The following is a 72,089-nucleotide window of genomic DNA, read 5'->3' on the forward strand; positions in this document are numbered from 1 at the left end:
TCCAATCGCATCCAGCTAAGAAATCATTGTACGCTCGTGAAGGGGTTTCTGTGCCGAGTCCAACATTTTGTAGAAGTCCTTTGCGGATTCCTCCATCTCCTCCTTCTCACGTTGTTTAGTGAAGTAAGCTTGGTGGGCATCATCTAGCATGTCTACTACCCTGGCATCATCATCAAAAGCCTCGAGGCGTGGTCTCACCACCTCTACTATTATACGATCTGCTTCACCATGGTAGATCCACTGCTAGTAGCTAGGCGTATAATCATTGAACACAAGATGTCTACCCATGGTCTTCTTGTCTACTTTTCTCCTATTGTCACATTTGCTGTAGGGACACCAAACTAGAGAATGTCCTCCTGCTCCTGGGCCAAATGCATGTTTCAAGAAACCATCTGTCCCCTTCACCCATTCATAGTCGTAGTCACTCCCGCTTCTCCAGCCCGTGTACATCCACTGACGGTCCTCCATCCTTTAACATTTACATCATAGAGTATTGTGACCATCAATTGCATCTACGCGGTGTTCCTACTGTCTAATAGGTGAGGATAGGTCCTAATCCCACCCGTGGATGCGTAGATGAGGTCAGTTTCCATGCTCCGCTCCACTCCGAGACAGAATTTCAGCAGCACCTCCCCGTTGTTCTCCCGATACACGTCCTACAAGGGAGAGTGTGTATCTGGAGAACAACTGGGAGGTGTTGCTGAAACTCCTTCTCGGACCAAAGCAGACCATGGAAACTAACCCATCTACGCATCCACGGGCTGTCCAAAAAATGTGGATAATCCGAAACAGATATGGTCGCAGATACGCAAAGATCTACATACCTACGACCGTATCTCTTTCGGGCGGGAGACGCCTAACTAGGTTACGCGTGGGCTACGACATACATGAGGAAAAAGAGGTTATTTATACCTAGGGTGTCGGTGAAGTAAGGCTAGCGGGGTAGTGGCAAATCAATGCAGTGGCGAGGCGACGCAGTGCAGGCAGAACCATGATGTCGATGAAGACGATCGGGGTCCTCTGGGTCCCCTCTGACGTACTCTTCTCCTGCATAAAAAAACAATAGGTTATTGTTTGTTCAAAATTTTGGCAGCACCTCCCCTGTACGGGGAGGTTTCCAAAACCTGCAAAAAACGACACGATGGCCGACATTCACAATGGCACGAAGGCCGACAACCACAACGTCACGAAGGCCCTCATATCAACTTACGGCACGAAGGCCCACACAACCACATACGGCACGAAGGCCGACAACGAGAGTTTTACCTAGGGTTGCAGTGGAGTTGGGCGTCGCAGTGCGGGGGTCACTTTCTTCTCCGGTGAGGTCGAGCGGTGTTGGAGTACTCCTCTCCCCCTCTTCCCTATCTTCTCTCCTTTTCCTCTTCTTCTCCTTCTCTTCCCCTTCCTCCTTCTCCTCTTCTTCTCCTTTTCTTCCCCTTCCTCCTTCTCCTCTTCTCCTTTTCTTCTTCCTCCAACTTCACCCTCTGCCTTCTCCCCTCCAACAGTAGCTGACGATGGGGGTGGCCTGGGGGCTGGGGTCAGGGTGGGAAGGCCGGCGAGGGGGGGCCGGCCGGGGCGGCCGACCTCCCCTTGCTCGATGGAGATGGGGAAGGGAGGCAGGGCGTGACCATCGACCGCCACTGGGGCCGTGGTGGGGCGGGCATGCTGGGTGGGGCGGCGAAGGCACGCGGGGCGGCCGAGCGTGGGGCGTGTGGGCGCGTGGGGTTGCCAGGCCGAGGCGAACAGCGGGGTGCGCGGCGGAGGTGTGGAGCACGGGGCGACCGGGGGCACGCGCGGCGGTGGGGCACGCAGCGTGGGCGCGTGGCGGCGGTGGTGGAGGCGTGGGGTGGCTGCGAGGTGCACCGCGGGCGGTGGGAGGCGCGCGGGGCCGGCCGAGGGCGCGCTGGCGGCGGGTGCGCGGCGGTGGTGGGTGGAGGCATGGGGCGGCGCGGGGTGCGCTGCTGCGGTGGTGGGGCGGTCGGCGCGCGCGGCGGCCGAGCACGACAGCGGGGTGTTGCGGCAGTCGGTGTGGATGCGTGGGGGGCGGCCGAGGTGCGCGCGCGGCGGAGGGGCACGCGGGGCGGCCGGGCTCGGGGCAGCCAGCGTGCGCGGCGGCCAAGCGCGCAGCGGTGGGCGCGTGGCGACGGGCGCGTGGCGGCGGGGTGCGCGGCGGCGGTGGTGGAGGCGCGGAGGCCGGCCCGCGAGCGGGCGCGTGGGGAGGGAGATGTGGTTTCGATCGGGAATTTTTTTTTGACAAGATTTCGATTGGAAATTTAGGCTGGCGGCCCGATTTAGGTTTGGGCCCTTTGCCGAGGGCCCAGATCTAGGGCCCTCGGCAAAGATTTTTTTATTTTTTTTAAAAAAAAATTATTTGCCGAGGGCCACGGGCCAGGCCCTCGGCAAAGAGCCCTCGGTAATTTTTTTTTGGTTTTGTGAACCCAGTTTTTTTTGTGGGGCTATAATACTTTATTTAAAATTTAATTTTAAAATTTGGGCCAAATTTGACTTTGTTGTATATTTCCTTAATTTATTTCGATTCGTTGATTTTTTTTCGAATATGTCAAATTTGAACTGCAGGCATGGAATATTGCAATGTAGTGTTTCAAAAAATGTTATTCATATTAATTGGTGCATGTTGAGTCCCTATCCACGAAACCTTCTCAATTTTTTACCACAGCCTACACATGCGATAACATGACATCTCGCCAAGTTTCGTGATTTTTGGACTTCGTATGGATTTTATATAATTTTAAAACACTTTTTCGGCAAGTCGGTCGTCATGTTACGCGAAGAAGATGCGCGAAATTTGATGTGAGTTCGTGGATAGGGACTCAACATGCACCAATTAACATGAATAACATTTTTCGAAACACTACATTGCAATATTCCATGCACCTACAGTTCAAATTTGACATATTCGAAAAAAATCAACGAATCGAAATAAATTAAGGAAATATACAAAAAAAAGTCAAAATTGGCCCAAATTTTAAAATTGAGTTCAAAACAATGTATTGTAGCACCACAAAAAAACTGGGCTAAAAACCCCCCCAAAAAAATCTTTGTCGAGGGCCTAGCCTGGCCCTCGACAAAAGGGCTTCTTTGCCGAGGGCCTTGCCTCGGGCCCTCGGCAAAGACGATTTATAAAAAAAGTTTTTGACCGAAAAACTGGTTCCAAAAAAATCTTTGCCGAGGACCCGGTCTAGGGCCCTCGGCAAAGACTTTTTAAAAAAAAATTGCCGAAAAACTGGTTTCACAGAAAAAAAAAACCTTTGTCGAGGGCCTAACGGGTGGCCCTCGGCAAAGCTTGACGGGAATGGCCGCCGTGACCCAACGGGCCTAATTTGCCGAGGACATCTTTGCCAAGGGCCGCGGCCCTCGGCAAAGATTTAATTTGCCGTGGGCCTGTCTTTGCCGAGGGCCGTTCTTTACCGAGGACTCCTGTGGCTGGCCCTCGGCAAAGAGTGTCTTTGTCGAGTTCCCGAGATTTGGCCCTCGGCAAAGCCTCAGGCCCTCGACAAAGCACGCGTTTCCAGTAGTGCACATTGTTCAATATAAACTCTAACTACCATGAATAGAATGAGCAAGAAGGATCTTGCTCCTCTCATGACTGACAACGGTTGTATAAGGAGGAGAAGGGGAACCATGGCAATGGCAACGGGAACAGCGCTAAAGAAGCCCTAGCTGGAAAGGCCCAAAAACACCCCACGTGTATGAATCTTATATTTAATTTGTTCGACGAATTACACATAGTTGAGAGAACAATTGTATCCCTATTAATATCTAAGTATATATTGTAGACAATAAGAAAGATATGCTAGAGTAAATCTGGAGCCTCTAATCACATCTTTTTCACCTCCAATTCATTTCCTCAGTAATTATCTAGTTTTGATATATATTTAAGCTGAACATCGGAAACGCTACAGGATCTAATGCCACTGGATGCATCTGACACGTTGAAAGAGTAGCGTGTCAAGCGTAGCATTCGCGGCGTCCTCAATGCTAACGCTACTCGCGTTACCATTGTGGTTACCGTTGTAAACGACTTCTCAACTTAATAAAAAATGCGCCAATGGACGTGTTCAGAAAAGAAAAGACGCGTTGAAAGAGCATCGGCAGGCTCGTATTCTTATTATAAGATGATGAGCAAATAGGAAAATATGCATCTTACGAGATGATTAGCATATGGACCCTTGAATTTAGTAACAGTAGTAAGATCATGTCCGGTAGCGCCTGTGGGGGTATGGCTCCCGGTACCCACAAGGCAAGACATAGGCCGTGCCCCAAAGGTAGCCCAGCCCACAAATCAAGGCGTGTACTGCAAGACTACATGGAGATGTGATTTATTATATAATACCAGATAGGATATTTTCCTTGTAACCATCAGCCTGTTCGCTTGCTCGTAAACGATCGTAAATTTCCAGCCAGAAACAGTGTTTTTCTCTCACACAAAACCAGCCAGCAGTAAATAATCCATGATCGTTTACGGCCTCCCGAACAGGCCGCATACCCCTCCAGAGTATATAAGGAGAGACAGGGGTCCCCTAGACGGGATATATCGAATCTGATACACAGTCAATACAAAATAACAGAGCACAGGGTATAGAGTGTTACGTCAAGCTGACGGCCTGAATCTGTATAAATCATGTGTCTTGTGTCTGTGTCACCATCCGGTTCCTATTACGCGCACCTCTACCGATTCATCTACTACCGTGGGCATACTCCTCGATACACTGTCGACCATATTTCGTCGACAATGGCGCGCTAGGTAGGGGGGTGTGCTGATTCCATGGCGAGCTAGATAGTCCGTTTCCCGAGGTCCATGATCCTTCCCGAGCTAGGTCAAACATTCACGGTCGGATCTATGACCTGGATCATCAACGCCAACGGCGTTGGGGAAATCATGGAGGTGGTGCAGAATCACCCTGCGCCGATCGTGCCAACGTCTATAATGACATCTCCGATCCTGACGCATCGCCGCTGGGTTAGGAGATCCATCAGCAATGTTGATCTGATCGCATCCATCGATCGGTTCACAGACCGCATAGGGAATGTCTGCTCCTCGTGGATTCGATCTTAGATCAATCTAGAGCAAGCGACGAATTTCCTGCACTCCAAGGTCACCATGCCACTAATGCCGAGCACCCTGCTCGTGCACGTCGTCCGAGGTGGAAAGATGAAGATTTGGTGATCACGGCAACTTCAGAAGGGCCGACCACTTGAAAGGTCATTGTGTGGTTTTGATAATTGAGTGACAACCTAGGTGGACTAATTATGTTTTTGTGAGATACACAGGTGATTAGTCCACAGGTACATGTGTGTGAAAATGGCTTGGAGATGTTGCAAAGCTCACACATGTGATGATGAAGGAGCTCATTGCAAATGAGACATGACATTAAGTCATGTGATCAAGGTGGAGAAGATCAAGACATGACTTGGCTTGATGGACCGGTTGCAAGCGTGAAGGGCAAGTTGGAGGTTTTGGAGCGATGGACCACGTAGCGGTGAAGCTTAAGCAAGACTTAGCATCGATGGACGAAGGCAATGGTGAAAAGCAAGTGAAGTCAAGATCGATGAACCAATATGATCACGTGATGATATGAAGTGGATCATATCATTGTTGATTGTGTTGGTGCATGTGTTGCATCGACATTAGAGGAGATGGAATGGAATGCGTAGGGCAAAGGTATAACCTAAGTCATTTCATTTCACCGGTCATAGGTGTGTAGAGAAGTTTATGACCGGGTTTAGGATAGATGGTCGTACTATCAAGAGGGGCAAACTTGTTTGCGTATCGGTCATCTAGTGTCACTCGAGTGATCTAACTTTGCATCGTCGCTAGGATTGAATGGCGTGGCAAGTTGAGTGGCTAATCTTTTGGAAAATGATTGTGAAAATGCTAACACACATACACACGGTGGTGTTCACTTGGTGGCGTTGGCACATTTACAAAGGAGATGAAGTTGGAGTTGATATGGATCAACTCAGTGAAGGAACGGGGGCAAGGGTTTGAAACTCCACCGGCGCCCTATACAGAAAAGACAGGGTCTCACAGGAGTGGACCGAACGCTGGTCACGTGGTGACCAGACACTGGGGTCCTACGTCCGGTCAGTGGCAGCAGAGAGCGCATAGGCATCAGTCTTTGACCGGACGCTTCCGCTGAAAGTGACCAGACGCTAGCACGGTGTGTCCGGTTAGGCTGACATACGGTAACGTAGGCGGCATAGAGAAGTTAGAGAGGACCGGACGCTGATGCTGCATCCGATCATGACCGACCGAACGCGTCCGGTCATGACTGGATGCTTACTGGAAACGACCGGACGTTAGTGTTGGTGCGTCCGGTCACTTTGAGCAGCTGCGTTCGGTCATCACTTGACCATTGAGATCGAGTGACTGTGTTTGAATGAAGTCAACATGTGGTGAGCATCCGTTGACCGGACGCTTAGGTCCTGCATCCGGTCGATATGACCGGCGTGTCCGGTCGTCCCGAGTTTTGCCCAGTAAAGGGGTAACGGCTAGTTTAGCCCGTGGGGCTATAAATAGAAGTGGGTCTCAGCCATGGCTGGTGCTGAGCACCTTGGAGGACTTTGTGTCCATGCTTGAGAGTGCTTGGGAGCCCTCCATCTCACATATGCTTGATAGTGATCATCCGGTTGTGTGAGAGAGCGATTCTAGTGCGATTGCATCGTGAGGTTGCATCGAGTGGCACTAGGTGATCGAGTTGCAAGCCAATGATACTTGTTACTCTTAGAGGTTGCCACCTCCTAGATGGCTTTATGGTGGTCTCTATCGAAGCCCGCAAGAAGCTTGTGCGGTGCTTCTAAGAAGAGCTTTGTGAGGGGCATTGTGCTCGCCCCGTGGGAGCTGCGAAGAGTAAGTCTAGTTGAGCGTGTCATTGAGCTACCCTCACTTTTAGGGTAGGTTTTTGTGGTGCCCGACGTGCGGGCTTGGCGGGTATGCCAATTAGCCGCTGAACCACCAAGTGAGCGGTCGACACAATAGGGACATAGCGTGTTGGCAAGCACGTGAATCTCGGGAGAAAATCACCATGTCAACCTTATTCTTTCCGTTGGTTTGCAATCCCTTTACACAAGCTTGTGATTACTTTTATATACATTGTGCTTGTGTAGTTGCTCTTGTAATTAGTTAGCTTGTGTAGCTCACTAGTTACCTTCTTGCTTGTGTAGCATAGAAGTAGCTCCCTTGCGTGGCTAATTTGGTTTGTGTAACCATGATAGTCACATTGCTTAGTTTGTGTAGCTAAGTATTTGCGCTCTCTAATTTGGCATTGGTTGCCTTGTTATTAAGCATTGTTAGTGAGCATTAGGTGGCTTTGTGCTTTTGCTTACTAGCATGTGTAGGAGCTCCCTTGTTACTTAAAGTACTAGTGGTATATGTTTGTGTGACCTTACTTCTAAAATTGGTTAGGTGAGCTCTAGCTAGCTCAACACCTTTGTTGCTTAATTAGTATCTTTAGAAGGTGGTAGAGAACATAGATAGAGGGGTGTAGTCTTGGCTAGACCGATAGTTTTAATTCTACATTTGTTTCGGTTAGCCGACGTGATTAATTTTAGAAAGGACTATTCACCCCCCCTCTAGTCCGCCATCTCGACCTTACACCACTCCCCGTCCCGACGGAGAGCATGCCAAAGCCCTATTATTTTAGGTTGGTGGGTATAGGTCTGATTTGTCAGGACGCCATGCACCATCTTTTCGCCGACCATGCCGAGCGCAGCCACGTCAACGACCTCTATCAGATCGACTTCCCTGAGGCCGACCAGCCTGCGCCAATGGTAAACATGGTGTAAATCCGAACAGATCTCCCGGATGACATGCTTCATACAATCCTAGAGGAAAGCCCCGAGCCATACTCCAAGGGTTCAACCAACAGCTGCCCACCTTTCCCTCTAGGCTTTGGGAAAGAGCTTTTCATGGTTAGCCACGACAATGTTGCTATCAATGGAGAAACTAGTGTCCAGCGTCGTGAGCGCGAAGCCAGGAACACTGATCGCCAACGACGTCACAATGAAGAAGCAGAAAACGCCGCCCAAGCTGCCAGAGGTGACCCGCCACCTCTCGCTCATAATCTCCAACAAGAGTTCCTCATGGTGGATAACTAGCAAGTGGAGCAGACGCCAAGCGCCAATCTGGCTATGGCCACCCATGAGTTGGCTAGACTCCCACCAACACCGGAGGTACTCAAGATCCAAGCACTACTTAAAGTAGCTCCGGTCTAGGTCCATGATATCCAGAACCTAGCTCTGTCCTTTTCGACAGCGTCCGCACGCAGTCGTAACCCTCGTGGTTCTCACCATAATGGGGGGAATCATTACCACAACGGCCAGATCGTCCAAGGGGGGTCCAGGGGCAATGTTGCCATCAATCCTAGATCATAAGGACCATGAAATTAACATGGTCGACCAGCTCGTGACGCCAACCAGGAGGTTAATCAACCCCTGCACGATGACACCCGCGATCGTATCAATGCCAGTCTCGATGCTCGCCATCGCATTGAGAATAGTCATGCCCAGCGGCATCGAGCAGAACTCCAACACTGATAGGAGTTTGACGACCAACATGGCAACCCTGTCGGCCTCCGACCACTCCCCGTTGTCGAGTCAATGGGACCTCACCCCTTCACAGCAAGGCTACGAGCTGTACAGTGGCCCGTAGGCTTCATGGTCTTTGGGATCGATCCCTATGACGGCAAGGCTAATCTCGAGCAGTGGATATAGCTCTATGAGATCGACGTACGTGCTGCCGGGGGAAACAACGATGTAATGGCAAACTATCTGCTTGTTATGCTCTTCCAATCTACCAATAATTGGCTTTATGGGCTTAGGGGAGGACTCCATCGAATCTTGGGATGATCTTAAGAGAGTTTTTATCAAGAATTACATGGCAATGTGTCGGTAGCCTAGTATGAAGTATGATCTGGAGAAACTCCATCAGACGTCTAGGGAACCTTTGCGAAGCTACATCAAGCATTTTTTGGAAACGAGGAACACCATCCCTAATATAGGGGACAGTGAGGCCATCTCTGCTTTCACCAAAGGACTCCATCACCATTAGGAGTTGTGCTCCAAACTTTACCACAAGAGGCCACAGACCATTGGTGAACTCCTCAAGCTTGCAAACTCATATGTAGACTTCGAAGAAGCTGATCAGTAGTTCAAGGACAATGTTGCTCATGCTTCCCGCTCGAATCGCCACCCACGTCGTGATGATGATCATCACAAAGAATGGCATTATGAAGATCGCGGCAGGCGCTATGATGATCGTGAATGCTGTCATAATGATTGGCTAGAGGGATTAAGGGCTGCACAGCCACGTCGTCGCCGACCAAAAAACTTCATCAATAATGTAGAGCAGCCACGCGCTAAGCACAATTTCAAAGTTGCCTACGAAAAGCTCCTTGATGGTCCGTGCCCAATTCACAAGGACAGCAAGCACAACACGCGACAATGCTATGGCATGGCCAAAGCTTTTTGCGATAAGGAGCAGAAACGGCGGCGACGCAAGGACGATGAGTCAGATGACGGCAAGGGGGAGGAACGTCCTAAGGAAGTAGGACCCACTTTCCAAGATGCCAACAAGACTATCACCATAATATTCGAAGGGTACGCCGCCTTCGAGAGCAAACACCAGTAGAAACTCACCGCTCGACAGGTCATGTCGATCACCAAGTATGACACAGTCACTGATCCTAAATATCTAGATTGGTCAGAGTACCCTATCACCTTCAGTAGGGCTGACTAGTGGGTGGATATCCCATACCCAGGGCATTTCCCACTCGTGCTGGATCCCACCATCCACAACATGTTGTTCAAGAAGGTCCTCATCGATGGTGGGAGTGCCCTTAATCTCCTCTTCGTCGGAGCCCTAACTGAGTTAGGCCTCACAAAGGACGATCTCATCCCTGTTGATTCTCCAATATGGGGGGATTGTACCTGGCAGAGTGTCCCAACCTTTGGGGTAGATCACCTTGCCAATCTAGTTTGGCACCGCCGACCACTTCCATACTGAGTACATGAACTTCTTCGTGGCAGATTTCGATACCGCCTACCACGCCATCCTTGGCCGACCAGCTCTCGCCAAGTTCATGGTCGTGCCTCATTATGTCTACCTGGTGTTGAAGACCCCGATGGAATAGGGCGTTCTCACCCTGCGTGCCAACGTCTCCACCACCTATGACTATGAAAGAGAAGGACTCACCATCGCCGAAGCAATCGACATCTCAGCTAGAATGGAGGCTTGCATCGTCGACTCCAAGAAGGTCCATACATCATCAAGGTAGTTACCCAACTAGGGTCATATATGTTCTGTGATCAAGACGATGTAGACATCCCTAACTCCTGGCACATCAAACACCTCAGACGTTTCTATCCTTGAGACGTCCTACTAAGATATATATCCCTTATGTATTTATGCATTTCAATAATGATTTTCTCCATGATGTTTTCTCCATTTGTTGTTTTCTCCATAATTTTCCTCAAATTATCTTTTATATTTCTCCATGCTAAACATGTTTAAGATGACGTATACTATCGCCATTAAAATCGAACGGCGCCCTTGCCTCGGTCGAACACGCTCAAGGGCTTCGCCTCCCCACGAGAATTGACTCTACTAGGCTCCGATTACACCCATTTGCCTATGACTCTACGTAGCCACCGAGCCGCCATGCCACCGAGCCACCAAGTGAGCTGCTAAGTGAGCCGCTTGAGTCGTAAGCAAGCCGCGCTGCGTTGACCAGTCACGTTTTCATTTGTGTTATCCAGAAGCAGCCTTGTCTTCAACTTAGCACCAAAACATGCATGAGCAGTAGTGCCCTGCATCATGAGCGGGCGGTAGCGGCTCCTCGGTGATGCCCATATTCCTAAGCATGTACAAGAATCTTGGGATAGAATGCCCCACACATTTCACCACGGTATAGTGCTTAGCACTCTTCATGTTCTCCAATTTTGTCACGGTATAGTGCTCTCCATGTTCTCTAATTTCACCATGGTATAGTGCTAAGCACTCTCCATGTTCTCCAATTTTGCCACAGTATAGTGCTAAGCACTCTCCATTTTCGCCAATTTCGCCATGGTATAGTGCTTAGCACTATCCATGTTCTCCAATTTCGCCATGGTATAGTGCTAAGCACTCTCCATGTTCTCCAATTTTGCCACGATATAGTGCTTAGAACTCTCCATGTTCTCCAATTTTGCCACGGTATAGTGCTTAGCACTCTCCATGTTCTCTAATTTCGCCATGGTATAGTGCTAAGCACTCTCCATTTTCTTCAATTTCGCCATGGTATAGTGCTTAGGACTCTCCATGTTCTCCAATTTCGCCACGGCATAGTGCTTAGCACTCTCCATGTTCTCCAATTTCACTATGGTATAGTGCTAAGCACTCTCTATTTTCTCCAATTTTGCCACGGTATAGTGCTTAGCACTCTCCATGTTCTTCAATTTTGCAATGGTATAGTGCTAAGCACTCTCCATGTTCTCCAATTTCGCCACGGTATAGTGCTTCACACTCTCCATGTTCTCCAATTTCGCAATAGTATAGTGCTTAGCACACTCCATGTTCTCTAATTTCGCCACGGTATAGTGTTAAGCACTCTCTATGTTCTCTAATTTCGCCATGGTGTAGTGCTTAGCACTCTCCATGTTCTCCAATTTCGCCATGGTATAGTGCTAAGCACTCTCAAAAATTCTCCACGGTCAATTGCTAAGTATTGTCTCCATTTTTAAGTTCTCAACACTCTCCAAATTTTACTCCTTTGTCCAGTGCTAAGCATGGGGATTTTGTCCTTTATATAAATATGAATAAACTCCAAATAAACATAAACTGCTCTACAGGATATAAAATTCACCGATACATTGCTCCTAATAAACTCCGCTCTATTTTCTTCGTCACCGAGTTTATATATTTTATTTTTAAATCATGTACTACCCAACCTACATATTTGTATTGCAGGATCATCGTCTAGGTGGTTGCACCATCTAGCCTTCGGATTTCTCCACCGATCAACTGGTCGGACTGCTAGGTTCATGACTTCGTCGCCGACCAGTTGGTCAGATTATTCTACGTTCACTTCTACTCGGTGCTCACTTTGCAGCTGACCAGTTGGTTGGGTTGCTCGGTACTTGATTCTTTGCCAACCAACTGGTCGGATTGTCTGTCGCTTCATCGTTAGTTACGCTTTGGGCTCGCCAGCTAGGCTGGGGACTTCGTCTATCGATTCGCCTGATGGCTTACTACGTTTTGCCAACGTTGCATGTCATGTGTGATATCAAGGTGTTCCATGCTGTCCAGATCAGGGCGCTGATCCTGGGCGGCGTGTCAGGGGCTTTGATAAGTATATCTATCGTAGCAATCCAGTGCTAAGCACTTTCCGTTTTCTCCACATTTTACTGCTCGATATTATCAAGTTTTACTCCATATGCCTAGTACTAAGTGTCTTCTTCACCTACTGTCAGGCTCGGGGACTACAATGTATACATTACACCTTGCGGTGCATGTATAAATACTAACATCCTCTTTGACTAAGTCATGGATGATGATCATCTGACTTCGTCAACAAAGCCTAAGTGTGTACACTTCACCTAAGGTCGATGTCTCTGGCAAGCTCCGCCGATGTTTTCTTCGTCGATCAACTGGTCAGACTGCTAGGTTCATGACCTTTGTCGCCAACCAGCTGGTCGGATTGTTCGACGCTCACTTCTACTTAGCGCTCACTTCATCGTCGACCAGTTGGTTAGGCTACTCGGTTCTCGATTCTTCGCCAACCAACTGGTCAGATTGTTTGTCGCTTCATCGTCGACTAAGCTGGGGACTCCTTGGCGTTCGGATTCTTCATGCAAGAGTCACCAACTAAGCTGGGGACTCCCTTAGCGGTCGGATCTTGCTACGTCTCATCGGTGTGCTATCAACTTGCTCCATGTTGTTTGGATCAGGGTGCTGATCTTAGGTAGCACGTCTAGGGTCTTGATACGCACATGTCAGATGATGTCGATAAGCTTTCAGATTTATTTTCTTTGACCCTGCTACAAGATCTATTCTTCATCTTCCAGCAGGCTTAGGGGCTAAGTGGCTACACTTCACCTAGCAGTGAATGTAGTGCTCTTTTCTTGATTTACCCTCCTTATTGACTAAATTATGGATGATTCCTTGCAAACGAAGTCTAAGTGGCTACACTTCGTTTGGAGAATTTTTCAATTTAATCTTGAGCCCCTTATATCCTTCCGACAAGTCTTACTTGGTTAAGTCCGAGATCGATTAACCTGTTAAACTGGTCGGCTCCTACTGTCACTGCTCAAGTCACCAGTTAAACTGGTCGGCTTCGACTTCCATCGCTCGGATCACTGGTTAAACTGATAAGCTTCACGTCAAACTGCTCGGACTTGTTCAAGACAGCGTTGCTCAAAGGATACAAGGTGCTCGGGGACTAGCTGTGGGGATATGACCCCGGTACCCACAAAGACAAGACATGGGTCGCGCCCCAAAGGTGGCCCAGCCCACAATATCAAGGCATGCACCGCAAGACTACATGAAGATGTGATTTATTGTATAATACTAAATAGGATATTTTTCTTGTAACCCTACCCCTCTAGAGTATATAAGGAGAGGCAGGGGTACCCTAGACGGGATATATCGAATCTGATAAACAATCAATACAAAATAACAGAGCACATGATGTAAGGTGTTACGTTAAGCTGATGGTCTGAACCTGTATAAATCTTATGTCTGTGTTACCATCCGGTTTCTATTACGCGCACTTCTACTGATTCATCTGTAGACATACCCCTCGGTAGACTGCCAACCATATTTCGTCGACAGCGCCTCCATTGTCGCCAGTACAGGGCAGCCACAAGCCACGCCAGCACGGGTGGGACAACCCGGCATCGAGATCACGATGGGCACGCCTACCCCTAGCGACGTGACACCCACGTCAAGTGAGGCTTCTCAGCGTCTCGCATTGTTCACCGAGGAGGTGCAGCACAAGCAAAAGTCGTCATTAATCGTTAGTCCACCAAGGCAGAAGGTGGCAACCACGAAACGCCCCCTGCCAATCAGGAGCAGACGGATTGCCACCCAACCGCTGACGCACATACCGACCGTCAAGTGGGGCAAGGTGCTACTCACGAAGAAGATGGGCATCGTGCCGCCGACAGCACCAGTTTCATCAGCGTCCAAGGGAGCATACGACGCTATATTCACGGGGAACTTAACGTCGAGCCAAGTTGCAGCCTTCGACGAGCTGTTTCCAGCGACCAACAACAGGCTGGTAGAAAAAACAACGTGCTCTTCTCGGATGCCGGAGTTGGATCGTGTAACCAGTAGAGGAGGCGCCCAAGTTCGTAGGTTGGAGCACTGCTCTTAGCTCGGTTGTACACCTTTTATGTGATATCGATATTCGAAATTGTATACTAGGACGGTCTAGCCTACGGCTATAAGACCTATTAGAGCGCTCCTCAGAAGCACGTCATTTGTATGGTTCAATCCTTGCGCAAATCTTTTGCGAGAGAAAAGAAAGATCATGTCCGGTAGCGAGGAGGAAAAAGTGGAGAAAAGACGTGCGGGGCAACGGCGACCACGCAATGAAACAACGGCAACACGTCGCTCGCGTGGCCTACATAATATATACACGACTGCATTTGCATTATATATATATATATATATATATATATATATATATATATATATATATATATATATATATATATATATATATATATATGGTGCATGGGAACAAGACAAGCGATGATAGCACATAATGCATGATCGGTAGTTTTTTTTTCTTTTTTGCGAAGGCATGATGGTATATATGTACAAATTAAAGAATATTAGTTGTTGTAGGCCAACAAACCAACAAAGCAAAGCTAATCAGGGGATGGATGGATGATGGATCGGAGGGGACTGCCACCTAACTGATCGTCCATGCCTGCTTTTATATATATAATAATGTTATTAGTAAGAGATATAGCTAGATAGTAAGTATCATCATCGCCATCATCAGCGGGGAGAAAGCTAAGAGAGAATCAAAGAATGGAGCTAGCAGATCGAGAGAACAGCAGTAGTACAGACCGGAGGAGACACGGTACGGTGTACCACGACACTACAAGACACATGACATGCATGGCTCTACCGAATTCAGGAGCTTTGCCGAGTGCCGGGGGCACTCGATGAAGACCTAAAAATACTCGGCAAAGGGTTACACTCGGTAAACGACACTCGGCAAACCCTTTAACAGCAAACACTAGTTTGCCGAGTGTTTTTTGTCGGACACTCGGTAAAGACGTTGCTGAGTGAAAAAAAACACTCGGCAAATTTTTTTTCAAAAAATAAATAAAAAAAGGCAAACAATTTTTTAGAAAAAAAACAAGCCGCCGTCTTCTCCTCGCCGCGATGCCACCAAGCCGCACCACCACCACGCCCAGGCCGCCACCACGCCGGGGCCGGATCTGGTGGAGGCGGTGGAGGAGCGCCGCCGGGAAAGGGAGGGGGGAGGGCGCCGCCGCGCCGGGAGAGGAGGGCCGCGCGCCAGATCCGGACACGCGCCGGGGCCGGATCCGGCCTCCCCGTGCGCCACCGTCGCCGGATCCGCCCGCGCCGGGGCCGGATCTGGTGGAGGCGGTGGAGGAGCGCCGCCGGGAAAGGGAGGGGGGAGGGTGCCGCTGCGCCGGGAGAGGAGGGCCGAGCGTCGGGGCCGGATCCAGCCTCCCCGTGCGCCATCGTCGCCGGATCCGCCCGCGCCAAGGTCGGATCTGGTGGTGGCGGTGGAGGAGCGCCGCCGGGAAAGGGAGGGAGGAGGGTGCCGTCGCGTTGGGAGAGGAGGGCCGCGCGCCAGATCCGTCCGCCCGTCGAGAGAGGAAGGGGGGAAGGCGCCACTGCCGGGAAAGGGAGGGGGAGGGGCCGCCGCCGGATCTAGAAAAGGAGTGGAGTGGCCGTCGGCGGGGAGAAGGGGAGGGGGCGGCGTGGCGCGTGCGCGTGCGCGTGCGCGGAGAAGGGGAGGGGGCGGCGCGGCGCGTGCGCGGAGAAGGGGAGGGGGCGGCGCGGCGCGTGCGCGGAGAAGGGGAGGGGGCGTGCGGGCGCGGCGCGGGAGAAGGGGATGCCGCGTGCGGGGAGAAAAGGGGGGGCGTTATATTTGGAGTTTTGCTTTGCCGAGCGGCGGATGGGAGGCACTCGGCAAATCTTGTTTTTTATTTTTTTTTTCTAGCTCTCTTTTACACATTAAGTAGTTTGTTTCCTTTGCCGAGTGTCCTAGATCTGGGCACTCGGCAAAGTTTTTTTTTATTTTTTTCTTCTCTTTTTTTCCAGAAAAAATATTTTTATTTCTTTGCCGAGTATTCTAGATCTAGGCACTTGACAAAGTTTTTTTTATTTTTTTTCTCCTTCGTTCCCAGAAAAAAGATTTTATTTATTTACCGAGTGTAAAAAAACACTCGGCAAACTTCTTTTTTACCGAGTGTTTTTTTTAACACTCGACAAACCTAATATTTGCCGAGTGTTTTTTTTTCTGAGTATTTTTAGTACAGCACTCAATAAATAGTTTGTTTGTCGAGTACCCGAGAGAATATATTCGGCAAATATAAAAACGCTCGGTAAATTTAACATTTACGATAGCGGTGGCGTGGACAGTCGATCCAGAGACGTCTCCACTCTCCAGTGATTCAGCTCATGATATGTGTCCTACGTCGCGCGCGCGCTCTCTCTCTCTGCCGGCCGGCCCACCCTGTACTACCCCTCCTGAGTTTCTCCGGTCTCTCTTTGCATTTTGCGTTTGGGTATACATATAGTTTTAAAAAAGAAATCGTTTTTTTTTCAAAAAAAAATGATATGGTGGCTGCTACGTAGCTGTATACCTCAATGTTGAGTCATGCCACACCGAGACCGATATATATATATATATATATATATATATATATATATATATATATATATATATATATATATATATATATATATATATATATATATATATCAGTACTTAGCTACAAAATAATTTATTCTGTAGGCATTTTGAGTTACGATAATTACTATATTAATTTAAGAGATTACAGTAACTCCATACTAAGTGGTTTATTATAACGTTATGGTAAATATCTCCGTGTGTTATATTAACCCAACTATGATAAATATGTATTGATATTATCGTAAATTAGTATATAAAATTATCGTAAATGGAGGTGGCCACGGAATAACTTATTTTGTAGCTGGCTACTGAATACACTCTCCCTATAGAACTACTATCCTATAGCTAGCTACAAAATAACTTATTCTGTAGCCACTTTGAGTTACGATAATTACTATGTTAATTTACGAGATTATAGTCGAAGGGACCGTGACGCCTAAGAGGAGGGGTGAATTAGGCAACTTAAAATTCTAACTCTAAACTATGGCCTCTTTTTCTAACCCTAACAAAACCTATGCAATAGATAAACTATCTAGATGTGCAACTATGGTTTTGCTAGTGTGTTGCTATCTCTACCACAAACGAAGTAAAGTAATCAATGTAAATGCGGAAGCTAAAGTGCAAGGTAGAGATATGCAAACTCCCGTCGATGTCTCCGTTATTTTTACCAAGGTGTCGAGAAGCGCGCAAGCTTCCCCCTAGTCCTCGTTGGAGCCCCTCGCAAGGAATCCCTCACAAGGGCCAAGCTCCCGGTCGGATAACTCCGTGGATAGCCTCAGGCCTTCCCCACGCGCAAGTGGGTCTTCAATGTGCCTCTCGGCAAGCCTCTTCCGGATGCTCCCCGCCGTCTTCACTATCAAGCTTCCAGCTGAAACGCCATGGGCCTTGTTCCCTCCGGTACACGGTGGCGGTCACACCACAAACACGGTTGATGTGATCTCACAAGACTTTAAGCCCCTCCAATGTACAACACTTGTGCTCGCAAGCACGGGGTGGCAAGAGGCATGCAAACCTCACTAAACACTAGACAAACACCTAGAGCAAGCGCATAAGCGGTGGTCTAATCAACCTAAGCACTTCACAAAGCACTTATGCTAATCACCTAATAAAACACTAAGCACTATGCATGTGGAGATCACTAAAATGGTGTACCAACACCCTTGGTATGTTTTCTCAGCTCCACTTGTGTCAAATGGCCGGTTGGGGGTTATATTTATAAGCCCCACTGAGAAAGTAGCCGTTGGTGTCGAATTCCTGCGAAACTGCTACTGACCGGACGCTGAATCGTCCTGACCGGACGTGTCCGGTCGTCCCGACCGTTGAGTCGGCAAAATACTGATCGGACGCTGGCAAGCGTCCGGTCGCCTGCCACCGAATGCGTCCGGTCGCAGATTTGCCGCTCTGGAACCTCTCTGTACTCGATCGGATGTTGTTGTCCTACGTTCAGTCGGTTGCCGCCAGCGTCCGGTCCAGTGTCCGGTCGCCTGTTTGCCGAGCCACTTGTCCAGCGTCCGGTTGCTTGTCCAGCGTCCGGTCCTGCATTCGGTCACCACAGTGAGCTTATTTCTTCACGATCTTGCGTACGGCTTGGTTCCAATCTTCATGCTTGGACTTTGCTTGATCTCTTGGGTCTTTTCTTGTGCTCCTAAGGTCTTGCTTGAGGTGTTGATCATTGGATCATCACGTCGTCTTCGTCCAAGTTACGTCTTGCACCCTATTGAACTACAAAACAAACACTTGCAAATTCATTAGTCCAATTTGGTTGTGTTGGTCATCAAACACCAAAATCCAAAGTAAATGGGCCTAGGGTCTATTTTCCTTACAATCTCCCCCTTTTTGGTGATTGATGCCAACACGACCAAAGCAAGCAAATAATAAAAATTCTGGAAGTTAAAAACTACCTACTTGCTAGGATGCAATGCAAAGGGCAAGATTATATGATACTAATTGACAGATATCAATTAAAAGTGTACTTAAAAGCTTGTCTTGCCCTTACAAATATCCCCGTGTGATATTATGGATTACTACAAATTTTACCATTACTTAGACTAATCCATAATCCACTTTCCTCCCTTTCTAGGACCATTACAACTTGTAGACATCAACTTGATGCTTGCCTTTGGTCCTTCAAATTCTCCCCCGTTGGCATCAAACACGGAAAAGAAAGACCTTAGTAGCACAAGGGAGGGTCAAATTTCGTGATCCTTTGTGTATAGAGTGAGATGGATCACAAAATTTGACTCTCACATTATATAGACTAAGCTCCCCCTAAATATATGCATGCATATGGTAGAAAGCAAAGCATATGCATAATTAGTAATTTATTATACAAGAGAGTTAAATCTATATAATGAATAGAGAAAGCATATAAATATGAAAAGAAAGGACCAACATGATGATGCCAATTGAAGAATAATGCTTAACTCCGGGGACTCCAATTTCCTTACAATGAGACTACTACACATGTGATAGGTTTGAAAAAAAATGATACTATTTGAACAAGTGTTAGTCTCAAAGCATCCAAGTTATAGAATTACTCCTCCTAAATATGTGCACACAAATGTGGAACACTGTGTAGGAATCATGCACATTGATTTTAGAATCAAAATACCACTTGAAAGATGACTTCTCATGAATGTGAGAATCATTTTCAAAAATGATATTCGGGAGAGATTATCTATAATTTGGACTTTGGCACATATTAGATAAACAAAAGTAGGACAAGCTATGTGCCGTGCTTCTAAACAGTTTTAAACCATGTAGGTTTGCTCCAAGGGTTGATAATAAAACCGAGCATGCCTACCATATGATATACCTATTGAATGCATGACAAAAGATTAAGTATGTAAATGCAAACATAGGCATGACAGATAACTAGAAGCTTTAAGAGTATATCAATTGAAAAATAATACCAATTGAAATGAATACTAATTGTAAGTAATGACATCTAGTTACCTAACATGGGAAAGGAAATTTAGGTCCATAGTATCCACTAACCCACTTGGCAATAACTTTGTCCATTATGATGCACCCCATGAAATGCACCCATACTTTGCCAAGTCTCCAAATTCCCCGATGTCTGACGGACTTCTCACTTCCCTCTCGGGATCCAAACCTTCTTGGTGCTCTTCATGTTGGAAATGATTTCCTTTGGCACCCAAAAGCGTTTGACCCCATTGTTGGCTTGCTTGTTCACCTTGATGGCCACCACCTTGTCATTTTTCTTCTTCTTCAAGAGATAAGGTGTGGAGGCCTTCTTGTCCACCTTGTTGGTGTAGGTGTTGGAGAGCTTGCTTGTTTGCTTTTTCTTCTTCTTCTTTGCTCCTCCCCCATTCTTCACCTTGCACTCATAGGACTTGTGACCTTCCTTGTGGCACACGTAACAAACCACGATTTGTCCTTCATCAAGCTTCTTCACTCCCTTGATGGTGTTATCTTAATGAAGTTGGGTTTGCTTCGCCTTGCCTTTTACTTGAGTCAAGTCCTTGGTGAGGCGAGCTACTTCGTGCTTGAGTTGCTCATTCTCCTTTGCAACCTCTTGTGTGCATATATCTACAACAACTTTCTCAACACAAATTTGGTTGCACAAAGGTGAGTCTAAACATAAATCATTACAAGAAGTAGAGACATCTTTTTTAGACATGTTAAAGATAGTACTTTTCTTTTTAGATGCCTTGATGGGGGTTGTGCTAACGGCTTCAAGATTAGCAACTTTATTAGTTAGCTCATCACAATATTTGCACATGATTTCCATTTTAGCAAGCAAACTATTATATGCTTCTTGTGAGCTAGCTAACTTTTCTTTTAATTTTTTATTTTTCTTTAAGAGTTGCTCATCATTGATTGTGCATGCATTCGTTGTTGCACTAATCTCAAGTTTCTCAATTTTAGTAGATAGTTCAACATTGAGATTAGCAAAGTTCTCATATTATTCAAGCAAGGTTTTGTATGCTTTTTGTGAACTATCTAGCTTTTCTTTTAAACTTTTGAGCTTCTTTTGTTGACTAGTGCAAGCTTTAGTAAATTTAAGATTTTCTTGCACAAGTTCATGATAAGAAGGCATATCATCATCACTATCACTCTCACTAGAGGAAGAGCTTTCGTTACCTCGTGCCATAAGGCACACACGAGAAGAGCTTGATGATGATTGCTTGCGGCCTTGTCTCTTGTGATGGGGTTCTTCTTCACTTGAAGAATCATCCCATGATCTTATTGATGTGAGGGCTTTGTTCTTGCACGCCTTCTTCTTTGCCTTGGGTGTGGGCTTGTTTGGACAAACTTCCACAAAGTGCCCCAACTCGCCGCATCCATAGCATCCTTTCTTTCTTTGCTCATCTCTTTGATTAGTGAAAATGAGGTCTTGAATTTGGATGGGCACACCCTTGACATTGAGCCTTACGATCATCTTCTCCACCTTTTTGATAAGTTTGATTGATTCTTCATCAAGGTCGGAGGTGGAGGAGGAAGATTGATCATCATCACTTGATTCTTGTTCATCATCATCATCATCCTCATCTTCTTCTTCATCTTCACTTGAGGAACTTGAGCTTGAGCTTGTCTCAACTTGTTTGCCCTTCATATTCTTTTTCTCGCTACAAGCGAGAGCTTTGCCTTTGCTTGATGAAGAAGCTTCTTCTTGACCCATCTTACGTGACATTTCAAATGCCACTAACTTGCCAATGGCTATGCCCGGGGTCATGTTGCTCAAGTCCTCCATGTTGTGAAGGATAGTGATGATGCTTGCATATTTCTTTTGTGGTAGCACGGAGATGATCTTCCTCACGATGTCCGCATCATCTAGTTTTAATAATCCTATAGAATAGAGTTCATTGATAATTAGATTCAATCGAGAATACATATCACGAACAAGCTCATCATCATTCATAGCAAATGAATCATAATTTTGCTTAGCTAGACAATGTTTTTGCTCACGGACATTACTTGTGCCGTTATGGAGCTCTTGGAGTTTTAACCAAATTTCATGTGCCGTATTTAAGGTGAATACTTGGTTAAACACATCTATGCTAAATGATTCAAACAAGCAATTCTTAGCTCTAGCATTAAAATGCATTTCTTTTTCATCACTCTTTGTGGGCTTTTCGGGATTCTTAATGGGTTTCATCCCATCACGAGTGACTCTCCATACACCTAAATCAACCGCCTCAAGGTGGCAAGCCATTCTAGCTTTATAGTAGAGGAAGTTAGTGCCATCAAATTGTGGAGGCCTAGCGGTATCCATCCCAACCACTCTACAATAGCGTCGGCTCAACGACGGTTAAGCCAAAGGTCCAAATATGAGCCAACCGGCTCTGATACCAATTGAAGGGACCGTGACGCCTAAGAGGGGAGGTGAATTAGGCAACTTAAAATTCTAACTCTAAACTATGGTCTCTTTTTCTAACCCTAGCAAAACCTATGCAATAGATAAACTATCTAGATGTACAACTATGGCTTTGCTAGTGTGTTGCTATCTCTACCGCAAACGAAGTAAAGTAATCAATGTAAATGCGGAAGCTAAAGAGCAAGGTAGAGATATGCAAACTCCTGTCGACGTCTCCGTTATTTTTACCGAGGTGTCGAGAAGCGCGCAAGCTTCCCCTAGTTCTCGTTGGAGCCCCTCGCAAGGAATCCCTCACAAGGGCCAAGCTCCTAGTAGGGTAACTCCATGGATAGCCTCGGGCCTTCCCCACGCGCAAGCGGGTCTCCAATGTGCCTCTCGGCAAGCCTCTCCCGGATGCTCCCCGCCGTCTTCACTATCAAGCTTCTGGCCGAAACGCCGCGGGCCTTGTTCCCTCTGGTACATAGTGGCGGCCACACCACAAACGCGGTTGGTGTGATCTCGTAAGACTTCAAGCCCCTCCGATGTACAACACTTGTGCTCGCAAGCACGGGGTGGCAAGAGGTATGCAAACCTCACTAAACACTAGGCAAATACCTAGAGCAAGCGCATAAGCGGTGGTCTAATCAACCTAAGCACTTCACAAAGCACTTATGATAATCACCTAATAAAACACTAAGCACTATGCATGTGGAGATCACTAAAATGGTGTACCAACACCCTTGGTATGTTTCCTCAGCTCCACTTGTGTCAAATGGCCGGTTGGGGGTTATACTTATAAGCCCCACTAAGAAAGTAGCCATTGGGGTCGAATTCCCGCGAAACTGCTACTGACCGGACGCTGAATCGTCCTGACCGGACGCGTCCGGTTGTCCTGACCATTGAGTCAGCAAAATACTGATCGGACGTTGGCAAGCGTCCGGTTGCCTGCCACTGGACGCGTCCGGTCGCAGATTTGCCGTTTTGGAACCTCTCTGTACTCGATCGGACGCTGTTGTCCTGCGTCCGGTCGGTTGCCGCCAGCATCCGGTCTAGTGTCCGGTCGCCTGTCTGCCGAGCCACTTGTCCAGCGTCCAGTCGCAGCGTCCGGTTGCTTGTCCAGCGTCCGGTCCTACATTCGGTCACCACAGTGAGCTCATTTCTTCACGATCTTGCGTACGTCTTGATTCCAATCTTCATGCTTGGATTTTGCTTGATCTCTTGGGTCTTTTCTTGTGCTCCTAAGGTCTTGCTTGAGGTGTTGATCATTGAATCATCACGTTGCCTTCGTCCAAGTTACGTCTTGCACCGTATTGAACTACAAAACAAACACTTGCAAATTTATTAGTCCAATTTGGTTGTGTTGGTCATCAAACACCAAAATCCAAAGTAAATTGGCCTAGGGTCCATTTTCCTTACAATAGTAACTCCTTACTAAGTGGTTTACTATAACGTTATGATAAATATCCCCATGTGTTATAGTAACACAACTATCGTAAATATATATTGACATTATCGTAAATTAGTATATAAAATTATCGTAAATGGAGGTGGCTATAGAATAACTTATTTTGTAGCTGGCTACTGAATATACTCTCCCTATGTGTGTGTATAATATATATATATATACACACACACACGTACTATTCTGGCCGCAAAATAAGTTATTCTATAGCCACTTTGAGTTACGATAATTACTATACTAATTTACGAGATTATGGTAACTCCCTCGTAAGTGATTTACTATAGCATTATGGTAAGTATCATCTTGAATTATAGTAACCCATGTATCGTAAATGTGTATTGTGATTATCGTAAATTGGTACAAACATTATCGTAAATCAAGGTGGTCATATAATAAGTAATTCTGTAACCAGCTGCAGAATAACCTTACCGTGTGTGTGTATATATATATATATATATATATATATATATATATATATATATATATATATATATATATATATATGTGTGTGTGTGCGCGCGCGCGCGCGTGCGCGGGCGCTTGGCATTAAAGTTTAAAGGGACCAATACACTGATGTGTATGTACCACGTTAGCGCGCGCCCGGTGATGTGATAGCTAGGATGGATCGTATCGGACGACCCACCTTGACGCTAGACCAGATGATATATAAACATGCATGCATTGGCCACGCGCCCATCTTTGTCCTTGGGTCTATCTATTTGCATTGTGAAAATGATACTCCCTCTGTTAAAAAAAAAACTATAGATTGAATGCCAGTTAAAGTGATTCACGTTTCACCAAATTCTTAGTAAATGATATTCACATTTATGGCTCTAAATTACTACTTCCTCCCTTCTAAATTGTAAGTTATTTTAGTTTTTCTAGAACTATAGCTTTTACTATATATCTTTGACATAATAAAGGCATGTGTCTAGAAAAGCCAGAACGATCTACAATTTAGAAGGAAGTGAGTATAAGACATGTTTATATGTAATAGTAACATATATAACAGTATAATACCGGTGGTTCTATATATGTGGACCTTACTTAACATTGATGAGAGGTGTGGTAGCAGTAACAAGACGCAGACGATGTAGATTGTAGCGGAGGCAGACAAATTGCGGAACAATCTTAGATATATAACTATATATGCATGCAAAAAGGACATGCAGCATATACTCTCTCTCTCTCTCTATATATATATATATATAGGCGGCCGGCCGGCAGACGCAGGCACACTGAGAATACGGTATACAGAGATAGATAGATAAACGCTGCGGAGCCATGCTGCTGCATGCTATATATACTGGCACTGTCTGCCATATGCACTTGCAGTCGGTGTAGGGTGGGTGTACAATGCAATAATAATGTGTACACACAGCGACACGATCGAAAGAGACGGGCGTTGTCTGGCGATACCAGCATACCACTGGACACTGCACGAGAGAGAGAGAGAGAGAGACCCGGCCCAGACCCAACCAAGCCCTATAAAGCAAGTGGGGGAGAGAGAGAGAGAGAGATGAGATGATGAGAGAGAGAGATGATCTGTACTGATGAGAGCAAGCAAGAGGAGGCCAAGAGGGAGGAGGTTTTGATGTGTGGTGGACATGCGGCCTGCTGTCCAGTCCAGGCCCTAATACTCCAAAATCACCACGCACCAAACTAGTCTTGTAGTAGCTGTTTGCTAGTAGTCCGTCCGTCCATTGCTCTCATCTCTTCTTCCTCCTGACCTCCCCTTGCGGCGCTTTCCCCTCTCGCTCGCTCTTGGATCTCGTTCGTTCGTTCCACCTGCAGCAGCTACCTAAATACAGCTCCCTTCTTCTTATATCCATCATATATTAGCTGCCCATCAGCCAGATAGAGATCTCCATCGTCCGTCGTCGTCGCTAGCTGCTTATCATATCGACGAGCCCATCTATCTATCCCAATTAACTCATCTCGCCATATATCCATGCATCTTTAATTTCTCTAGCTTCTCTGTCAATCCCATCTATACATATAAGCGAATCTATCTGTAGCTAGAGCTAGCTAATTGTATTAGCCAGCCGCCGGATCGAGAGATCAAGCAGCTAGAATATATATAATACTGGCTACTTGCTTTATTACTCTAGCCATAGGCACATATCCATCGATCGATATATACATATCTCCAGAGACTAGGGTATATATCGTCCATGCTTGGGGTGTCGACGCTGCGGAGCCCTAGCAGCAGCAAGGCGGATCAGCACTGCGGCGGCTTTGTCGGCGACCACCATGTGGTGTTCCCGACGTCCGGCGTCGGGTCCGACTGCTGCGACGGCTTCGCCATGGTGGACGTGGACGACAACCTGCTGGACTACATCGACTTCAGCTGCGACGTGCCCTTCTTCGACGCCGACGGGGACATCCTCCCGGACCTGGAGGTCGACCCCACGGAGCTCCTCGCGGAGTTCTCGTCCACCCCGCCGCCGGACGACCTGCTGGTGGCCACCGCGAGCCCGGCGGCAGTCCACGTCGACGACGAGGCGGCCAACAACAAGGCGCCGATGGTGCCGGACGACGACGTGAAGCAACATCACCTAGCGGCGGTGACGACAGTAGCACAAGAGGAGAAGCGGTTGTTGGAGGAGCAAACATGTGGTGATGAGAAACATGTGTCCGCCAGCAAGCCGACGACGGAGGAGACTTCTTGTGCCGGGGCCGCCGTGTCCGACACCAAGTCGTCGGCGTCGGCGTCGGCAGAGGGCCACAGCAAGAAGAAGCCGGCACCAGGGAAGAACTCGCACGGCAAGCGCAAGGTAAAGGTACTAGCTTAGCTTAATTAGCTTGCTTGCCCTAGCATAGCTAGCTGTTGATGTTGAGCATGCACATCTATCGCTCACAGTCTGAATAATCGACCGATCGATCGCTAGCTTATTATAGGATCGGAGTAGTTTGGTAGTAATTTTAATTTTGTCGCCACGTACACATGAGAGGACTTTCAGGAGCTAGCAGAGATATATAGAGAGACGAAGGAAATGAACAACAGATGTGCCGACGCGACGCTAGCTCGTCTTTCAAAAGTCGCTGAGCTGCTACTCCATGAATCCATGATGAATCGATGATGAAGATCATCACGGGGGAATGGAATCCGTGGCAGAGCAGAGGAGACCTGATCAGCTCGTTGTTACGCCCTAGCTTAGCTAGCTGCTGCATGGACATGAAGTGTACTACAGCTGCGGGCTTTGCTGATCTTCTGCTACGTGTGGTATGGCCTGCAGATCGACAGGCAATGATAACAACACGGAAATTAAGGCTAGAGAGAGACCCATTGCCTGGCTCGATCATCACCTCAGATTTATTTTAATTTGTGCTCTCTTCTCTCTCTCCCTCTCTCTCTCATGCAGGCATGGAGGTTTACACACATACAACGTGTTCGTTGGTTGGTGCTGGTGTTGGTTTGGATTGACTGGTGCTAGGTTTTTTTAGAGAAAAACATTGTTGATTGGTTGAATAAGTCTGGCTGAAACCAACAAACGAACAGACTGATATTAGATTCATGTACGTCTAATTTGGGCGGCAATGAATAGAGCCATGGGAATCCCCGTGTACGCAGGCTCCCTTTTTGCGGTCGGTCGGGCACGGATGGATACAAAGATAGATCGATCGATCTTGGCAGGGATGAATCGGATCCCATCCCATCCATCCATCCATGAAATGAAACACGCAGAGAGAGAGAGAGAGAGAGAGAGAGAGAGAGAGGTCACGGGATCTCCCAACCCCATTTACCCCAAGCAAGCATTCGTAGCTGCTGAAGCATATAGCAGCAGCAACAACAAACAGTGACCGGGCGGCCTCTTGCTAGATCCTACCACAGCCTAGAGCGAACACCAGCAGCAGCAGCTGTGCAAGCGACAGTGTTCTCATATCTTTTCGCCCTCTTCCGGGTACAAGTCTCACAGAGTCCGTCTTGTCCTCCAGCCTAGTAGCTGCCACTGCCATATGCATGCATTATGCACCCCAGGATAAAATCTACTTTTATTATTTACTAGTACATTTACACGCCTGCTAGCTGCTCAACACGACGACGACCCACGTTGTACTGTGCTCCATCTCTTTTTTCAACCCCACCCCTTTTTGCGTATAGTGTACTAGCAATCTAGCATGCATGTCGTGTCTCTACTTGGACTTCATCTCAAAAAGATCCGATCCACCCATGCCCATGCATGCCTTTTCTAGCTTTTTAGTTAGTTAAAAGTTTCCTTCTTTCAGTAATTTACATGCATTCATGCATCATCTGCTACCTGTGTACGTGTAACATACCAATCCCTCCGTCCTAAATAACTTTTATTTTTTATTTTTGTACCATAAGTAAATTTGTAAAAAATGTGAGCAGCATTTGTATCTCCAAATGAATTTATTATAAACATAGATTCAACTACTATCTAATGATATTAATTATATACCATAAATATTAATATTTTTATATAAAATTAGTCAAAGTTATTTTTTGGTAAGCGAGAACGATAATTATTTAGGGACGGAGGGAGTAGACTATTAGCTCGATCGATCTATCTCTGATGACGACATATATGCATATATGTATATGTGCATATATATATGCCTGGTAATTAATTATATTATTACATTATTATTATCAGGTGGACTGGACGCCGGAGCTGCACCGGAGGTTCGTGCAGGCGGTGGAGCAGCTGGGCATCGACAAGGCCGTGCCGTCCCGGATACTCGAGATCATGGGCATGGACTGCCTCACAAGACACAACATTGCCAGCCACCTCCAGGTATATATACATCTTATCTCTATCTCAAAGGGTCAACATACAATCAGTACTCCATCAACTTATTATATACATCAGGTTGATTTTCAAAGGAAATGCTAACTGCTCCAAATAAATAAAGAAGTACCATAATGGATGAAATACATATAATTAACAAGTTTCAAAATAAAAAATCAGTCTCAATGAATTCCATAGCAACACTTGAATTATTCCTGCAGGTTACAATGATATATGCGCAAGTTTCACATAATTAAGCTAGTAAATATATGGTACATCTTTAGCGTCTAAGTAGTGGTTTGTGATATATCATCTTATGTGTGCCTACTATATATACTCCTTTCATATATATATATATTACTACTACTTAAGATGATATATATATATATATATATATATATATATATATATATATATATATATATATATATATATATATATATATATATATATATATATATATATATATATATATATATATATCATCTTAAGTAGTAGTAATTTTATAGTAACTAGCAAACATGTCCGTAAGTTGCAACATAACACAATTTATTGTACGGTGACATGGATCACTTGCAACTTAGAGATGTATGCAACAATCGTGTCATCTGTGTTCCAATTAATGCATCTTAGAATCAGACATCGACATATATACCATGGGTGATATCCTAACTAATATATATGAGCATGAGTCCAGTTCATGGACAGGAAAGAGATGTGGTGGGGATCGACATTGTTGTGGGAAGTAAAATATTACGAACAGAGGAATAATCCATTTTTGACTTTAACATATTACTATTACTATTAGGGATATAGATAAACATAAAGATATACAGTGATATGGGACAACCAGATCTGGGGGGAGGGGGACACATATGGTGCATTGCCCATGCCAATGGTAGTACCATCACGTGAATCTTCGTTGTTCTGGGGTTCCTTTCATCTTGCACTGGGAACGAACTATTGGTCATGTGAATCCATTCCATGCATGCATATTTTACCGGGCTCTCTGCTGGCTCTAGCTGCCAAAGCTAGCACAGCTAGTAGTACATGCATGATCTGAGCTGGTAAAAGTGAAAGCATATTTTTTGAAGAAAAAAAATACAGGTTGTGGGCATGCATTATATTGCAGCAGGAGCGAGGAGGCAGCAGCAGGTGCAGACGCAGTACACAACAAAACAAAGGAAAGCAAAGCAAAGGCAAAGCATGCAGTGCATGATAGACACGCTACACTGCAGCATGAGAAATTGTCAATGGCATTGGCATGCATGCGATCCAGCATGGTTTTTAGCTTCTTGTTGGACTGGATTGGACTGCATATATTCCTTTGCTCAAACCATGCAAAGAGGAGACGTACGCCAAGCCGGCCAAGAGCGGCGGTACCGGTACAGGCACTACTAGCTGCCTGTGCCTGACTGCCTGCCTGCCTGCCTGCTGCCTGCTTGTGGCCCTGCTGCTGCTGGTCCCGCCCGGGCCCGGCCCACCGCATGCTCTGTCACCTCCCGACTAGGCACCACAAAACACATGACTTTCCAGTTTCCACAAACATGTATGCCCATGATTGTGTAGTGTACGTATATTACTTTTATTTACTCCTTACTACTACAATATAAGACCATCATCAGTTAATTAACCACCAAAAGCTAAGTAGTACTAACAACTAGCTCATGCCCATGCATGCATATGATGGGTGCAACACACATGAAATTAATTTTAGAATAAATAAACTCATGATCGATCAGTGCCTATGCCTAGCTTGTTGTACTCTTGGATGCATAGATAGATAGATGGAGCTAGCTAGTACTCAACACACTGATGAGTAAGCTAGTTTGCATGTATACATGGCCAAACGGGCCGCCCAGGCACGGCACGACACTGGCACAGTGAGGCACGGCACGACGGGGCACGGTGGCGCTGCCGTGCCGTGCTGCGTAGTGCCGCTGTGCTGGCATCCCGGCCCAGGCACGGCCCTATGGCGACTCAGTCGTGCCATGCCGATGGGCACGACGGTCCATCGCCATGGCCGCTGTCGAGCCGCACTTGCGTCGAACGCGCCACCATCGTAGACGTGTCTCCACCACTCGAGCTCGCCCCTGCCGCGCGCCGCCGCCGTGCCGTTGCGCCCTGGCCGAGCGCCGGCCCTTCGAAGACGCACCCCTGGCCACGCCACCGCACAGAGGTCGCCACGCCGTCGAGCAGACAGGAAGGACAGGAGCACGGACGGAGGAGCCGCCATGGGGAGCCGCAGTGGGGAGCTCGGGAGGACCGGAGGAGGTGCTGGGCAGGACTGTAGGGACGGGAGGAGTCACACACGGGGAGGAGGGCGTGACTGCGCGTGGAGGACGAGAGAGATCGAGAGATGACGGCTACTGGGAGGAATCCTTGGGGGAGTTAGGGTTTGGTGCTATATACTCTTATCCAACGGCTATGGAATCCTCTGAAAAGCATCCGATGGCTAGAATTGATCGGGCTGCATCGTACCGGCCCATTATTGGTGCAGTGTCTGGGCCGGCACTATGGGCCGACATGGCGGCCTAGGCACGGCACTACGACTGGGCAGTGTCAGACACGGGCACGATGGGAGCCAGTCCGGGCCGTGCTTCTTAGTGCCGTGCCTAGGCCATATGGCCAAGTATGTTTGCATGGAAACCCCACTCGATCGATCGATCTGTTTTCAAATGAGTGGTACTCTACTCTACTGGCAGTGGCATGTTATGCTGCCGACGAGATCGAGTTGCAATAATAGTAGCCGTACCTTGAGGTTGGCGCCATCTTCTTGTCTCACATAAATGTTATGTTGTATATGTATGTAGTGAAGTGACGATGTTGCATGAGTACGTAACCATAAATTTGATGAAAATTTACGATGTTTAATTAGGCAGTGTTTGGTTGAGCTTATGAAAAATACTTGTGCTATAAAAAAGCAGAAAGCCAACCAAATGGGGGTGAAATCTAAATTTGGAAGCATCTTGGGCCCTGCTTTTGGCTTTCTAGTTTTCGAAATGAGTGAAAATAGAGTTTTTGTTTCACAACTGTTTCAAGGGAGGGGTAGGTTTTATACTTGTTTCAACCCAAATAGCTTACAGTTTTTCTATAGCACATAGCTCACATTAACTTTTTCACAACTTACAGCTCGGAATAGTTTTTTTTTTTCACAGCTCGTAGCTAAGCCAAACAAACCCTAAACACATTATATTACATGTCCACACATCAATAGCATATTTCATTTTTCCCATAAGGGCACATGCAGTACGAGCAAGTACTTTTTCAGGTGATTGGATTTTCAGACAATAATACTCGGTGATTATTAGATAATTAACTAGTAGTACAACTAAAAATGCAATTTAGTGTACTATTATATATACATGGACAAAAAGGATTTGTCTGATTCTCTTTCAAAAAAGAAAGAATTTGTCTGTCGTCATCATTACATCATTTCGCATGGCATGCACGGTGATTTGCTATTAAATAAAGGCTATAAAGGATATGGATGCATGCATGCATTGATGATGCATACATACTTGCATCTGTATGGGAGCTCAGCAGAGCCGATGCTGACGGAGTTGGTAAATTTGCAGAAGTACCGGTCGCACAGAAAGCACCTGATGGCGCGGGAGGCGGAGGCCGCCACCTGGGCGCAGAAGCGGCACATGTACGCGGCGGCGGCGGCGGCGGGCGGCGGAGTAGGCGCCCCGAGGACGGACGCACCACACGCCAGCCGGCCGTGGGTGGTGCCGACCATCGGGTTCCCGCCGCCGGCGCCCCCGCCCTTCTGCCGGCCGCTGCACGTGTGGGGCCACCCGCCCCACGCCGCCGCGGCTGAAGCCGCCGCCGCTGCTGCTGCGGTGGCGGCGCCTCCGACTCCGACTCCGATGCTGCCCGTGTGGCCGCGGCACCTGGCGCCGCCCCGGCCGCTGCCGCCGTGGGCACACCCGCACCCGCCGGCCGTGGACCCAGCATTCTGGCACCAGCAGTACAATGTGCGTGCTCGGTGCTCCCCTGGACCTCAGCTCCATCTCCATCCCTCCCTCCCTTGCTGTTGCAGACTTGCAGAGTAGCAGCCAGCACTCAGCAGTGCTAGTGCATGCATGTGACTCGCTTTTTTTGGCAGCTTGCTTAATTTGGCTCTACTACGTACCTTTGCTCTGTTCGTGTTACTTTACTTACTATTATGCAATTGTATTTACTGTGTTTGATTGATTATTTACCCTTGCATTGTCTCCTTCCTTCCATTCCATCTGTGGCTGATGCAGGCGGCCAGGAAATGGGGTCCACAGGCAGCCGCAGTGACGCAAGGGACGCCGTGCTTGCTGCCGCCCGCCGCCGCCATGGTATGTAAACTACGTAATCAACTCTGCTTCCTAGCTCCGTCCGTCCATGCATCATCATCAGCCTAGCTGCATTCTGCCGTATGTGTACTGATGATAATGATACATGTCCGTCCGGTGCGGTGGTGCAGCTGCCGAGGTTTCCGGTGCCGGGGATGGTGCCACACCCCATCTACAGACCGGCGATGGTCCCTCCGCCGCCAAGCAGCAAGCTCGCCGAACTGCAGCCTGAGCTCGACACGCACCCGGTAATTATATTACCACCACATTAATTTTGGGATCCAAATGCGATGCAAGCATTATTTTTATATATGTATTAATTAACTGTACTGAATAATTAATCAACTGATCTTGTGGTGGATTGATCTGAATGCATACAAATGCAATGCAGTCCAAGGAGAGCATCGACGCAGCCATTGGAGATGTTTTAGTGAAGCCATGGCTGCCGCTTCCCCTGGGGCTCAAGCCGCCGTCGCTCGACAGCGTCATGTCCGAGCTGCACAAGCAAGGTGTACCAAGCATCCCACCGGCGGCGGCCACCACCGCCACCGCCACCGCCACCGCCACCGGATGATCTCATCTCTTCTGGTGTGACAATACCAACCACCACTCGTCGACATGCATGTACAATAGTAACATCCGTCCGTACGGTACGGATGCGTAGTATAGACTCCGGCCTGCTAGTGTATCATGGATTGCATACCTTACGTACGTACGGATCCAGATCATTTCTCTCGTCCCGTTTTTTTTTTCTTTTCTTATTTGCCCTCGACTCCCTGCTGGCTATACACACAGGCTAAGCTAGCACTTTGAGGGTTTCTTAATTTCTTCTTGCGTCTGTTGTATGCTACTGAAGTACCGATGCTCCTGCTTATTGGACGACCGAGATGTACGTACGCCTGTGCAAACACATCGGATCATATTGATATGAATAATAACCATGCGTATGTGATCTATCTATCTTATTCTTAAAGTCGTTTTGACTTTTCTAGTCTAAATACATAGCTTTTGTTATGCAACAACTAGATACTAAACTATGTCTAAAACTCATACATAGCAAAAACTATATACCTATAAAAGCCAAAACGACTTTTAATTTGGAATGATGCCTTGCCTGTGTGTGTACACGCAAAAAAAAATATAATCATAAAGATGGATTCATGTGAACGAATCTCATCATTGTGTCCATACTCATGTGACCACCAGCAATTCAAAAACATGAATGTACTTCACGACAGATATGTCGCTGGACCAGCTTTATTTGCTGTTACGTTCCAGATGATGATGCCCGTGTCTTTCCAGTAGTCCAGTTCACTGAAACTGAATGCCCAATTATTTCAGCCATCAGGCGTTAGTTTCCCTGAGAATAAGCCCTATACCTTCAGTTCGGAATTGCTCACGGTTGCAAAGATCTTATAACGCATGGCCCACAACAAATATTTGGTTTTGAATTTTAAATAATACTCAAACCAATACAAAACATATAATTAGGGGTGGGGGGTGGGGGGGTGCAAAACTAGAGCTCTACTCTCAACGGCAAACACGCATGCATTCTCATCTCAACACCGCTTTCAACAAAACAAACTCCCAACTGCATGCCTACTCAACTTCTTTGATGATTCTTCGCTTCCTGAAGGGCTGCACAGCCATGCACTCCGGAGCGCTGTGCTTTCGCCTTCTTTCCTCTTTGCGGCTTTCAGCTTCGATCATCGTGCGCCGTAGGTAGGCTGCCTTGTAGATTGGCTTCGGCAGGTGTCTGTGCCTGTAATAATTAACAGCAAAGCCATGCATGATGGAACTTTTTATTTAGAAAACTGACAGTAAGAGACGCTAGCTCATCAACTACTTGTGATTACATAATAAAAAAAAAGGTATGACTTCCCCATGCATGCCGGGAGGCAAAACTAGCTTACCTTACAATCCGCTTGACTTCTGGGAGGTGCTTGTACCGCTCCTTCAAAGCATCCTGGTACTCTTGCTTTTTACGCTCCCGTGGAAGAAGCTGCACGAGGGATTTGTTAGTCACATACAAGAACTCAACAGCAAAGCATTCATAAACTCTTCCATTAATGGTCAGGAGTACAACTGATGACAATTACTGCCTACAAACTAACAACAAAATCCTAAGGCATCAATGATAAGTAGTACAGTCATTTTCCAAGATACGTATCCATAAGTTAATGACAGACACAAAACGAATACGGGAACAATAAGTGCAACCATTCACAACAATAACACATGTTCCCCTCATCAGTTTACACGGATTCAATCATTCAAGTATTAATCCTCAAAAGCTAAACTAAGCATACATGATGCCAAAAAAAAAACAGAATTTCTCAGTGAAGTAAAATGAAAAAAAAGAGCATTTGCTTTGCCTCCACATACATGTTCCTCGCTAGGTGTTCTTGAAGCAAACTATGACCTCATGCAGACAAGACCAAATACAAACTAGATCCAAGTACCAAAAATGCTAATGCAACCGTTTTCAGGCAAGCAGGATAATCCGGTAATAAATTCAACTGACCAAACAAAGCCAAGCAATGACCAATCATGATCAAAGGAAGCCTGTCGGCCGCCTCATTGTCTAAGCCCACTTAGCTGCTAGTTCACTGTCTACTTATGACTCTTGGCATTAATGGTATAGGAAAACAACTATACAATGGGTGAAATGGTCTGTACAAAGAATTTGCTTTTGATTTTTTTCTCCTTTCCTTTGGTGTTCTCTTTTCCCTTAGGAGTTTGATTAGCTGATGGGCTGAAAACTATTGCAAGAACTTGGCTGTGCGCGGTTGGAAAGGCAGAACTTTTTTTTTCCAAAAAGATGGTCTGTACAATCCAACCCGCTTGCATCCCTTAATGGATATGAAAAATACATATTAAAGACCATCTATAGTAATAATCCAGGTGCTCCGCGAAGTAAATTAGGGCATACAAAGTTGGCAATTGCAATACTGCCAAGTCATGGAGCATCCACTGATCTACAGTGAGAAGACAGATGCCTGTGTACTTGTCCAAAAAAGCTACCACCTGAATTCAGCATGACTCTGAACACCAGCAGGCAACAAGCATGCCAAAACAGAACAGCAGCTTGAAAACAATGAGTGGTATTGAAAAACTTACAACTCCAAGTTGTTCCGAAGCTTTGGACTTCCATAGCCGAAGATTTGTATCATCACTGCCAGAGACTAGATAGGTCCCGTCGTAGGTGTACTTCACACAAAACACCCTTCAAAGTAATATGGTAAATTGATTATAATCTTACAATAATGTTTGTGGTAAATAGCAGGAAATTATCTTTCAGAAAAAAGATGCATAAAACGAAATCTGAACTCATTCATACCAAACTACTTCCTGAAACTATCTAGAAAACAAAACTCAGTTATAGAATGCTCCATGCCCCACTTGGAGATCTATATCAACATAGATGGACCTCCCACTAAACAATCCACTCAGTTTAACAGCATAGAGATTTTGAGGGTTAATGCAAGCGGAGTTAAGCATAAGGTACCCAGTCTGGACTTTGGTCTAAAAATGAGGACACCAACAGTAACTAGAAACAAAAGGTGGCGACTGACAAATATTGTAGTAATAAAGAAGAACCTTTGCATCCTCTTGGTGTGGTAAATCTCTCTGCTGTGATCTCCAAGATAATTAAAAATCCTTACCTGCAAAAAGTATTATATATACATCACTGAATAAAAATAACAAAGAGTATGAACTCATTGTAAGTTCTTTAGGAGTAGACATACTGTTCTATCATAGGAACCAGTAACAAATTCACGCCCTGTTGGAGAGTAGTCAATATCCATCCTGAAAACCCAAATTCATGTAAGATGACCCGCAAATTAGAAGAAACTAAACGTGTACCCTACCGATGTCATAAGTACAGATCAACTACATGAAATGATATCTTCTGTACATATGAGTTAATGCAACTTCAAAAGGTTATTTAAGTCATGTTTGATCAATAATCAACTGTATGACAATGGAGCAACCCCACCACTGAATTAAGTGACAAATCCAGTTTCTATTTTCTCTTTGTACCCTATGATTTTTTCCAATGTTCTTCAAATTGATAAGAGATATATGCCAGCAAGGGAAATATCCATATAGGTTCTTCTAACTTTCCTCAATATTCATATGCTCTTCATATTGATAAGAAATATATACTAGTCAGGATAATAAATCTTTACAGCCACACCTACTAAATAAATAGCACAAAAGGTAATTTTGCAGAAAAATACACTTACACTGCTGAAACATGGCCTTTGTGAACAATTTTGGCTTCGTCCAGCCTTCTAGCATCAAACGAATAACAGTTTGTGTCTTCATTTGCCTAGTGACAAAAGGGAACACAACATCAGTTCCTAAATGCTGGAGTTGCAGACTTAACAAATATTTATAATATGATAGTCAGAATTATGTGACAGCTCAAGTAAATATAAAAATAAATTTGAATCTTACAGCAGTGAAGTTCATGGGCTCTCTAGGGTTCCAGCATACTGAATTGCACCTTGTCTGCATAATCAAAGCATACATCACTGTATACAATTCAGTAGGTACAAAAATAGAAGCTAGAAGAAAATGTACATTTATCAGGATTCCAAAGATGAGAATCAACTGACCTTCATTATTAGCTTTCTAGCTGGAGATGACATGCGCAGGTCGTAGAGTGTTAGACTCCGATCACTGGAAATATGAGACCACAAAAGTTAGCAATGCTTAGAGCATTCTCTTCATTGAGATGTTACATATGTCCTGTCCTGATCTCCAGGATTGACATAAAAAATATTTTTAAGCATTAACAATGCTTAGAGCATTCTCATTGAGATGTTACATATGTCCTGATATTCAGGATTAACATACAAAATATTGTTAAGCAATTTTATAGTGACCACAGCCAAACCAACAATTTGTGAGGTGACTGACAGAGTGAAGACAGTTTAGAACTCATGTGCTTCCACCGGTTTGCAAATACTTCATTTGACACTTTGGACAAGGTTTGAGTCAAAACTTTAAAACTTTGATTACAAATAAAAAAAAGGGTGTACCCAGTGCAGAGAGCTCCCGCTCTGTGCGGGGTCTGGGGAAGGGTGTTACCGTGTTAGTGGCAAGCCTTACCCTCGCCTGTGCAATGCGAGGAGACCGCGACTCGAACCCGGGACCTTCCGGTCACAGGCGGTAAGACTCTACCACTTGCACCAGGCCCGCCCTTGTTTGATTACAAATAACTTATAAAGTATTTAATTCAGAAACTTGGTGATCAAATATGCATAGATTCGTCTTGAGAAGTACTATAAAAGAAGCATAAATTTGTTAAGATATTCATTGGTCAAAGCTATTTTTGGTAGACCACATCAGTGTCCAAAAGATCAAGTATTTGAAAACTGGAGGGAGTAGCCAAACTAGCTCGATCATAAATGGGCCATTTGAAAGGTGTCCCAACAAATAAGAAACAAAGATATCTAATCCTCTTGACTCTTGTTGATACCACTAACATAACTGTGGGATGAGGTCAAGTCAATCAGAGTGACTGACCTCTGAAAAAAAAGGGTTTATAAGAAAGGAACTGAGATTTTCTCACAAGGTCCTTCACAACTATGATAACAATGACAACATGAAATGACATCAAGGTTACCAAGAATGAGAAAAATGTACATTCCATTCAGTTAAGTTATTGTGTGTTGCACTGGGCTTAATAAAACCATAGCAAAACAGAAATATATCAAATTTTGCAGATAAAATAGCAAATTTACCTGCCTGATGTAATCAAAATATTACAATCTCCAGGATCAAATCGCACAGAAAGAACCGTATCTTTACCCCACTCAAAGCTATTTATTGGCTCCGACCTGTGCAGATAAAATGAGTGTGGATGCTGGTAACACATAGAAACAAAATTAAAATTGCTAGAAATGAATCATATATACCTGTCAGGATCCCATATATCAACTTGAGCACCAACAGTTGCAAAAAGATTACCATCCCACTGGTGGTCAGCACCCCTAAAAGTTATGAGAACAAAGATTATTATTACAATTTTTGCAGATAAAAATGAGAGGAGCTAAGGTATGACAAAAAAAAAATGTTGCCCTTACCAGAATGCATGCTTCCAGGTGTAGACTGCTGATGGCTGCAAAATTGGTGAACTGAAAAAAGTCAGAAACAGAATCAGAGTAAAACGAGATAGATGTGTCTATCCAATGCATGCCTGGGAATTATCTCCAGTACGGTCGCTGGTGTCCACCATTTTAAGCATCGGAACTTTCCAGAGCCGAACACTGCGACCAATGAGAGTGTAAGTGTATGGAGTATGGTAATAACACATATAACAGAAATAACAGAACTGCTTTACTTTACACCTCAAAACACTACAGTTTCATAAAATTAACTAAGTTTTAGACAACATATGCATAATCTGTATAAACCCTGGAAGGCAACAGAGTCTAAAGGCATATCTACAAAACCACTCCAAATAGACCATCAGGCGATGCTATAAATATTGGCATCTTTAATATTTATTATTATCCCTAACCTCACCAATCATGCCTACTGTTCACCTTGGCTGTATGTAAGTGCATCAGATGTGTTACTGCTACATATCGTTTATAGATATAAAGCAACTTGACACATGGAAATCCAGAACGCTGTCTTAAAGACAAAGAAAGTTATATCAACAATTAACTTACGTGCAGTCAACGCCACATGATACAAGAAGATCACCATCCGTGGATGTTGTTAAACCTCTTACAGCACCCTGGTGTCCAGGGAACTGGCAAACTGTCTTCCTGTTGTCGTTATTGTAAAAATCACACAAATTCACTTTATATACGACATGGAATATTATGATATAAATCCAAGAACCAATTGAGGAAAAGGAATGAGGTAATCCTCAATAAATAGCAGTACCTCGCAGCAATGTCCCAAAGGCGAATATCTGCGAAGAAAACAGAAAGGTGAATTTTACCATTTATTATCCAAGTTTCAAGTTGATTCACAGATAAAGGTAAAGCATGGATCCACTAAAATAATGAAGATGACGGACCATGTTCAGCACTTAAGGAGTGGTTGAATAAAAATCAGGTTGCAAATTTGCATATAATGGCTACAACAAGCACTACTGAAACTACATGATGTCCTATTTGTAAATATATGACACAAGACTCTTGAGGTACTCAAGAACCTTGACAACCAAACTATAATTTTGGAATAGCGGTGGGGTTGCCTGTCCACTAGATATAAATATAAAAATAAGACATAGCCCACCAATATGGAATTGCTTTTATGTAACTCTGTTGATCACTCGGACCAACATATGATATATTTTTGTGTGTGTGTGGAATTGAACTGACAAGTTACCTACTGTATGTATGTAACCACCTTGTGTTTATTTTTATAAAATCACTGTGGGAAGACTTGCCATTGACACCCTTCCCCAAACCCCGCACAGAGCGGGAGCTCTCTGCACTGGGTACGCCCACTGTGGGGAACTCCCCCACAGTCTTTGCCGTTCAAAAAAAAAGTTACCTACTGTATGCTAAACAAGTTCCAGACCCTCTACCTAGCAGTGTCCACAATAGGTGCAGAAGGCAATTAGCTAATTACCATAGACTGCATCCTAGAGGCCATTGTACAGTCTCGTAATAACAAAGTAAAAGCATGCTTAAACAAATGCAGGCAAACGTTGCAGGCTCATATTTTATTTTCTAAGTACATCCAAATAGTGTTTCATTCATGATAAACATGTCACTGAACCAATACATAATTAGAAGATGAGGACTGGAAGGTTGTCTACTTGTCTATGCAGGAGAAGAATGTCAAGAGTTCACTTGAAGCAGCTAGCCAGTTACAAAGATGGAAATGAACTCAGGAATACAATCTCTCATTGGTATCACCAAAAAGGCTGCTACTAAAAGTGACAACACCATAAGTCTCTAGTGTGTACTTGTACGGTAAAAGTAATTGATTGATTCGATTCATTCAAGAAGCAAGGAGTATTGTGGGGACACAACCAGCAAGATAAAAGATTTTCGAGAAGTAGGTAAGTACCTCCATCCATTGAACTAGAAAATATTGCTTTCAAATGATTGGGGTTTTTTGCCATGCATGATACCGCATCAATATGCCCATTCATAGCTCCAACAAATGGCTTAGCAAATATCTGCACAAGGAGAGCAGAAGAATTATCATCCCAATATATAGAAAGTAAATAAACAAAACATGAATGCAGGAAAGGAAGAAGTGGCATACCTTCTCTAACTTTGCAGCATTAAGTGCTCGAGTGTATTCAACAGCTTTCTCTTGACTACGAAGCGCTGGATCATAGTTGCGGAATACTTTCTGTAGAGACCAACAGAGTGCCATTGGGAACGTCAGTGGTGGAGGAAAGTGAAATTCTAAGACCAAATGCTTGAAATGTAACGGGACTAATATTTGAAAGACTTCAATTAGTGTGCTGTAAGTGGCATCCAATTATGTACAACATTTGTTTACATCTGATGGCACATGCTGAAGATTTCAAATCATATGGTTATTATGCTGAAACAGCAAACTGACACTCGATCCAGAAACATGATGTATAGAGAATGCGAGGTTCTACCCCTCAATGGAAGTTGCAAGAGGGTAGCCTAATTGTCCAATTGGTTAAAAAACTAGGAGCATCTTATGAGGGGTCGCCTACCTGCAGGTCCTGGCTGCGCTCGCGCGTGAACTCGTCCGTGGAGCGCGAAATCACCTTCACCCTCATCGCGCCCGCGGGGTCGGCGAGGGCGCGAGCCACTTGACGAGAAGATGCCGCCGAGGAGCTAGGGTCTTGCGCCGCTCACCGCCCGCCTCCAAACCCTCGCCGCCCGCCGCCGAGGGGAAGGGGAGCAGAACACAGAGACGAAGGGCTAACCAAAGGCTCAGAGCCAGAGCGCGATCAGGTCGTGGGCTCGTGAGACTGTAATACTACTGGGTCGATCCGAACAGCCCATGAGGCCCATCTGAAGCCCATACCGATGACTCCCCACTCCAGTCCATCATCACAATTACAGAGTTGCCACCGGCAGCACAAGCTGCCGAATTTTTTATTTTTTAGCCTTTTTTTTTAATTGTTCACAAGTATGCTACTGGAGGAAAGATTTTAAAATATGGACCCTTAGCTCAGCGCCATCGTTGCTGGCGCCGAGCTTACACGCATAGCACCAGCGTCCCTGGCGCTGAGCTCTTGGGCTCAAAACCAACATGACGGTGACATGGCAAGAAGCTCGGCGCCAATCACCCTGACGTCGAGCTCGGCGTCAGGGTGATTGGCGCCGAGCTTGTGTTTTAACCCCGGCCCCAACCTTCCTGCCCGGGCCTTCTTTCTCCTCCCTCGGGTTTTTTCTCTCCCCACTTCGTCCTACCTCATGAATCGGCATATTAGACCTTGGAAACTTTGATTTGATCCGTAGATCTTCGAGAGCAAGGTATCCTCGCTCCCCTCCTAATTTTTTTTGCATCGATTCGGTATATATTAGTCGGATTTTTCAACCTAAGAATCGTCATTACTTGGGGTTTCATGTAATTTTTAATATTTGTATTAAACCTAGGTAACTGTAGCGCATGTTGTTATATTTTATGGGTTCATTGTTTTGCATAACATTAAAAACCCTAGGTTTAGGGTTTAATGTTAATTGCTTTCGGTTCTTAGAACGAAATTGGTTGTATTGTAGTTATGGTTCTCATTGCATTAATTTGTGATGTTTTGATTTTTATTTGTTAAATTACATCCGTTTTGTTAGATGCAAGAGATGTATCGGAGGAGTTTTGGCAAAAACGGGGTTGTCGGGTTCATAAACCCGAGGTCCCTCGTGGACCGGCTTCCCCGCAAAAGCTTGGCCCAAGCAGACAGCACGCAACTCATGGGCTGGCCTAAATACCTGAGCGATAGGGTGGAGGAGTGATCCAATCTCCGACCGGAAGGTTAGGCCGAGGAGGAACAGCGTCCGTTTTCCAACTCCGGCTCACCTCTCCGACCGGAGCGCTCAATTCGGTCGCCAACCCGCCTCCGGACAGCCTTTTCGACCGGAAGGCCTGGCAAAAAGCACCGCTTTTGACTCCGACCCCGCACTCTTCGACCGAGGATACGTCCGGCCCCTGCTCACTGCTCTTATTTGACTGGCACGATCAAGAGCCAACTGGGATCAACCGATCGGGGATGCCCGCTCGGTAGGGACCAGGAGATGTGTGGAGAAAAGCAAGGCAAGGCGCATAAGTCAAACCATGGTACTAGGGACCGTACCCTGCACGAAACAGTACTCTACAACCACCCTAACACAAATAGTATTGTAGGCGCCTACATTTCTCCTATAGTATTGTGAGCGTCATTAAACTCTCATACGGTAAGGTTCCCCCCACATGTCTCTGGGCATCAATAGTGTTGTGGGCGCTGAGATTTATCGTACCGAGTGCACATGGTGAAACTCCTCACATGCCTGTAGGTATCAACAGTATATGCAGGTACCGACATCTGCCATACCTAAACAAGGACGACGGAACCTCCCATGTGCGTCTGACATCCAACAGTGTTGTGGATGCCTACCATCATCCTGTACCCGTCGGCGTGGGCAACAAGGCTTAGAAGCATTCGTACTCTCTCCTCTCACTTGTAAGGCCATCCCTTTCATCTATAAAAGGGGATGCGCTCTCTCCCAATAGACCAAGTTGATTCAAGCTCAGCCCCTTTAGATTCATTAGATCAACCAAGTTCACTAGCTCACAACCATAGAATCGCCAGGTTTGGACCTCAAGCACACGCTTGAACACTTAGCTCATAGCGGAGCTCCTGTCGCTCTCGGCCCTTCTGACCGGAGTTCGACCGGACCTCTCGTACACTCCATCTTTCTCCTTCTCATTTGTAACCCCACTGCAGACTTCGAGCACCTGGGCTCAGGAATAAAGTCATCGACCGACTCAAACTGGATGTAGGGCACGTTGCCTGAACCAGTATAAACCCTATGTCATTGAGTGCTAGGTCATCTTCGATCACAACGTACGGCAAAACTATAAATATTTACATGTTGGTCACTTTCTGCATCGACAGTTGGCGACATCCGTGGGGAGGACATTGTACGTTCAACACTTTTTGGTCATCGGATGGCCCACTTTTCCGCCACCCTCGCCGTGGCGGGCTCAGGCGATACGATTCGCTTTGGCTCGCTCAAACTTCCTGCTCTCCCACCAGTTGGGATACGGGTTCCATTCGTCTTCGAGCCATCCCAGGCCTTCCTCTTCGGTAGTCTACACTTCATTGCTAGCCTGCTCGGCGTACTACACCTCTGCGGGGAGGCTCATGTCCCGACACCCATCGGAGGGGCGCCCTCCATCGACTTCGGGATGCACGACTTCGATGACGTGGCATCTGCGCTTCATTCCGAGCAAACTCTCTGCTCAAACCCCGCTGTGAGTAATGTACATAATATTATTTACTTACTATTCTCTATCTTCCACCGATTATCCAGAGGAACCCCATTGTCCCTAACGCGATCGCCATACGACTGGTTCCCCTACGGCCTCGCATCTTCCACGGACGCATACGCCCGAGGGCTCCAAAAGATGCCAGCGCCGTCCCCTCTCGCATCCAAATTCGTGGGTATGGCAAGCTATGCTCCCACATGTTTCCTCGACCTCATAGATGATGATGGCGAGTGATGGCTCTAGCATCGACGACATGGCACCTAGCCACCATCCGTCTCAGGAGTACGCCATGGTGGATGCTCTAGGACACCCACCGACAGAAGTAGAGTCCTCATAGACTCACACCTCATCAAACTCTCGTGCAGAGACCCTTGAGCTCACACGGGAGCACGGTGAGGCACTACGACAACAGTGACTGCGCTAGCGCACTCGGCGCACCACACTACGCCCTGTGTGCATAGACCGACGAGCGGCGCTCGGGGTCGCGCCCATTGGGTCTAGCGCAACACCATGGACAGGGGGACCGATCCCCCACAGTTCACTTGGGCCAGTCAAAACATCGCGCGTTGCGGTGATGCTTCTACGTGTCCTATCCGAGACGAATGACCCTCATGAACAGGTGATCCACCAGAACCTCCGAGCACTAATAGAGACCACCACCGTACAAACAAGCGGAGAGCTCCATGTTGCGACGCCAACACGTGACCTCACTCCCCACCAGGGGAATGGGAACACAGCAGATGGGTCGCTCCATTCGATCACCACGATGACCGCCGAGCATGGCATAGGAGGCCGCATTGGCACCTCATCTTGACTTGATGATCGCTCCGTACCGACTGCCTATCTATGCGCGACTCGGGCCAAACCGAGACACGCAGCAGCAACCGAGGTCCCAACCCTAATGGCCTAGGCCCGTGGACCTATGTCCAAAACCTCCAGCAAGCGCCGCTCCCACCACACTCCAATGGAGCCCAAGGCAAAGGTAAGGCCAAGCACCAGGATCAGGACGAGGACTCCTCCACATAGAGGGGGAAAAGGAACAGAAAGGATCATAGCCGACCGACCAACTCCGCGTTGGACGCCACGGCTGATCACGTGGCACGCGGGCCCCAGCAGGACCCTCCGGGTTACTTCCACGAGCTCATAGAGAGCCCGTGCACCAACCACAACTACCCTATCAAACACCTCTACAAGGACTGCCAGCTCCTCAAGCGCCTTCTACGGCAGGCTAGCAGGCCAAAGGAAGAAAAAGGCGAAGAAGCAGCGACTAAGAAGGGGGGCATAGCGGGCAAGGATCCGAATGACTGAAGGTTGAAGTGATCCAACCAGATGCCTACCGATTGAAGGACAGCAATGACGGCATTCTCTCCGAACGCTTGGAACAGCTATGTCGCTTTTCTTCCCCTAAGTTTCAGTCTTACTATTATTTACTTAGCGTATGCTCCTATAAAAGCACCTCGACCTAAACACTTTTTGCCCTAGGGCGCTCAAAGGGTACACTAGGGTATACTACTACCTCTATATTTTGTTTACTATCATATGGTGAAATTCCTTCCTACCTAACCAAAAGGGTAGTTTGTTCCTTTAATTTGCCTTACGTAGCTTTGCTTTAAAACATTTCGACCGATCGCAACCCGCCTTTCCCTATGGTTACGAGCAGCCGAGCCTCACGGCCCATGCCTTGGGCTCCCAAGGTTGCAGCCTATGGGACAAATGAGCAGGTACGAGAAGGAAAGAATAAAAAACAAAATTATGCTAAGGAAAAAACTAAGGAACAAAAAGAGAACAAGCTTCCCCGAACGGAGTGACTCCATCATAGAAAATGAAACCAACCATAGTCATTAAGCACACAGGAACATTTACATAGGGTCTCCCCCACGAACTTAAACTTTTTACGTTCACTAAACTACTTATATTTTACAAGCTATTGGACAGGCTTGGCGGCATCTGCTATCGGTGCAACCAACAAAGGCGCGGGCTACTCACTTCCTGGCGGCACGACATTTGGCTCGATCAAAGCCGGGGCAATGTCCACCTCCGACCTAGGCTCCATGCCATCCGTAGGCTGGGCAACATCCTCCCCACGCATGCTTCTAGCCATGTCTTCACGGTGGACGTCCATCACCCACTAGGTAGAGACTTGCTCTGCCACTGACCTTGCGTGCGGTAGCAAGCCCTCCCTGGTCGATTGAATGTCCTTCGTGCTCAAGCCTTCAGCATACCCACTACAGATAGTGACGAAGTCCAGGTTTGGGTGGTGTGTCTCCACCGACGTCAGCACTCCTGATGCTCTGTAGAATAGCTCGCTCATAATAAGGTCCCGGACCGCATCTGAGACCTCCGCCAGCTGGACGGCGAGCACGCTAGTGCTTGGCACCGACCCAAAGATCTCCAAGACGACCAGCTAGGCAACGCTGCGGATCTAGTCAAGTTCCCCCTCGAGCACACGTTGCTCTTCATGGGACTTGGCCAGCTCCTCTGCATTCTGGCTGAAAGTCGCCTTGACCGTCTATGCATGAGCTTGGCCTTGCGCTGCGTGCTAGGCCGCCTGCTATAGCGCTGGCCACGACCACCACCACTGCCCCGCCTACCGCCTGCCACTGCTGCTGGCTCATCTAGCATGCCGGAGCATCGGTTGTGCCCTCGCTGCCGTCCATGAATGCACAGGCCCCGAATGCTGCTGCCTTGGCTACCTGCTGCTTTCGCTGGCACGCGGGTCACTTCGCCGTCTAACGCGTTGCGTCTGGGGCGTCGACCGTGTCTGTCGTGCCATGCCCTACTCTACCTGCTTTGGCCGGAGGTGCGCCGGGTCCCGCGCTACACGTGCGCCAGCGGCCATGCACGGCACTGCCTCATTGACTTGTCTTGGCTACTCACGCGTGTGATGACAGCCTGCTCCCCCATCACCTCCGTGTCGCTCGCACTGTGTCGTTCTTATCTAGCGCTGCCCGCTGCAACGCCGTGCTGTGTCTCATCGGCTTGTTGCCTCGACCATGCGGTCAGTCACCTAGGGCACGTCCCACTGTCCCCCATTGTGGCATGTGTTTGTTGGTTGCATTGATGTCCACAACCGGACCGAGCCAAGCCACGCTAGAACCTCCCCTGCCTCCGCTGTCTCCATGGCCACCGGGACGACTCTTTCAAATTCACCGTGCTAGCAGTGCCCTGTTGCAATTGGCTTCGTCCTCAACTCTGGTAGGTAGCCTGCTGTCCTACCTGAAAGCATCTAGGCCCCTAGTTGGATTTCGGTGATTAATGTCAATACAAAGATTACTATGACTAACGTGTGTTTTGCAGAGACAAGTAAGTTAGGTTATGGTAATGGAGATCGATTGGGCAATCGAGGTTGTCATGCCCCTATGATGGAAATCGTTTCAGTTTTCAAAGGATGGACGACAAGGTTAAGGATAACTAGTTCTAAGTGTCGATTGGAGTTGGAGAGACACTTAGAGTAGTTTAGGACTTTGTTTTTTCCTTTGGCCGTACTATGAAGGGGGGTATGAACGGGTAGCTTGACCTAGTTGAGTCTAGTGAGTTAGGTGTGGTGCACACTTGTTAAAACTAGCTCTAGGTAGCTCCTATGAATGCCTAAGATCCTTTGGAGCAAACTTCATTCACATATGTTTGGAAGTTGGAAGTGAATGGAGGGTCAAATACTGACCGGACGCTGGCTCCGGTGCGACCGGACGCTGGCCGCAGGGTCCGGTCAGTTCATTTGACCGAGAAGATCAAGTCTGGTGTGACCGGACGCTGGGAGGTCATGTGACCGGACGCTGAGGGCCAGCGTCCGGTCAACTCCAGTAAGGGTCCAGACTTGGAAAAGTGTGACCGGACGCGTCCGGTCAGTGTGACCGGACCCTGAGTATCCAGCGTCCGGTCATTTACAGTAAGCATCCAAGAGCGACCGGACGCGTCCGGTCGGTACTGACCGGACCCTGACAACGTTCGGTCATCACTTGAATGCTGGTTCGCGGGTTGAACTGACCGGAGCGTCCGGTCATCACGACCGGAGCGTCCGGTCATCCCACAGAAGCTCATAACGGTTCGTTTTTCAGGCTGGCTTATAAATAGAAGCTCCACTCGTGAGTGGAGTATCCTTTGCTCATTCCAACAGCTGAGAAACACGTTTGTGAGTGCCAAGAAGAGCAAGATCCTAGTGAGGTGTTTGTGATTTGAGAATCCAAGAGAGTAGCCTCACTAGCAAATCAAGAGTAGCAAAGTGTGCATCCATCTTCTCATTAGGCTTCACGTGGTCAAGTGAGAGTTCGTGCTTGTTACTCTTGGTGATCGCCATCACCTAGACGGCTTGGTGGTGATTGGGAGTTTGGTGTTCACCCGGCGGAGCTTGTGGGTGACCCAACTCAAGTTGTGAGCGGCTTTGGGTGATTCGCCGCGACGGAGTATCGAAGAATCAACCTGTAGAGAGCACTTGATCCTTGCGCGGATCAAGGGGGAGCTACACCCTTGCACGGGTGCTCCAACGAGGACTAGTGGGGAGTGGCGACTCTCCAATACCTCGGCAAAACATCGCCGCGTTCCTTTCTCTCTCTACTTACTTTGAGTATTTACTTTGAGCAATTCAATACTTATTTTACATCCATAGAATTGCTTGCTAGAGTAAGTTTGGAACATAGTTTGAGAGGTTGTTGTGCATTAGTTTGATATAAACACTTTTCTAGGCACAAGGGGTTAATTGGGCTATCCGTAGGATTTGATTATTGCAAGAGAATTTAGAATTAGCCCAATTCACCCCCCCTCTTGGGCATCTTGATCCTTTCAATTAGTATCAGAGCCTCGTGCTCACTTTTTAAGCTTAATCGCTTAGAGCAAGATGTCTCACGGGGATGGACCTCCTCCTATCTTTGAGGGAGATGATTTTCCATATTGGAAAATCCGCATGGAGGCATACTTAGAAGCTCTAGATGTTGGAATTCTTAGAGCCGCCTCTCAAGGGTTCCCCGCACCTAGGAATGCCGCACAACTTCAAGGCGATGAAGTGAATTATGAGAAATGGAATGCAAAGGCTCGCAACACCATTTTTAGAGGCCTTTGCAAAGAGGTGTTCAATCGTGTAAGGAACCACAAAGACGCCCATGCTCTATGGTCGGACGTTTGTGCGCTCCATGAGGGAACCAAGAGTGAGCGTGAGGAGCGCTATCATCTTGTGATTAAAAAGCTAAATTCTTTTGAGATGTTTCCCAAAGAAAGTGCTAATGAGATGTATTCTCGATTAAATGTTCTTGTAGAGGAAGTCAATGGGCTTGGACTTACTCAAATGTCACCATCCGATGTTGTGAGAAAAATCTTGAGTGTCCTCCCCATTGATAAATATGGACACATTGTGACCGTGCTACATCAAGGTGATCTTTCCACCGCTACACCGACACAAATCTTGGGAAAGATCAATGCTCATGAGATGTACATGCACATCACACCACAAGATGGCTCATCCTCTACAAAGAAGAAAGAGAAGGACTTAGCATTCAAAGCTAGCCAAGACAAGGGCAAAGCAAGACTTGAGTATGAGAGCTCAAGTGATGAAGATGATGAAGAAAGCCTTGCCCTCATGGTGAAGAAGACCACAAAGATGCTAAAAAGGCTAAACAAGAGTGGCATCAAGTTCGACGGCAAGAAGAAGAAATTCTTCACAAGCTCAAGAAGAAAGCCAATCTCCGAGATGGATTGCTACAATTGTGGTGAACTTGGCCACTTAGCTCATCAATGCACAAAGCCCAAGAAAGACAAGTTCAAGAACAAGGGCAAGAAAGATGATTCAAGTGATGAAGATGAAAAGAAAAAGAACAAGCCATACAAGAAGAGAGATGGCAAAAAGAGGGACTTCTACAAGAAGAAGAAGAGTGGCAAGGCCTACATTGTCGGTGATTGGCTCACGGACATTGATTCATCAAGTGGATCATCCGATGATGATAGTGACAATGAAAAGGTGGCCGCCATTGCTATTGATTTGCATCTTCACCGCCACCATCGCCATCATCCTCTACACACCTATGCCTTATGGCCAAAGGTGAACGCAAGGTAGCTAAGAGTGATGATAGTAGTGATGATGAACATGCTAGTGATGATGATAGTGATAGCGATGATGATGACTCACCCACTTATGATGATCTTGTCAAAATACTAAGAAAATATACTAAGATCATTAGAAAGAGTAGAGCTACAAATGAAAAACTTGATGCTAAAAATGATTCACTTTTAGCTAAGTGTGATACATTAGAAAAGGCTAATGATGAGCTCAAAGAAACAAATGATTCTATATCATCCAAACTCAAGGAGCTCAAATCTTCTAAGAAAGAGCTTAAAGATAAAAATGATAAACTTGAGTGGGTGCACAATGAGCTTGTCACTAGTCACCATAAGCTAAAAGATGAATATACAACTCTAAAGATCAATTATGATACCCTTATTATTGCACAAGAATTCTTACCAAATGAGCCACATGATGCTACTAACCATGTTGTTAAGATTGATATAGCTACCTCATGTGATGATTTAATTGATGAAAGCATTGAGCATGGATCTAGTAGCAAGGGCAAGCAAGTGGTTGAGTGCAATGACTATGATGAGTATGTCAAGCTCAAGAGTGACAATGAGAAGCTCATGAAAGATCTTAAAGAGATGAAAAGTCACAACACTATTGTGCTAGAAACTCTTGATCATGACAAAGAGGTGATCCTTGAGAATGAGAAGCTAAAAGAAGAAATCAAGAAACTCAAGGAGGAGAAGAACAATGATATTCTCAAGGAAGAGAACAAGAAGCTCAAGATGGAGAAAGAGCATCTCAAAGTGGGATTGAGCAAGTTTGCGAGAGGCAAGCATCTCCAAAGTGAGCTACTCATGAATATCGTCATGAAGATGGATAGAAGTGGCATTGGATATATGGCAAGTGTAGAGAAGAAGAAGGCTCAAGCTCAACACCAACAATCAAAGCCAAAGCCAAAGCCAAAGAGATGTTTTGAGTGTGGACAAGAAGGTCACTTTGCTCATGAGTGTCAAACTCCACCACCACAACCCTTGCCCAAGCATGCTAGACCCTTTGCTTTCAATGCTCACTACATGCTTAGAAAAGATTCGAGTGGAAAGATGAAAGTCATGTTCTTAGGTCCCCCCAACAAGAGTAGGCCTAAGAAAGTTTGGGTGGCTAAGTCACTTGTTGAGAAGGTGAAGGGCCCTCAACAAGCTTGGATCCCTAAAGCTTGAATCTCTTGTGTGTAGGTGAACTACAAGACCGGTGGAAGTCATTGGGTTATTGATAGTGGTTGCACTCAACATATGACCGGTGATCCTTGTATGTTCACCTCACTAGATGAAGAGGTAGATGGACAAGAGAAAATAACATTTGGAGATAATTCAAAGGGCAAGGTTAAAGGATTGGGCAAAGTGGCAATATCAAATGATCATTCCATCTCTAATATGCTCTATGTTGCTTCATTGAGCTTCAACTTGCTATCCGTTGGGCAATTGTGTGATCTTGGCTTTCAATGCTTATTCACCAAGAAGGAGGTGGTTGTATCCAAGGTAGATGACAATCAAGTGATATTCAATGGATTTAGATACAACAACTTATATGTAGTTGACTTCACCTCCGAAGATGCAAACTTGAAGACTTGCCTATTCACCAAAACAACACTTGGGTGGCTATGGCATAGAAGACTTGCTCATGTTGGGATGAGCTCACTCAAGAAGCTTATGAAGAATGATTTGGTGAGAGGGTTGAAGGATGTGAAGTTTGAGAAGGACAAGCTTTGTAGTGCATGTCAAGCCGGCAAGCAAGTTGCAAACACTCATCCAACCAAAGCTTTCATGTCAACTACAAGAGTGCTAGAACTCCTACACATGGATTTATTTGGACCAACAACATACAAGAGTTTGGGAGGAAATCTCTATTGTCTTGTGATTGTGGATGACTATTCAAGATATACATGGGTGTTCTTCCTTCATGACAAATCCGAAGTTGCATCTTGTTTCAAGAAGTTTGCCAAGAGAGCTCAAAATGAATTTGAAGTGAAGCTCAAGAAGATAAGAAGTGACATTGGCAAAGAGTTTGACAACACAAATATAGAAGCTTATTGTGATGAAGTTGGAATCAAACATGAAGTCTCCGCAACCTATACTCCTCAACAAAATGGTGTAGTTGAGAGGAAGAACCGGACTTTGATCACTCTTGCAAGGACAATGCTAGATGAGTACAACACCCCCGAAGCTCTATGGGCGGAAGCAATCAACACCACATGTTATGCATCCAATCGCCTATTTCTTCAAAAGTTCCTTGTCAAGACTCCATATGAGTTGCTCAATGGGAAGAAGCCGGACATCTCCTTCTTTAGGGTGTTTGGTTGCAAGTGCTACATCTACAAGAAGCGGCAACACCTAGGGAAGTTTCAAAGGCGTTGTGATATAGGTTTTCTTGTTGGTTACTCATTGAAGTCCAAAGCATATAGAGTATTTAATCATGCCACTGGCTTGGTTGAAGAAACATATGATGTGGAATTTGATGAATCTAACGGCTCCCAAGGAGCACATGAGAATCTTGATGATGTAGGTGATGAACCATTGAGGGAGGCTATGAAGAATATTCCGGTGAGAGACATCAAGCCAAAAGATGATGAAGATGATGTACAAGTCATTAATCAACCCTCTTCATCAAATGTACCACAAGATGGTGAAAAAGTTGAGAGAGTAGAAAATGAAGATACTCATATCTCCCATGAGCAAATGGTGGTACAAGCACAAGATGTTGATGCTCCACAACCTCCTCCTCAAGTGGTCAATAGAAGAAACACACCTCTCCTACAAGATCATCCATAAGATCTCATCATAGGGAGTCCAACAAAGGGGGTGATGACTCGATCTCAAAAGCTTACTTTATTTATTGCTCATCACTCTTTTGTCTCTTGCTATGAGCCTACCAAGGTAGAAGATGCTCTTAAAGATCCGGATTGGATCAATGCCATGCATAAAGAGTTGAACAACTTCACTCGCAATGAAGTTTGGAATCTTGAAGAGCGACCAAAAGATGCAAGAGTCATTGGAACAAAGTGGGTGTTCCGCAACAAGCAAGATGATCAAGGTGTTGTTGTGAGGAACAAGGCAAGACTAGTGGCAAAGGGGTTCTCTCAAGTTGAAGGTCTAGATTTTGGAGAAACCTTTGCACCGGTTGCAAGATTAGAAGCCATCCGTATCCTTCTTGCATATGCATCACATCATGAAATAAAACTATATCAAATGGATGTGAAAAGTGCATTCTTAAATGACTTTATTAATGAACTAGTCTATGTTGATCAACCTCCCGGGTTTGAAGACCCTAGATATCCTAATCATGTTTATAGGTTGTACAAGGCACTATATGGGCTTAAGCAAGCCCCAAGAGCTTGGTATGAGCGCCTTCGGGACTTCCTTATTGAAAAGGGCTTCACCATTGGGAAGGTCAACACCACACTATTCACCAAGAAGCTTGATGGGCATATCTTCATTTGTCAAGTATATGTTGATGATATCATCTTTGGATCATCAAATGAAGACTCTTGCAAAGAATTTGGTGAATTGATGTCTAAGGAGTTCGAGATGTCAATGATTGGTGAGCTTACATTCTTTCTCGGTTTTCAAGTCAAGCAAATGAAAGAAGGCATATTCATCTCTCAAGAGAAATACACAAAAGATCTTCTCAAGAGATTCAAGATGGATGAATGTAAGCCAATCAAGACCCCAATGCCTACCAATGGACATCTCGACCTAGATGAGGGAGGTAACTCGGTTGATCAAACTCTCTACCGTTCTATGATTGGTAGCTTGTTATATTTAACCGCATCTAGGCCCGACATCATGTTTAGTGTGTGTATATATGCTAGATTTCAAGCTAGTCCTAAGGAAACACATTTAATTGCCGTAAAAAGAATCCTTAGGTATCTTAAGCACACACCAAGCATAGGCCTTTGGTATCCCAAAGGAGCTTTATTTGAATTAATTGGCTATTCCGATTCGGACTACGCCGGATGCAAAGTTGATAGAAAGAGCACATCCGGAGGGTGCCATTTGCTTGGTAGATCACTTGTGTCTTGGTCCTCCAAGAAACAAAATAGTGTGGCTTTGTCCACCGCCGAAGCGGAATACATTGCCGCGGGTGCTTGTTGTGCACAAATATTATACATGAAACAAACTTTACTAGACTATGGAGTAGTTCTAGAGAAAGTACCTCTTTTATGCGACAATGAAAGTGCGGTAAAACTTGCAAATAATCCGGTTCAACATTCTCGCACCAAGCATATAGATATCCGCCATCACTTTCTAAGAGATCATGTAGCCAAAAATAATATATCACTAGAGGGTGTAAGATCCGAAGATCAATTAGCGGATATCTTTACTAAACCGTTAGATGAAGCCACATTTTGTAGATTGCGGAATGAGCTCAATGTACTTGATTTTAGTAACTTCACTAAAAATTGAGCTTGTGCTGTCCCTTGCATTCATTGTAATATACAACATGTTTAATTTGTAGCAATGCATTTAGGGCTTGTCTAACATGGTTAAGATAACCGCCGAAAAGCATGTGAAGAAGCTTAACCTTGGATCAAACTTGACAAGCAACTAGATTTACTTACAAGCATTACATATGCATGAATGTTTGTTTGTCGTTTTGTTCCATTTGCCCTCTTGTTGCCTATTTTCTTAAAAAGAATTATAGCCTAAGGCAAAATATTTTGAAAAATATGAGGGTTTGAGGGAGGTCACTCACATCAGTCCCAATTGGTGTTTATTTGGATCTTATTCAAGTTGGGACTTGATTAGGAACAGGCAGCGCAAAGGAAGGTTGAAGGATTGCTGAAAAAGGTGCACCGGACGCTGCACCGGATGCTGCTGTCCAGCGTCCGGTCAGTTCATAGGAGGTGAACTGCTGTTGAAGGAGTGACCGGACGCTACGTCTGTGCGTCCGGTCAGAAAGGGCTCAGCGTCCGGTCGATCGGAGGATGACAAAGTTAAACTGACCGGACCCTGCCTGTGTCCGGTCATGGACCACCGGACGCGTCCGGTCGCGATTCCAGAGGATTTGGACCTCTCTAGAATCGACCGGACGCTGGGTGGTAGCGTCCGATCGCTACCACCGGAGCGTCCGGTCAGTAGATCTCGCGCGTCTTAAGGACTCTTTTCCCGTTTCCTTTTCTGTCACGTGTAGGGGGATTACTTAACTGACCGCAACCCCTGTCTCCCGTCGAACTCTAGCCCGAGCCACCGCCGCATCGCCACCGTGACCCGCGCCCAAGTCGCCGCCGCACTGTTGCGCCGCCGCCTCCTCGCGCCTCACCTTGCGCCCGCGCCTCCGTACCGCTGTCCAGCCGCGCCGCCGTAGCCTCCCGTGCCCGCAGCCGAGCCTCGCGCCCCGGCCTAGCGCACCACCAAGCCTCGTGGCTCGTCCCACGCGCCACCGCCTGCTCAGCTCCTCGCCGGCTTTCTCGCGCCCAAGCTCGTCGATCCACCGTTGCCAGGCTGCTCATCTTGCCCTATCCTCCCATTGGTTGGTAAGGCGAGTTCTGCGTTTCAATCTTGATCTCCAATTGTGATCTAGATCAATTCTAAATGCACTGATTTCCAATTGCATTCAGGGCGTTTGACCTAACCCTAGCCCGGTTTCGAGGATCCCCCGCGTGACATCTTATCTCTTCTTGGTTCGCTGTTTGTCAGGTAGAAAGCCACTCGATTCAATTTCGCATCTACATTGCTTTCTCTATTAGGGTTTCGTATCTATTAGCAATATGGTATTTATTTGTATATCCATCTATTCTATCGTGCAGCGAGTCGGTTCCGTTGTGGTTCAATTGGCAGTTGGCAGTTAACTCGGAGCCAAGCTCGTGAGTAAGGATCGAGGCCAAGCCTCGAAAGCGACAGTTTGACAGTTGATCTTCATCAGCGTCAGTTCACCATCTTGTCAGTTCAGATGGCTCGCACCAAGAATGTTGGTGGTGGCCCAGGTGAAGATGATCGGAGGCCCCGCCTCGTCAGCCAGCCGGATCCAAGGGCAAATCAACCAAGCAAGTAACATCCAAGAAGCGGAAGTACCCCGATGCAGAGACAGCCAGAGCAGCAGCTGTTGCAGAGGCCGCAGAGCGTGCCGAGAGAGGTGGCACCCACAGCGGAGTTGTCATTGCAGATCAGCCAGTTTCACCCACAGTCAGAGCTGCGATTGAGGAGGTTGAGCGTCGTCATGGTAGTCCAGCAGGGACTGCCACGTTTGCAGGACGACGGGTTGCCATTGAGGAGGGTCCATCAGCACAGCAGCAGCCTCCACCAGCAGAGCCTCAGCTAGCCTAGGAGACTTAGGAGAGTCAAGAGACCGAGCCAGCACCTCAGCTACGCCGCTCAAGTCGTACCAGTGCTGCAGTTCCACCGAGACCAGCTACACGGCACAGGGGTTCACGCCCTCCGCCTAGACCACAGGGTCCGTCTCCAGTGGTTCACCTCGACTTGAGGGCCACTACAGCCAGACAGGTTCAGCAGCTGCGGTTTGTTGAGTTTGAGGTTTGGTTCCCTCCAAGGAGGGATGAGAGAGCAGCTGAGGGGTTCTACACGCCACTGCAGGAGGATTTCTACAATGCATATCTAAACAGTGGGGCAGTGTTCAGATCACAGAGGGTCTGTCCGATAGAGTCCATTGTGGCAGCAGCCGGAGAGGGCATTCGGCAATACTTGTCATATTTGCCAGGACTGTCAGATCTGATTGGACGGACAGGGATATATGTACCTTCTTGGGTTCGTCAGTTTTATGCCTCGCTCTACATCGATCCTCATCACAGATTCATTCACTTTGCCTTCAACGGCAAAGACTATAGAGTGACGAGTAGCAGGGCCAGAGAGATACTGAGACTACAGGAGCAGCCTGTAAGGATGCATGAGGTTTGCTATGGACATCAGGAGCCTCCCAGGCGTCCTCATGGAGGGTTGGTGCCCCCTACAGACTTAGTGCGCCATTGCTTCAAGGAGCCGTTTGGTGAGGGGTCGAGCAGGAACCCCAGTGACTTGACTCCTACAGCGAGGATACTAGAGGCCATCATCAGGAGGACACTGCTTCCTAGGTTGGGATACAGGGAGGGCCTGACTCGCTTATAGCTCTGGCTTCTCAATGCCATCATGCAGATGATAGTGTTTGACATCTGGGACCTCCTTCTTTCAGAGATGGAGGATACTATAGCTAAGGGATTCAAGGGTCGTAGGCAGCTTCCCTATGCTCACTAGATCACGTTCCTCATCCGCAGAGTTATGATTGATAAGCCCCCTGGCATGATGGATGAGTATACAGGTGCCACTACAGAGTTCCCAGCTTACAACCTGTCACAGAGGATCAGACACGCCACTCCTCAGGCACCCAGTCAGCCTAGCCGTCGCCCCGATGTGCCAGAGTCTGCAGCTCTGCAGGACGAGATCATCAGAGGGATTGCAGCCACTGAGGAGGAGCTAGAGGCACAGCAGGGAGTGAGTGAGTACAGTGACAGCTCTGACGATGACTACCAGCCTATACCTCAGATGCCTCCACGCAGACACGATGTAGAGGCCGGTAGCTCCAGTTCTGCTCCACCTGCTCCACAGACAGACCCCGCTCTCATTGCTATTCTTGAGCGGATGTAGCAGGATCAGACACAACAGGCACAGGAGACAGCTACAAACTTCGCACAGTTTCAGGCTCGTCAGGACGAGTTTCAGCGGCAGCAGCAGCTCCTTCAGCACCAGCAGTTACTCATGCAGCAGCAGCTCATGGGATTCATGCAGCATGTAGTGACAGCCATTGGGATTCCACTGCCACAGACTTCGCCCCAGCTTGCACAACCTCCTACCACTTCGACGACTCCAGCAGTACAGCCCATCGGGCTTCAGAGTCAGGGACAGCCTCCAGCTCAGTTTACTTCACCTCCTGTACAGGTGTCCCAGTGGTTAGCTTCACCTGGTATAGCCCCGCAGTTCACTCCTTATCACATGGGTTTCTCACCAGAGCAGACTTCCTCGCTATTCGTGCCTGAGTCATCAGTCTCCAGGAGTCTTGGAGCATCATTCAGCGAGTTGACCGGCATGCCTACTCCGCCTCACATGCATACTGTCGGTCCGTCTACAGCAGCTCCAGCTATCATGACCACTCAGAGGCTCCCCTCGTCTGTCGCCTCGTCAGATCCTACGACAGACATACTTGCAGCTTCACAGGCAGCACCAGCTCAGACCCAGACCGCTTCAGCGACTCTTCCTGCTTTAGAGGGTCAGTCAGTTCAGAGCTCAGGGTCAGATGATGATGGCGCCCAGTTCCATCTTGCTCCACGTACTTCAGCGCCTGACTCGTCCGCTGCAGCCCCGTCGACCGACCCCTAGGTTTTGGTGTTTGACGCCAAAGGGGGAGAGGGTTTGAGTATGTAGACTTAGGGGGAGCTAGTTATCTAGTATTAGCTTATTATATATATTTGGAGTTTTATTTGTGGGATACACTATTAGCTTATGCATTCGTGTGTTTACTTTCATGCATACTATTATATATATGTGATAATGCTATCTATGTGATTGTGATATTTGACATGTGTGATTCCTACTTTGCTTTATCTATATGTCATATCACTTGTGGAATGCTCATTTGCTTTTGCTTCCACGTTTATACTTCGAAGCAAATGAGCCTTTGTTATTAGTACTCATGCTTAATTCATATTCTTTGAGTACATTGTGTTGGTTTGGGTCATATAAGCGTGACTAACTCTCTTGTTCTTATTGACAAAAGCTTATATGAACCAAGCCCGTCAAAAACCTCACTCCATAACATACTCGAGGTGGTATTGTCATCAATCACCAAAAAGGGGGAGATTGAAAGCATCTAGGCCCCTAGTTGGATTTCGGTGATTAATGTCAATACAAAGATTACTATGACTAACATGTGTTTTGCAGAGACAAGTAAGTTAGGTCATGGTAATGGAGATCGATTGGGCAATCGAGGTTGTCATGCCCCTACGATGGAAATCGTTTCGGTTTTCAAAGGATGGACGACAAGGTTAAGGATAACTAGTTCTAAGTGTCGATTGGAGTTGGAGAGACACTTAGAGTAGTTTAGGACTTTGTTTTTTCCTTTGGCTGTACTATGAAGGGGGGTATGAACGGGTAGCTTGACCTAGTTGAGTCTAGTGAGTTAGGTGTGGTGCACACTTGTTAAAACTAGCTCTAGGTAGCTCCTATGAATGCCTAAGATCCTTTGGAGCAAACTTCATTCACATATGTTCAGAAGTTGGAAGTGAATGGAGGGTCAAATACTGACCGGACGCTGGCTCTGGTGCGACCGGACGCTGGCCGTAGGGTCCGGTCAGTTCATTTGACCGAGAAGATCAAGTCTGGTGTGACCGGACGCTGGGAGGTCATGTGACCGGATGCTGAGGGCCAGCGTCCGGTCAACTCCAGTAAGGGTCCAGACTTGGAAAAGTGTGACCGGACGCGTCCGGTCAGTGTGATCGGACCCTGAGTATCCAGCGTCCGGTCGTTTACAGTAAGCATCCAAGAGCGACTGGACGCGTCCGGTCGGTACTGACCGGACCCTGACAGCGTCCGGTCATCACTTGAATGCTGGTTCGCGGGTTGAACTGACCGGAGCGTCCGGTCATCCCGCAGAAGCTCATAACGGTTCATTTTTCAGGCTGGCTTATAAATAGAAGCTCCACTCATGAGTGGAGTATCCTTTGCTCATTCCAACAGCTGAGAAACACGTTTGTGAGTGCCAAGAAGAGCAAGATCCTAGTGAGGTGTTTGTGATTTGAGAATCCAAGAGAGTAGCCTCACTAGCAAATCAAGAGTAGCAAAGTGTGCATCCATCTTCTCATTAGGCTTCGCGTGGTCAAGTGAGAGTTCGTGCTTGTTACTCTTGGTGATCGCCATCACCTAGATGGCTTGGTGGTGATTGGGAGTTTGGTGTTCACCCGGCGGAGCTTGTGGGTGACCCAACTCAAGTTGTGAGCGGCTTTGGGTGATTCGCCGCGACGGAGTGTCGAAGAATCAACCCGTAGAGAGCACTTGATCCTTGCGCGGATCAAGGGGGAGCTACACCCTTGCGCGGGTGCTCCAACGAGGACTAGTGGGGAGTGGCGACTCTCCGATACCTCGGCAAAACATCGCCGTGTTCCTTTCTCTCTCTACTTACTTTGAGCACTTACTTTGAGTATTTACTTTGAGCAATTCAATACTTGTTTTACATCCATAGAATTGCTTGCTAGAGTAAGTTTGGAACATAGGTTGAGAGGTTGTTGTGCATTAGTTTGATATAAACACTTTTCTAGGCACAAGGGGTTAATTGGGCTATCCGTAGGATTTGATTATTGGCAAGAGAATTTAGAATTAGCCCAATTCACCCCCCCCCCTCTTGGGCATCTTGATCCTTTCACAAGTGATATTCAATGGATTTAGATACAACAACTTATATCTAGTTGACTTCACCTCCGAAGATGCAAACTTGAAGACTTGCCTATTCACCAAAACAACACTTGGGTGGCTATGGCATAGAAGACTTGCTCATGTTGGGATGAGCTCACTCAAGAAGCTTATGAAAAATGATTTGGTGAGAGGGTTGAAGGATGTGAAGTTTGAGAAGGACAAGCTTTGTAGTGCATGTCAAGCCGGCAAGCAAGTTGCAAACACTCATCCAACCAAAGCTTTCATGTCAACCACAAGAGTGCTAGAACTCCTACACATGGATTTATTCGGACCAACAACATACAAGAGTTTGGGAGGAAATCTCTATTGTCTTGTGATTGTGGATGACTATTCAAGATATACATGGGTGTTCTTCCTTCATGACAAATCCGAAGTTGCATCTTGTTTCAAGAAGTTTGCCAAGAGAGCACAAAATGAATTTGAAGTGAAGCTCAAGAAGATAAGAAGTGACAATGGCAAAGAGTTTGACAACACAAACATAGAAGCTTATTGTGATGAAGTTGGAATCAAACATGAAGTCTCCGCAACCTATACTCCTCAACAAAATGGTGTAGTTGAGAGGAAGAACCGGACTTTGATCACTCTTGCAAGGACAATGCTAGATGAGTACAACACCCCCGAAGCTCTATGGGCGGAAGCAATCAACACCGCATGTTATGCATCCAACCGCCTATTTCTTCAAAAGTTCCTTGTCAAGACACCATATGAGTTGCTCAATGGGAAGAAGCCGGACGTCTCCTTCTTTAGGGTGTTTGGTTGCAAGTGCTACATCTACAAGAAGCGGCAACACCTAGGGAAGTTTCAAAGGCGTTGTGATATAGGTTTTCTTGTTGGTTACTCATTGAAGTCCAAAGCATATAGAGTATTTAATCATGCCACTGGCTTGGTTGAAGAAACATATGATGTGGAATTTGATGAATCTAATGGCTCCCAAGGAGCACATGAGAATCTTGATGATGTAGGTGATGAACCATTGAGAGAGGCTATAAAGAATATTCCGGTGGGAGACATCAAGCCAAAAGATGATGAAGATGATGTACAAGTCATTAACCAACCTTCTTCATCAAATGTACCACAAGATGGTGAAAAAGTTGGGAGAGTAGAAAATGAAGATACTCATATCTCCCATGAGCAAATGGGGGTACAAGCACAAGATGTTGATGCTCCACAACCTCCTCCTCAAGTGGTCAATAGAAGAAATACACCTCTCCTACAAGATCATCCACAAGATCTCATCATAGGGAGTCCAACAAAGGGGGTGATGACTAGATCTCAAAAACTTACCTCATTTATTGCTCATCACTCTTTTGTCTCTTGCTATGAGCCTACCAAGGTAGAAGAAGCTCTAAAAGATCCGGATTGGATCAATGCCATGCATGAAGAGTTGAACAACTTCGCTCATAATGAAGTATGGAATCTTGAAGAGCGACCAAAAGGTGCAAGAGTGATTGGAACAAAGTGGGTGTTCCGCAACAAGCAAGATGATCAAGGTGTTGTTGTGAGGAACAAGGCAAGACTAGTGGCAAAGGGGTTCTCTCAAGTTGAAGGTTTAGATTTTGGAGAAACCTTTGCACCGGTTGCAAGATTAGAAGCCATCCGTATCCTTCTTGCATATGCATCACATCATGAAATGAAACTATATCAAATGGATGTGAAAAGTGCATTCTTAAATGGCTTTATTAATGAACTAGTCTATGTTGATCAACCTCCCGGGTTTGAAGACCCTAGATATCCTAATCATGTTTATAGGTTGTCCAAGGCACTATATGGGCTTAAGCAAGCCCCAAGAGCTTGGTATGAGCGCCTTCGGGATTTCCTTATTGAGAAGGGCTTCACCATTGGGAAGGTCGACACCACACTATTCACCAAGAAGCTTGATGGGCATATCTTCATTTGTCAAGTATATGTTGATGATATTATCTTTGGATCATCAAATGAAGACTCATGCAAAGAATTTGGTGAATTGATGTCTAAGGAGTTCGAGATGTCAATAATTGGTGAGCTTACATTCTTTCTTGGTTTTCAAGTCAAGCAAATGAAAGAAGGCATCTTCATCTCTCAAGAGAAATACACAAAAGACCTTCTCAAGAGATTCAAGATGGATGAATGTAAGCCAATCAAGACCCCAATGCCTACCAATGGACATCTCGACCTAGATGAGGGAGGTAACTCGGTTGATCAAACTCTCTACCGTTCTATGATTGGTAGCTTGTTATATTTAACCGTATCTAGGCCCGACATCATGTTTAGTGTGTGTATGTGTGCTAGGTTTCAAGCTAGTCCTAAGGAAACACATTTAATTGCCGTAAAAAGAATCCTTAGGTATCTTAAGCACACGCCAAGCATTGGCCTTTGGTATCCCAAAGGAGCTTTATTTGAATTAATTGGCTATTCCGATTCGGATTACGCCGGATGCAAAGTTGATAGAAAGAGCACATCCGGAGGGTGCCATTTGCTTGGTAGATCACTTGTGTCTTGGTCCTCCAAGAAACAAAATAGTGTGGCTTTGTCCACCGCCGAAGCGGAATACATTGCCGCGGGTGCTTGTTGTGCACAAATATTATACATGAAACAAACTTTACTAGACTATGGAGTAGTTCTAGAGAAAGTACCTCTTTTGTGTGACAATGAAAGTGCGGTAAAACTTGCAAATAATCCGGTTCAACACTCTCGCACCAAGCATATAGATATCCACCATCACTTTCTAAGAGATCATGTAGCTAAAAATGATATATCACTAGAAGGTGTAAGATCCGAAGATCAATTAGCGGATATCTTCACTAAACCGCTAGATGAGGCTACATTTTGTAGATTGCGGAACGAGCTCAATGTACTTGATTTTAGTAACTTCACAAAAAATTGAGCTTGTGTTGTCCCTTGCATTCATTGTAATATACAACATGTTTAATTTGTGGAAATGCATATAGGGCTTGTCTAACATGGTTAAGATAACCGCCGAAAAGTGTGTGAAGAAGCTTAACCTTGGATCAAACTTGACAAGCAACTAGATTTACTTACAAGCATTACATATGCATGAATGTTGTTTTGTTGTTTTGTTCCATTTGCCCTCTTGTTGCCTATTTTCTTAAAAAGAATTATAGCCTAAGGCAAAATACTTTGAAAAATATAAGGGTTTGAGAGAGGTCTCTCACATCAGTCCCAATTGGTGTTTATTTGGATCTTATTTAAGTTGGGACTTGATTGGGAACAGGCAGCGCGAAGGAAGGTTGAAGGTTTGCTTGAAAAGGTGCACCGGACGCTGCACCAGACGCTGCTGTCCAGCGTCCGGTCAGTTCATAGGAGGTGAACTGCTGTTGAAGGAGTGACTAGACGCTGCGTCTGTGCGTCCGGTCAGAAAGGGTTCAGCGTCCGGTCGATCGGAGGATGACCAAGTTGTACTGACCGGACCCTGCCTGCGTCCGGTCATGGTCCACCGGACGCGTCCGGTCGCGATTCCAGAGGATTTGGACCTCTCTGGAATCGACCGGACGCTGGGTGGTAGCGTCCGGTCACTACCACCGGAGCGTCCGGTCAGTGGATCTCGCACGACTTCAAGCCTCTTTTCGGTTTCCTTTTCTGTTGCGTTTGGGGGAGTATCTATCCAAGCCGTGTTCCTCGTCTTTGACCTAACTAGTGCCGCCGCCTCCACGCGCCTAATCTCGCGCCCACGCCGCCGTGCCCTAGCCCAAGCAGCCGCCAAGCAGCACCGCCGCAGCCTAGCCGCGCGCCACCTGCTCCGGTCAGCTTGCGCCCGCGCCTCCATGCGCCTGCCTAGCCGCGCCGTCGTGCCTTCGCCTCGCCGCGCCTCCGCGCTCGGCCCCCGCTCGCCAGTCGCGCTCCAGCCGAGCCCGCAGCCGAGCCACCACGCCAGCTCGCCTCTGCAGCACCGCGCCGGCCACCTCGCGCCGAAGCTCGCCGCTCCACCGTTGCCAGGCTGCCCGTCTTCATGTCAAGTGCTCTTGCCCTACCCTCCCATTGATTGGTAAGGCAAGTCTTGTGTTTCACTCTTGATCTCCACAGTTGTGACCTAGATCAAATTCTAAATGCACTGATTCCCCATTGCATTCAGGGCGTTTGACCTAACCCTAGCCTGGTTCCGAGGATCCCCCGCGTGACATCTTATCTCTTCTCGGTTCGCTGATTGTCAGGTAGAAAGCCATTCGATTCAATTTCGCATCTACATTGCTTTCTCTGCTAGGGTTTCGCATCTATTAGACATATGGTATTTATTTGTATATCCATCTATTCTTTCATGCAGCGAGTCGGTTCCGTTGTGTTTCGTCTGGCAGTTGGCAGTTAACTCGGAGCCAAGCTCATGAGTAAGGATAGAGGCCAAGCCTCGAAAGCGGCAGTTTGACAGTTGATCTTCATCAGCGGCAGTTCACCATCTTGTCAGTTCAGATGGCTCGCACCAAGAATGTTGGTGGTGGCCCAGGTGATGATGATAGGAGGCCCCCGCCTCGCCAGCCAGCCGGATCTAAAGGCAAGTCAACCAAGCAGGTAACATCCAAGAAGCGGAAGTACCCCGACGCAGAGACAGCGAGAGCAGTAGCTATTGCAGAGGCCGCAGAGCGTGCCGAGAGAGGTGGTACCCGCAGTGGAGTTGTCATTGCAGATTAGCCAGTTTCACCCGCAGTCAGAGCTGCAATTGAGGAGGTTGAGTGTCGTCACGGTAGTCCAGCTGGGACTGCCACGCTTGTAGGACGACGGGTTGCCATTGAGGAGGGTCCGTTAGCACAGCAGCAGCCCCCACCAGCAGAGCCTCAGCCAGCCCAGGAGACTCAGGAGACCGAGCCGGCACCTCAGCTACGCCGCTCGAGTCGTACCAGTGCTGTAGTTCCACCGAGGCCAGTTACACAGCGCAGGGGTTCACGCCCTCCGCCCAGACCACAGGGTCCGCCTCCAGTAGTTCATCTCGACTTGAGGGCCGCTACAGCCAGGCAGGTTCAGTAGCTACGGTTTGTTGAGTTTGAGGTTTGGTTTCCTCCGAGGAGAGATGAGAGAGCAGCTGAGGGGTTCTACATGCCACTGCAGGAGGATTTCTACAATGCATATCTCAACAGTGGGGCAGTGTTCAGATCACAGAGGGTCTGTCAGATAGAGTCCATTGTGGCAGCAGCCGGAGAGGGCATTCGGCAATACTTGTCATATTTGCTAGGACTGTCAGATCTGATTGGACGGACAGGGATATATGTACCTTCTTGAGTTCGTCAGTTTTATGCCTCGCTCTACATCGATCCTCATCACAGATTCATTCACTTTGCCTTCAACGGCAAAGACTACAGAGTGACTAGTGGCAGAGCCAGGGAGATACTGAGACTACAGGAGCAGCCTATAAAGATGCATGAGGTTTGCTATGGACAGCAGGGGCCTCCCAGGCGTCCTCATGGAGGGTAGGTGCCCCCTACAGATTTAGTGCGGCATTGCTTCAAGGAGCCTTTTGGTGAGGGGTCGAGCAGGAACCCCAGTGACTTGACTCCTACAGCGAGGATACTAGAGGCCATCATCAGGAGGACACTGCTTCCCAGGTTGGGATACAGGGAGGGCCAGACGCGCTTACAGCTCTGGCTTCTCAATGCCATCATGCAGATGACAGTGTTTGACATCTGGGACCTCCTTCTTTCAGAGATGGAGGATACTATAGCTGAGGGATTCAAGGGTCGCAGGCAGCTTCCCTATGCTCACTGGATCACGTTCCTCATCCACAGAGTTGTGATTGATAAGCCCCCTGGCATGATGGATGAGTATACAGGTGCCACTACAGAGTTTCTAGCTTACAACCTGTCACAGAGGATCAGACACACCACTCCTCCGGCACCCAGACAGCCTAGCCGTCGTCCCGACGTGCCAGAGTCCGCAGCTCAGTAGGATGAGATCATCAGAGGGATTGCAGCCACTGAGGAGGAGGAGCTAGAGGCATAGCAGGAGGTGAGTGAGTACAGTGACAGCTCCGACGACGACTACCAGCCTATACCTCAGATGCCTCCACGCAGACACGATGCAGAGGCAGGTAGCTCTAGTTCTGCTCCACCTGCTCCACAGACAGACCCCGCTCTCATTGCTATTCTTGAGCGGATGCAGCAGGATCAGACACGACAGGCACAGGAGATAGCTACAAACTTCGCACAGTTTCAGGCTCGTCAGGACGAGTTTCAGCGGCAGCAGCAGCTCCTTCAGCACCAGCAGTTACTTATGTAGCAGCAGCTCATGGGATTCATGCAGCATGTAGTGACAGCCATTGGGATCCCACTGCCACAGACTTCGCCCCAGCTTGCACAGCCTCCCACCACTTCGACGACTCCAGCAGTACAGCCCATCGGGCTTCAGAGTCAGGGACAGCCTCCAGCTCAGTTTCCTTCACCTCCTGTACAGGTGTCCCAGTGGTTAGCCTCACCTGGTGTAGCCCCGCAGTTCACTCCTTATCACACGGGTTTCTCACCAGAGCAGACGTCCTCACTATTCGTGCCTGAGTCGTCAGTCTCCAGGAGTCTTGGAGCATCATTCAGTGAGTTGACCGGCATGCCTACTCCGCCTCACATGCATACTGCCGGTCCGTCTACAGCCGCTCCAGCTATCATAACTACTCAGAGGCTCCCCTCGTCTGTCGCCTCATTAGATCTTATGACAGACATACTTGCAGCTTCACAGGCAGCACCAGCTCAGACCCAGACCGCTTCAGCGACACTTCCTGCTTCAGAGGGTCAGTCAGTTCAGAGCTCTGGGTCAGATGATGATGGCGCCCAGTTCCATCTTGCTCCACGTACTTCAGCGCCCGACTCGTCCGCTGCAGCCCCGCCGTCCGACCCCTAGGTTTTGGTGTTTGACGCCAAAGGGGGAGAGGGTTTGAGTATGTAGACTTAGGGGGAGCGAGTTTTAGGGGGAGCTAGTTATCTAGTATTAGCTTATTATATACATTTGGAGTTTTATTTGTGTGATACACTATTACTTATGCATTCGTGTGTTTACTTTCATGCATACTTTTATTTATATGTGATAGTGCTATCTACGTGGTTGTGATATTTGACATGTGTGACTTCTACTTTACTTTATCTATATGTCATATCACCTGTGTAATGCTCATTTGTTTTTGCTTCCGCGTTTACACTTCGAAGCAAATGAGCTTTGTTATTTGTACTCATGCTTAATTCATATTCTTTGAGTACATTGTGTTGGCTTGGGTCATATAAGCGTGACTAACTCTTTTGTTCTTATTGACAAAAGCTTATATGAACCAAGCCCGTCAAAAACCTCACTCCATAACATACTCGAGGTGGTATTGTCATCAATCACCAAAAAGGGGGAGATTGAAAGCATCTAGGCCCCTAATTGGATTTCGGTGATTAATGTCAATACAAGATTACTATGACTAACGTGTGTTTTGCAGAGACAATTAAGTTAGGTCATGGTAATGGAGATCGATTGGGCAATCGAGGTTGTCATGCCCCTACGATGGAAATCGTTTCGGTTTTCAAAGGTTGGACGACAAGGTTAAGGATAACTAGTTTTAAGTGTCAATTGGAGTTGGAGAGACACTTAGAGTAGTTTAGGACTTTGTTTTTCCTTTGGCCGTACTATGAAGGGGGGTATGAACGGGTAGCTTGACCTAGTTAAGTCTAGTGAGTTAGGTGTGGTGCACACTTGTTAAAACTAGCTCTAGGTAGCTCCTATGAATGCCTAAGATCTTTTGGAGCAAACTTCATTCACATATGTTCGAAAGTTGGAAGTGAATGGAGGGTCAAACACTGACCGGACGCTGGCTCCGGTGCGACCGGACGCTGGTCGCAGGGTCCGGTCAGTTCATTTGACCGTGAAGATTAAGTCTGGTGTGACCAGACGCTGGGAGGTCATGTGACCGGACGCTGAGGGCCAGCGTTCGGTCGACTCCAGTAAGGGTCCAGACTTGGGAAAGAGTGACCGGACGCGTCCGGTCAGTATGACCGGACCCTGAGTATCCCGCGTCCGGTCGTTTACAGTAAGCATCCAAGAGCGACCAGACGTGTCCGGTCAGTACTGACCGGACCCTGACAGCGTCCGGTCATCACTTGAAAACTGGTTCGCGGGTTGAACTGACCGGAGCGTCCGGTCATCACGACCGGAGCGTCCGGTCATCCCGCAGAGGCTCATAACGGTTCGTTTTTCAGGCTGGCTTATAAATAGAAGCTCCACTCGTGAGTGGAGTATCTTTTGCTCATTCCAACAGCTGAGAAACACGTTTGTGAGTGCCAAGAAGAGCAAGGTCCTAGTGAGGTGTTTGTGATTTGAGAATCCAAGAGAGTAGCCTCACTAGCAAATCAAGAGTAGCAAAGTGTGCATCCATCTTCTCATTAGGCTTCGCGTGGTCAAGTGAGAGTTCGTGCTTGTTACTCTTGGTGATCGCCATCACCTAGATGGCTTGGTGGTGATTGGGAGTTTGGTGTTCACCCGGCGGAGCTTGTGGGTGACCCAACTCAAGTTGTGAGCGGCTTTGGGTGATTCGCCGCGACGGAGTGTCGAAGAATCAACCCATAGAGAGCACTTGATCCTTGCGCGGATCAAGGGGGAGCTACACCCTTGCGCGGGTGCTCCAACGAGGACTAGTGGGGAGTGGCGACTCTCCGATACCTCGGCAAAACATCGCCGCGTTCCTTTCTCTCTCTATTTCCTTTGAGCACTTACTTTGAGCATTTACTTTGAGCAATTCAATACTTGTTTTTACTTCCATAAGAATTGCTTGCTAGAGTAAGTTTGGAACTTAGATTGAGAGGTTGTTGTGCATTAGTTTGATATAAACACTTTTTTAGGCACAAGGGGTTAATTGGGCTATCCGTAGGATTTGATTATTGCAAGAAAATTTAGAATTAGCCCAATTCACCCCCCCTCTTGGGCATCTTGATCCTTTCACTTCCAACGTGTCAGAAGTCCCGACGTTTGAGTCAGAACTTCCGACGTGTCAGAAGTCCCGACAGTTTGGGTCAGAACTTCCAACGCAAACTATCAGCACTTCTGACCCCTACGGGAAATGAACTACAAGTGCTAAAATGAACTTTGTGATGCCGATGACTTACAAACCCACTTCCTAGTGGTAAGGTAAGGTGTTGGGTCACTCTCTTGACGTTGATAAGCCACCACTCCGTAGATCGAGTCCCAAACCATAAGAAATAGCTAGAGAGAGAGAGACAACCAAATATAAGTAATTTCGAGCAAATCACAACAACAACAAGCACGCGGGAGACAAGAATTTATCCTGAGGTTCGGCAGCCCCACAAAGGAGCTCCTATGTCCTCGTTGTTGAGGTGACCACTTTGGTTGGAGTCTCTTCCACCTCCTTGCCTCACTCAAGGATACCACAAAGGTCACTTGAGTTTCTTCACTAGAAATCAAGGGTAATACAAACTTCCCAAGGCTCTTCCACAAGATGGAAGCTCTTGGGCGACGCCTCGCCGGCTAGGGGAAAATCCCCAAGAGTAACAAATGCAAATCAAACTGGCTTGACGAAGAAATCAAGTGCTCAAGCTTGCTCAAAGTGTTTTTCTCACTCAATCCACTCTCCAATCACTCAAACCCTTTAGGAATTGAAGTTGGAGGCAAAGGAGAGAAGAGTGGCGAGCCTAGAATGCTTGGAGGCTGTTTTGGCCGAGTGTTCGTTGCAATGAAATGAGTGGGCAACGGTTAGAAATGAGAAGAGGGGTATATATACTCCAAGGCAAAATCTAACCGTTCAGATCTACGTCGGGAGTTCCGACGTAGATCTCAGGACTTCCGACGTATGAAGAAAACACTGTTCATGCGAGGTCAAAGTCCACTCGAGACAGCCAACGTCGGGACTTCCGACGAACATCGGGACTTCCGACGGTCGGAACTTCCGACGAACGTTGGGACTTCCGACGAGCACAGTCAGCAGGTCAGTAGAACCATCGATGCCGGGACTCCCGGCTTGGGTCGGGACTTCCGACTGTCGGGAGTTCCGACTCACGTCGGGACTTCCGACGTCCACAGTCATCGCGCAGGCAGTGACTGGGAGTCAGCACTTCCGGCAAGAGTCATGACTTCCGACTGTCGGGAGTTCCGGCTTACGTCGGGACTTCCGACGTCCATAGTCACCGCACAGGCAGTGACTGGGAGTCAGCACTTCTGGCAAGAGTCATGACTTCCGACTGTCGGGAGTTCCGGCTTACGTCGGGACTTCCGACATCGACAGTCACAGAAAATTATTCTTTGTGCTCGTGAAGTACTAGAGTGTCTCTCTTTTGATTTGATTATTATGCTTGAGCACTCTATCTTCCTCAGACCACCTAAACTTGCATCCCTCTTAATAGTACGGCATACCTATTAACTCAAGATCAAAAGAAAAACGAAATTAAACCTTTTGAGTTGATCTTCTTTAAATTGATGCCGTGTCTTTCAATCTTCATCAAGTGAGGGTGCCAACATGTCAATATTGATCTTGTCACTTGAGCATAGCCATCTTGAGCACGTGACTTGATTCCATTCATCAAATATGAATAACTCCAAATGCATCAAGTCACTTTAATCAACTTGTCCAATATAGATTTGATCATTCACATCAATATGACCATCTTAGCTTGATTAGTACCTCAACTAAATGCAAGTACTTTCTTCTTCACCCTAGCTAGGTTCTTCGGCCACCAAGCCGTCGCTTGCCCTTCACCCTTGCTTAGTACCTCGAAGCCTTTTCTTGCTATCTTCACCATCTCAAGCCATTAAGTCACATCTTGTGTTGAATCATCCATTCATATGTATTGTTACCCTTTTTATTTCAATTTAGCAAGCTTCAAATATGAGACCATTCCATATGCAATCCCTCATGTTTCATTAACTAATACTCACGAGCTTGCTTTTCACATAGTACATGGAAATCCCACCATAAACAAGCATTTGCATGAATTCCATTTGCATTGTTGTCTTGTGCTTAAACTAGATTGTTTATACAACAACACATCATGTTGGCTTTCATTAAGTACCTGTGAGATAACCTATTACCTGTCCACACTTACCAAATGGGTTAGTTCTTTAATCACGTTGTCATTCAATCATCCAAAACCCACTAAAGGGCTAGATGCACTTTCACCCTCGCGCCCATTCGACCGCGGTATCCGCACAGTAAACCCGCCTGTCAGAGGGAAAGGCCTGACCGGCGGGGTCGTGGCGGGTTTACTGTGCAGATACCACGGTCGAATGGGCGCGAGGGTCAATTTTAAACGGTTTTGAGAGTTAAGAAACTGCGGGTGTCTGGTTTTCGAGTTGGAGGGCTAAAACCAAACTGCTGCCATAGCTGGAGGACCAAAAACGGACTTTTTCCTTACGTTTATCCTTCTCAAGTCTCAACCATAACCTAAGGCTGTCTCCGAGACCCACTGTGGAACCCAAATTTAAAATGGGTCTCCAACACAATACCTATAGTCTTCAACAGACTATCTATATGGAAGACCATTT

The 72,089-nt window shown here is 46.8% G+C and overlaps 3 protein-coding genes across 4 annotated transcripts; 2 read left to right on the top strand and 1 right to left on the bottom strand.

Annotated features, from left to right (window-relative positions):
• Positions 1–1,662: 1,662 nt before the first annotated feature.
• Positions 1,663–2,277, top strand: LOC136451240 (uncharacterized). Its single transcript, XM_066451962.1, has one exon. It carries the CDS (start codon positions 1,663–1,665, stop codon positions 2,275–2,277), a length of 615 nt encoding a protein of 204 aa, XP_066308059.1.
• A 23,004-nt stretch (positions 2,278–25,281) lies between these two features.
• On the top strand, positions 25,282–33,726 carry LOC136553238 (probable transcription factor GLK2). Of its 2 annotated transcripts, none has more exons than XM_066544615.1 (6): positions 25,282–26,469; positions 28,306–28,446; positions 32,019–32,420; positions 32,694–32,771; positions 32,900–33,016; positions 33,160–33,726. In XM_066544615.1, exons 1-6 carry the CDS (start codon positions 25,861–25,863, stop codon positions 33,340–33,342), a joined length of 1,530 nt encoding a protein of 509 aa, XP_066400712.1. In that variant the 5' UTR covers positions 25,282–25,860; the 3' UTR covers positions 33,343–33,726. The 2 variants fall into 2 exon arrangements, with proteins under 2 accessions (XP_066400712.1, XP_066400713.1); XM_066544616.1 differs by having other exon boundaries at positions 25,295–26,463.
• A 337-nt stretch (positions 33,727–34,063) lies between these two features.
• Positions 34,064–41,694, bottom strand: LOC136451292 (uncharacterized). The gene is made up of 17 exons (XM_066451999.1): positions 41,449–41,694; positions 41,019–41,108; positions 40,818–40,929; positions 39,678–39,705; positions 39,458–39,556; positions 38,980–39,049; positions 38,867–38,901; positions 38,699–38,773; positions 38,525–38,620; positions 37,394–37,457; positions 37,233–37,286; positions 37,019–37,104; positions 36,518–36,578; positions 36,369–36,433; positions 35,889–35,994; positions 34,682–34,770; positions 34,064–34,530 (listed from the first exon to the last, which is right to left on the bottom strand). The coding sequence occupies exons 1-17, from the start codon at positions 41,512–41,514 to the stop codon at positions 34,368–34,370; spliced, it is 1,359 nt and encodes a 452-aa protein (XP_066308096.1). The 5' UTR covers positions 41,515–41,694; the 3' UTR covers positions 34,064–34,367.
• Positions 41,695–72,089: the final 30,395 nt, after the last annotated feature.

The sequence above is a fragment of the Miscanthus floridulus genome, chromosome 5 (genome assembly GCF_019320115.1).
Source record: "Miscanthus floridulus cultivar M001 chromosome 5, ASM1932011v1, whole genome shotgun sequence".
NCBI classification, from domain to species: domain Eukaryota; kingdom Viridiplantae; phylum Streptophyta; class Magnoliopsida; order Poales; family Poaceae; genus Miscanthus; species Miscanthus floridulus.

Coding starts and splice junctions, on each gene's coding strand:
- LOC136451240 (XM_066451962.1), top strand. CDS start 1,663: ATGCTGGGTGGGGCGGCGAAGGCACGCGGGGCGGCCGAGCGTGGGGCG.
- LOC136553238 (XM_066544615.1), top strand. CDS start 25,861: ATGCTTGGGGTGTCGACGCTGCGGAGCCCTAGCAGCAGCAAGGCGGAT. Junction 32,772..32,899: donor TGCCGCCCGCCGCCGCCATG/GTATGTAAACTA, acceptor GCGGTGGTGCAG/CTGCCGAGGTTTCCGGTGCC. Junction 33,017..33,159: donor CTGAGCTCGACACGCACCCG/GTAATTATATTA, acceptor AATGCAATGCAG/TCCAAGGAGAGCATCGACGC.
- LOC136451292 (XM_066451999.1), bottom strand. CDS start 41,514: ATGAGGGTGAAGGTGATTTCGCGCTCCACGGACGAGTTCACGCGCGAG. Junction 37,458..38,524: donor ATTTTGATTACATCAGGCAG/GTAAATTTGCTA, acceptor TCATATTTCCAG/TGATCGGAGTCTAACACTCT. Junction 36,434..36,517: donor CTGGTTCCTATGATAGAACA/GTATGTCTACTC, acceptor TACTTTTTGCAG/GTAAGGATTTTTAATTATCT.